Source organism: Dipodomys ordii, unplaced genomic scaffold, assembly GCF_000151885.1.
Source record: "Dipodomys ordii isolate 6190 unplaced genomic scaffold, Dord_2.0 Scaffold63, whole genome shotgun sequence".
In the NCBI taxonomy this organism is placed as follows: Eukaryota; Metazoa; Chordata; class Mammalia; order Rodentia; family Heteromyidae; genus Dipodomys; species Dipodomys ordii.
This window is the reverse complement of record NW_012267279.1, coordinates 3,849,688-3,921,776: the sequence shown is the minus strand read 5'-3', so window position 1 is coordinate 3,921,776 and position 72,089 is coordinate 3,849,688. Positions and strand designations below refer to the sequence as shown.

Below are 72,089 nucleotides of genomic sequence, written 5' to 3'. Positions count from 1 at the left end.
CTCAAACACGGCGCCTGCGCAGTAGGCGAGGCACCTCCCACTTCCAGCCACGCCCCCCACGGTATAAAAGGAGCCTCCAAGGCACCAGACATCCCCTTTTTCTCCCCTTCCTCATGAGAGCTTGGCCTTGTTAACTCCGCTGGCAATAAATCTTTTCTTCTACGTGACTTCTGCCCACGTGGTCTTTTGTGTTACTTTCTGCCTGGGTTACATTTTCTTTTCAAGTATTATTATTATTAGTAGTAGTAGTAGTATTTTGTCGGTCATAGGACTTGAACTCTGGGCCTGAGCACTGTCCCTCAAGCTCTTCAGCTCAAGGCGAGCACTCTACCACTTTAGCCACAGCGCCACTTCTGATTTTCTGGTGGTTTATTGACATTGTCTCATGGACTTTCCTGCCTGGGCTGGCTTTGAACCCCAATTCTCAGATCTCAGCCTCTTGAGTAGCTAGGATTACAGATGTGAGCCACTGGTGCCCAGAAACTACATTTTAAAGATTGAAATCAAATATATCACGCATTGAAGTAGTTTATCATTTTGTCTTTATTGTTCAGAGGTTAGATCATGATTATCATCATGAGACCAGACAGCATTATAGCGGTAGAGATGGAAAAGTATAGGAAATAGAGCATCCCAGGACAAATACATTCCACTTTTAAGTGTATCTTTTGTTAACATATTCCTGAATTTAAGTTCCAAAGCTTTTAAAAGAATATCTGAGCTGAGTGCTGGTGGTTCACACCTATAATTCTAACTACTCAGGAGGTTGAAATCTGAGGATCACAGTTTGAGGCCAACCCTGGACAGGAAAATCTGTAAGACTCTTTTATCTCCAATTAACCACCAAAAAGCCAGAAGTGGAGCTTTGGCTCAAGGAGGTAGAGTGCTAGCCTTGAACAGAAAACTAAGGGACAATACACAGTCCCTGAGTTCTAGGACATCACAGATGAACACGAATATATATATGCTTTCTTTGCCACAAAATTATAGTGTGGGAGAATATCCAATTATTTTATTTTTGTAGTAATTTGAATTTTTGACAAATTTTGAGGTTTTATAATCTTGAAAAATACTTTTAAAATACTGTATGGTTGGGCCTTGTGACACAAAATAATAATAGCCTTTATTTAGTATATCTATTTGAATTGGTTTCCAGTACAGAAAACTTTATTTTAATCTGGTATTATTAGGAAAGAAGGTATTTTATGTAGGAGAATTTTCTAGGTACTTTAAGCTCATTCCTCTAATTCCACAGATAAGGTTTATTTTAACCATACTTATTTTTTTACTTCTTAATATGCTACACATACCTCTACTTTCTTAAACAGACAGTAGTCAGCACAATGTGACTTTCTTGGTACTGGGGTGGGGCTTGACTACACATTCATGACTGTGTGGTTTTTTTCACTGAACAATCTCTGCATTCACCAAATCCCTCAAATTCTGGCATGTTGTGTTGAGGCCTCTTGCCTTATATATGGAGTAGAATAATTTCAAAGTTTCCTGTTTGTGGTTTCTAATAAGGAATGGTACCAGGGAAGGAAAGTAAGCTTGAATTCCAGCTCTAGATGCTTTGCTGGTTGTTCAATTTAGAAAAAATTTGAATTTATTCTATTTATTTTTGGCAGTTTGAACTTGCTAGTTTGCGCAGGAGTTCTACCACTTGAGCTATAGCCACAGCCCTTTTTGCTTTTAGTATTCTTTTGATAGAATCTCACTTCTCTGCCTATCCCCAGGGGCCAGCCTTAGAAATCTGCCTACCAATGCTTCCTGCATAGCTGAGACCACAGATAAGGAACAGATAAGCCTGACTTTTTGGTTGAGATAGGGTTGTTAACGTTTTTCTTTTGCCCAAACTGGCTGCCAGCCACAATCCTTTCCGTCTCTGCCCCTAGCCTTATTCAAGTTTTTAAAGCTTGTTTCTTCATCTGAAAAATGATGACACTGATTTACAGAATGGTTATGAGTTCAATAATATATTGTCAAGGGTTTAGGGCTCTCCAGTTCTTAGTTTCCTTACCTGTGTGCTGCTGTCACTGACAGGTCTTGTTCCTGCTAGCTCTTCCGTCTCTTACTTTTTCCTCTAGTTTCTAGACTATGAAGCAGGAACCTTATGACTGTCACCACTGCATCCACAGAGTTACCTGAAAGTATGGGTTCTAGTAAAACATTATTTGAGCCGGGTACCAGTGGCTCACGCCTATAATCCTAGCTACTCAGAAGGCTGAGATCTGAGGATCACGGTTCAAAGCCAGCCTGGGCAAGAATGTCCTTGAGACTCTTATCTCCAATAAACCACCAGAAAACCAGAAGTGGCACTATGGCTCAAGTGATAGAGTGCTAGCCTTGAACTGAAGAGCTGAGGGACAACGCTCAGGCCCAGAGTTCAACCCCCCCCCAAAAAAAAAACAACACTATTTGAATCCAAACTCTGTTTCTGTGTCTCTGTATCTATCTGTCTGACTGTCTCTCTCTCTCTCTCTCTCTCTCTCTCTCTCTGTCGGCACCAATACCAGGACTTGAAATCAGGTCCTGGTGCTCTAACTCAGCTTTTTTTGCTCTTAGCTAGCTTTCTACTACTTGAGCCATACCTCCATTTCCTGCTAGAGAAAAGAGCATCTTGGATTTGTCTGCCCCGGCTGCCTTGAAACTAGGATCTTCAGATTTCAAACTCCTGAGTAGGTCTGATTATAGATATAGATATGAGCCACTGGCACTCAGCCTGACTGTACTACTTTTTATTGTGTGATTTTAGGCAAATTATTTCATCTCTGTCTGGTGCTCTGTATACTCAGATGAAAATAAGGGGAATCATAATAACTACCTCAAACATTTATGTCAGCTATTCAAGTACTTATTCCTTACTCAGAGTTAACATACAATGTTAAGATCTACACAGATCAGAAAAACATTACTTCGTATTACTTCTAGCCTCTTCTGAGGCCAGAAGAAGAAAATGATCAAATTTATTTAAATGAATTGAAAGTTTTTTCTACTAGTAAACTCTAGGAACTTTTGATATCTTCTTCCTCCTCATCCTCTTCTTTCTCCTCTTCTTCCTCGTCCTTCTACTCCTCTTCCTCCTTCTCTAGCTCTTCCCTCTCCTTTTTCTTTATTATAGGCAGCTCAGAAGGTTTCCTTTTACTTCTTTTTTTCTCTGGGGCTGTTTGACTCCATTTTCTCTGTTTCATTACAACGATAGATGTAAAGCTTTCTCCTAAGTCAACCAGTTTGCCTGTCCTATCAAACATACAAATATTTGTCACTTTTATCCATGTGTGGCCAACCATGTGAACAGCCAGGGCTACCATTTACCATTGTATTAATAAAAATTCAGTGTTTGTATTTATAAATCTTAACACCTAAATCATCTTGTAATTGAATAAAATTGTCAAATATTTGCATTATGTGTTCCATTTCTTTGTGTTTAATGATCATCTGTTTGTCTTTTACTATTAGCCTGGTTTAATCCTCCAGTTGAATAATCGGTTGGAATTTGAAAACAGTTAAGAAGTGAGGCTGCATAGCTATGATTGAAGAGTAGGAGCAACAAAATATTTAGGATAGTAGTCTCATAAATGGTATCTATTTATAGCTCTAATCAAACAACTGAATACAGAAATTGAATAAACAAAGGTTTATCTGAATGTCACGGTGCAAAAGAGCTTAGTTTCTTATTTCAAATCAGTCATTATTATGTTCCTTTTATGCTTATTTATCAAGACATACCATGACTTCTGATTCTAACATCAGTAGACTTCTGACAATTTCTCCTCAATGTCAAGAATCACATATAAGCTGGGTGCTGGTGGCTCATGCCAGTAATCCTAACTACTCAGGAGGCTGAGATCTGAGGACCACAGGTCAAAGCCAGCCCCAGGTAGAAAGTCCATGAGACTCTTATCTCCAATTAACCACCAGAAAACCAGAAGTGGCACTGTGGTTCAGGTGGTAGAGTGCTCACCTTGAGCTGAAGAGCTGAGGGACAGCGCCAAGGCCCAGAGTTCACGACAAAAAAAAAAAATAAAACCCACATATAAATCTGTAAATAGGCACATGTACCCTCCCTCCCCCACTCCTTTCCTGAGAGAGAAAAATCACATCTGCAGAGCAAAAACTAAGCACAGCAGGAGGCTGAGTCTGAGGATAGTGGTCTGAAGCCAGCCCGGGGATGGAAAGGCCAATGAAACTCTTATCTGCAATTAACCACTAGAAAACTGGAAGTAGTGCTGTCGCTCAAGGGGTAGAGTGCTAGCTTTGAGCTGAAGAGCTCAGGGATAGTACCCATGCCCAGAGTGTAAGCCCGTGACTGACAAAACAAACAAAAAACAGTAAGTAAAAAGGAAGATACCTAATAAAAATCCCAGTATTGTCTGAGAGGTAAACTGGTCTCCAGCATGGGGAGACAGGAGTGATGGTTAAGATTCCCAAGATAGTTGGGTGCCAGTGGCTCACGCCTATAATCCTAACTATTCAGGAAGCTGAGGATCACGGTTCAAAGCCAGCCTTGGCAGGAACGACTGACTGTGAGCCTCTTATCTCTAATTAACCACCAGAAAACCAGAAGTGATTATGTGGCTCAAGTGGTAGAGTGCTTGCCATGAACTGAAGAGCTCAGGAACAGTGCTCAGGCCCAGAGGTCAGGCCCCATGACCGACAAGATAGGAGAGGGGTTTCTCTGTGATATCACTTTGAGAAGTTTCTTAGGTTGGTTATATGGGGTTAAGCTTGATTATTTTTGTTTTCATTTTGTTTGGATAGGGTCTTACCATGGAACCCAGACTCTTCATGATCCTCCTGTCTCAGCTACCCAAGGGCTAGGATTACAGGTGTGAATCACTATGCCTGGTTTAGATTGGGTATCTGATCTAGAGGACAATTTTAAGGGTGTGTGAAGCAAAAGTCTAGTGATACATTTTATCTTGTCATCATCCAAAAGAATAGTAATAGGGCTTAATACATAGATATAATAACTGGAGATAGAGATACTAATTGCTCTTCTTTAATCACTACATATTATATATCAAATTAATGCACTGTATCTATAAATATGTAGAAATATGCATTTAATTGCATGTTTTAAAAAGTTAAAATACAAGCAAGCAAACTATAGCATATGGATCAAATCCAGCCAGTTGACGGTTTTTGTTAATAAAGTTTTATAACAATACATGCACACAAGAGTAGTAAGGAGTATTAAAAGTGGAGACAGGTGATTTCTCTGCTGATATTTGAAGAATATGTCCCTTAACTATGTATCCCCTTTACTGCCACTGAAATTTTCCATACTACAAAGGTGTGTGTGTGTGTGTGTGTGTGTGTGTGTATGTGTGTGTGTATGTTAGAAAGAGGGATGTAAGAAATACATTAACCAATGGCATACATATTTGGATTTCAATTCAAAACAGTCTGTCTGAATATTTGAAGATATTAAGAAAATATTCAGGGTTTTATTTTAAATGTGATAGTAGTATTGCACTTAATCTTTGAAAAAATATCTTTATTTATTCATTTTTTTTTTGGTCGGTCGTGGGGCTTGAACTCTGGGCCTAGGCACTGTTCCTCGGTTTTTCGCTCAAGGCTAGCGCTCTACCACTTGAGCCACAGCGCCACTTCTGGCTTTTTTCTTTTTGCTTATGTGGTGCTGAGGAATCGAACCCAGGGCCTCAGGCATGCAAGGCAAGCGCTCTACCACTGAGCCACCTTCCCAGCCCTTGAAAAAAATATCTTTTAAGAGACCTCTGAATACACAGCTGAAATTACCTGGCACCTAGAGTTTGTTTGGAAATAATCCAATGGGTGTGTTTGAATGAGTTGAAACTGTTGAAAACTGGAGAATGGTCATGATGTTCTTAAGACTATACTCTCTCATTCTGTATGTGTTGAAATTTTCTACAATAAAAAGGTTTTTGAATAATGCCTTAGGAAGAAAAAAGTCTCCCACCAACTGAGAAAGCTTAGGCTAGCTAAGTCTAGAAATGAAACTGCCTCTATGCTAATCTGTGATACTGATTTTATCTGAGTAGAGATGGAGGTTGGGGGGCTGGTAACACTTGGTGGGGGCGTGTGGTGACTCAGGTCGGTGGGGAGCCTGGGAGCTCTGTACAGTGACACAGTGGGGTGGAGTTGTGAAGCAACTGATCTCTAAGAGGTAACTGTGGAGGCAGGAGGCATGGGATGATTAAGGCAGGATTTGAAACTGCCTGGGGGATCCATCTGAGAAAATATTAAAGTGGTAACAGTTTGGGAATCCATCCCCAGAGAAGCAGAGCTCAAACAGGAGAGTTCAAATGGCAAAATCCAGGATTTCTCTACTTAGGCCTGTGAGGAGATCACAGACAAACAAACTGAATTTAGGGAACAATTTGCTATTTTAAATACTAAAGAGACAGAGACTAGAAGAAACTAACAAGAAAGAATTTGGGATTGTGTGGTACCTATCAGGCTGTAGGGATGATATAGGGAGAATTAAACTGAATGTCACACATTTATATTCCTTTAATTTACCAAATATACGTGTAGTTGCTACCTCACTCTGTGTGGCCCACACCTCCCCAGTATTCCCTGACAATGTGTTAAATTCCCAAATTATAACTCTAGAAATAGGAAAATATTTTGGATACTGAATAAAAGAGGAACTTGTAGCAAAACATCTGAAATAGTTTTCAAAAATGAATGAAAAATATGATCCTGCATAGTCTGGGGGTGTGGCTAGAAGGTAGAATGCTTGCCTAGCATTCATGAAGACCTGCATTAATCCCAGGTTCATACATCATGGCAGAATGAGATGATAAACTGCAACTTTCTGAAGTAAGTATATAGAAATGCTGAATCAATATAATAACAAAAATAACAGTGAAATACCTAACTGAAATTGAGAAACAAAGAGAAAAATGAACCCTCTTGACAAGGGAAAACTGTAGCCAGTGACCTGAATATAAGTGTCAGGGCTAGTGGCTGGAGCTTCCATGTTTATATGAGACAGGAATTCCTGTGAACCTATAGGGAAGGGGCTAAACTAAGACTTCTGCTAATTCCTGGACTCAGTGAAAAGGAGCTATAAAAGTGCCATCAGACTGAACAGATAGCAATTTATTATCTACCCTGAGTTCTAGGTAGAGAAAATTTTTTTCCTTCGAGAAATCTAAATGCCAAATTTCATAATTGTTGAGTTCAGAAGAAAAAGAGAGAGCGAGAGAGATTGAAAAAGCAACAGAAAACTAGGGAGTGGACCTTGTGGTACATACCTGTAATACCAACTACATAGGAATCAGGCATTAGAAAGATCTCAGTTCAAGGCCAGCCCTGAACAAAACCATGAGACCCTATCAAAAAAGAAACAAAAGAAGGGTTGGGATATGGCTCAAGTACCAAAGCACCTGTCTAGCAAGTGTGAGACCCTGAGTTCAAACCTAAGTAAAAGTTCAAACCTAAGGGGGAAAAAAAGGCAAAAATTTAACTTTAGACCATTCAGAGACAGGATTTCCAAATGGCCAGTATTTAGGCTTTCTTACTACAGGTGCCCTTAATCATAAGAGAAATGTCAATACAAATCATAATGTGATAGGACACTCATTAAGGTAGCTAAAGTGATAGCAACAGAAAATAATAAAGGTTGGTGAGCATGTAGACACACAAATGTAAAGGCTTGTTTGATTGTCCATGATCTCTTATTTGCATTATTGCATATTCTCTTAGCTAGCCACTCTGATCATATACAAGTATAATTTTTGTATCACACTTCTGCTAAAGATTTTTTAACAGTTCCTCCTTGCCAAACTCCTTGGTATGACACAGCATAGCATACAATGACTTCAGCACTCTTCTCTTAGAAACTTTCCCACATCTCACCTTTCAGTGTCTTTGCCACACCCAGTAAGCAGCTATGCCACCCTCTGTACGTTTTTTGACATCACAGGCTGTGAGAAACAATCTTGTTCTCTTGGCTAGCACCTACTTATTTTTTAGGATTCATCTCAATAGTCACCTCCTTTCTGACATGATTGGCTGACTTCACTCTCACACAAAACTGATGACTCTTTTCTCTACATTTATTCTAATTTCTCACAAAATATATTTCTAAGACAGTGGCTATAAAAGTTTATTGTACTTTATATATTCACTTGATAATAAGTGAATAATTTCCATATCCATAGCCTGAAATCAGTGGATATGGTCAATAACTATTTGATGAAAGAATAAAATCTGAGATGCAAAAATATGTGCAATTAGTCCATACTCAAATAAACCAATTTTAGGGATGGAAACACAATCTAAATCTTGTCAGCTTTCCATTTTTCTCTTTTCACAGTATTTTCTTTTTGCTACTCCAAAATAACTGTTTGCATACATATGTGCTAGGCTATTCTTTGGTGTTCAAGCATATTTCTTTAAAACATTAAAATCTTACTAACTTGTCTTTGACATTTCCCAAATATAACTAAAATGTCAGAGCTAGCATTTGGGGCCTACAAATCTTTTGAGTGAAAGCCCAGGCCTTCAAATTGTGTGCCATTCACAGGTTTAAAATAGGAACATAGTCTACACTGACTATGAGTTATTTGGAGACTGAGAAGATTAGAAGAAAATAATTTTATTTTCAGAAGAATGTGAAAGGTAGAAGCTAGAAGAGATTATCTACTGAGAATCTGAATATTAAAATGAACATACACACACACACACACACACACACACACACACACACATTCACAGTCTTATCAATCTCAAATCCAAGAGTCTCAGCAAGAGTTCAATATATAACTTAGGTTCTCCTGGTCCTAAAAAAGAAGTCTGCTTGGAATTTTTGGTAAAACAACCAACTTTCAACCGACTAAAAGGATATAATCTTTTGCCAGTATAAACTATGAACATTTTGGACTAAACCAGAACAGATATGTTCATTTGCAGCAGAGGAAACATTTGCCATGAAAGAAGAAAAGTGTTTCCAACAGTTTCTCCAAGTTATAAAAAAAAAAAACAACCAAACTGGTATGTCCAATTTCCTCTGTATCATTTACCAACAAATTATATTTATTGAATGTTGTTCTAGAGAAAAGTACTGCACCTTAAGTATTCATCGAAGGTCCATGTGTAAAGGCTTGCTTCCCAAGCAAGCAGGAAGTGGTGGGACATTTAAGAAGCGAGTCCTAGTTTAGGGGATTGAGAGTATGCCTTTGAAGAGGGCAGTGGAACTCCAGCCCTTCCCTGCTTTTTTCTTTGTTTCCTGGCCATGAAGTGAGTGGTTCTGCTCTCCATCCCCGTATGTTCTGCTCAATGATGTGCTACCTCTTTCTAGGCCCAAAGACCATGAGGATAATGATAATGGACTGAAACTCCCAAAACTATGAGTCAAAATCAACCTTTTCTCTCTATGCTGATTTCAGATATTTGTTGTAGTTATGGAAAGCAAACTAACGCAGGTATTCCTACTATGTTAACAAAAACCTTATGTTCATACCATAACTCTGTTTTCTGCATTTCTTTAGTAGAAAGAGTAGAAACAGAATTTTAGTTGATTTTGACATAGTCAGATGATAGGTACAAGAAACTTCTTGAATTTTTCCAATCAACTTCCCAGATCAAAACTTTTTTTTGTTGTTGGTCATGGGGCTTGAATTCTGGACCTGGGCACTGTCCTTAAGCTCTTCAGCTCAAGGCTAGCACTCTACCACTTGAGCCATAGGGCCACTTCTGGTTTTCTGAGTGGTTTATTGGAGATAAGAGACTCATGGATTTTCCTCCTCGGGCTGACATTGAACCATGCTCTTCAGATCTCAGCCTCCTGAGTAGCTAGGATTACAGGCATGAGCCACCAGCGCCTGGCTGTCCCAGATCAAAACTTTTTTTTTTTTAAAGAAATCCACTTAATTTTCTTTTTTAAATCTAATACCTGAGTTCCAAGAATTTACTTTCTTACTGAAATGACTAGATTTCTGTATATACCAACTTTGAAGCCACACATAAGCAACTATGTCTATAGACTGAGTGGATGGTATTTGGAGGCCCACTCACTTTCCATGACTGAACTGTTCTGAATTCAAATGATTGCAGATTGCATAGGACTATGTAGAACTGTATGATGAAAGGAAAGTCATAATTTTAAAAAGGATTTCTCAGCCAAGAGCTAGTGGCTCATGCCTACTCAGGAGGCTGAGATCTAAGTATCTCAGGGCAGCAGGAAAGTTTGTGAGACCCTCTCCAATCAAGCACACACCTACAAAAAAAAAAAAAAAAGGTGGAGGCTCAAATGGAATAGTGCTAGCCTAAAGCAAAAAAGATCAGGGACAACACTCAGGTCCTGAGTTCAAGCCCCAGGCCTGGCACAAAAAAAGTGGAGAGGAGAAGCTTCTTAGTTTTGACATATAAATGAATATAACCTTCATTTTCTAACCTGAATTTTTAGCACAAACCCCAGCATATATCTCTGATACTGACTCAGTTGAAAGTACGGTATATTGATCATTTTACTGTCCCCTAAGGTTCTCTTCTTAAGCATTTGCACATAATTTCTCCTTCAAGAAAAGCTAAATGAACCAATAGTAAATCATGTTATACAAAAGAACTTAGTGTCAAGGATAGAGCTGAGGAAGTATGGTGAATTTACTGGCAATGTGTTGGTCTTCTTAATTCTAAGAAATATATTTATTCTATTTCATGAAACTACTATATGCTTGTCACTTCTCTGATTAGGTTCAGCAGTCCATAATGTAGACTGTAAGACAGTAATGCCATCAAACAAGATAGAAGTTTGCTTTTCTGTAAACTTAAAGTCAGGAGGTAGAGTCCACAGCTAGTATTGCAGCTTCATGGTCATTAGGGACACAATTTCTTAAATATATTTATGTTTCTCCATTCAAGGTATTGTTTTAGGATGTCATTTTATATTCACTGCAGACTTACTAGCTAATCTGTTATTTTTGTGGTTAACATTGTTTAGAAATACTGGCATTTGAACTCAGAGCCTGATGCTTCTTAGGTAGGTGCCCTACTACTGGAGCCACGGTCCCAGACCTTGTTTGCTTTGTTTTTGAAAGATGTTCTAAAAGGTTTAGAGTATGAATTTCAATTTATTATAATTTCACACAGTAGCAAACATTCATGTATATTGCAAGACCTTTCTATATAATTCCATTTCCTCCTTCCATCCTTTAAGCAATTTATTGTCAAACATTTTTCTTCCACATACATTATGCTCCTACAGTACACTGTTAATTTTTTCCTTTAAATTATCTTTCAAAAACTTTTCAATGAAGGAGAAAAGTTTTGCATTTACTCATTTACTTATATGTACCATTTCTGACACTTTTTTCCTTTAGCATAAATCCAATTTCCTTGCAGTCTCATTTTTCTTATGCAGAAAAGTTGTCTTAACCTTTCTTTAGTTCAGTTCTGCTGAAGACATTGTCTAAGCTTTTGTTTTCTTTAGCCTTCATTTTTGAAAACTATTTTGTCTAAAAACAGTATTTTACATGACAATTTTTTTCCTTTGAGCCCTAAAAATATGCCTTTTATTGTAGTCTGCCTTGAATTTTTATTGGAAGTATACTAAATTCTTATTTTGTTCCTGTCTACATAATATGTCTTGTTCCTCTGGCTGCTCTTAGTATTTTCTCTTTGTCGTTGGCTTTCAACAGTTTGATAAGGATGTCTCTTTTTTTGTGTGTCACCTCCACCATCCCTCTTGCTGCATCCCTTCTTTCACCTGGAACTGCAATTATGCAAGGTTTAGAAACTTGGTATTATCCTACAAATTGCTGAGGTTTTCTTTTTTCTCTGTACCATTTTTATTCTGTGCTTTATTTGGTTAGATTCTATTGCTTTGTAATGTACTTTTTTGAGTGTCTTCATTTGTTCAGTGTCTATCCTGTAAATTTTATTTCAGAAGTTATAATTTTAATCTCTAGGTTCTAGTTTTTATGACTTTAATTTCTCCTGTATATGCAGTGTGGTTATTGTACCCATTTTCACATTGTCAACTGCTAATTCTGTCATGTGCACTCGTGGTTTTATGTAGATTGACTTTATTCTTGTCTATAGATTACATTTTAGTGCTTCTTTGTGTATCCTAGTGTTCTTGTCTCCTCCCAGGCATTTTCATGATCTACCTGCGTACATCTGAAGGGCTGGTGTCTACGTGGGTTCTATTATTGATTACTTATCTGCTGAGCATACTATGCTACAATAGTATTTATTCCCATAATGCTCTTATACTGCTCTAATCTTCTTTCCAGAACCCAAGTCACATATGTAACCTACTACTCCACTTACTTTTCTATCTAGATACCCCAGAGTCATCTCAAACTCCACATATCCAAAGAGAATTCGTTATATTCCCCCTCATAGCTGTTCAACTCCTATATTCTGTGACTCAGTGAATGGTTCCTCTAGATGGTAATTATACAAACCAAAAATCTGGGAGTCATCTTTAGCTTCTTCCTTCTAGTGGATTTATGATTGCTTGCCAGCTCCTATTCTTATTCTGGGTAATTGTTTCAACTTTTTTTTTTTTTTGTCAGTTGTGGGGCTTGAACTCTGGGCCTGGCCGCTGTCCCTCAGCTCTTCAGCTCAAGGCTAGTGCTCTACCACTTGAGCCACAGCGCCACTTCTGGCTTCTTATGTGGTGCTGAGGAATCGAACCCAGGGCCTCATGCATGCAAGGCAAGCGCTCTACCACTGAGCCACCTTCCCAGCCCTGGCCACCATTTTTAGTTTATGTGCAGACATGTGACTCACTTATTAAGGCTTCTGGGAAAAGATGTTGTACTTGCTATTCTCCCCACTTTACAGTGTTCTCACATCTCTCTCCTTCCCTATTAAAATACACAAAGTCCTAGTAATCTTCACATTCATATGAGCTTTAAAGCATTTCCTGGCCTTTCTAGGGTCTGGATTAGTATGCACCTTCCTATTACAGTACTTGCCACATGGAATCTATTCATCTCTTTTGTAGAATAACCATTTTGAAAAAAAAAGGTATGTTTTGTTTACATTTTTGTATCTCTATTTCTAAGCCCTAATAAAGTGCCTGGTACATTGCAAACATTCAATACATATTTTTCCAATAAGCAAATAATTATGTGGTCTGCAGGCATCAGAATTACTGATCCTGAGATTCTTTGGAAACCAACTCTTTCTTCTGTAAATGTGTGTTTGCTTCCTGGGCATGAACCCTTTTCTTCCACAGTGTTGACTTCTAGGTAAACTGAGAGGGGAAATCAAAGAGCTTAGGAGCAAGTTATCTCTAGCCCTCTGAAAAGTTAGTAATGAGTCCTGGCTTTCTCTGCCCTTCTCATCATCACTTATGCATACCTGAATGCCCAGAATGGGTGTAGACTTAGCTGACCAGCCCAACAACATACTCTCATACGTTGGTTCAGGTTTTTCATTGCCAAATGAAAGTTGGCCAATACATATACACAAACGATTTAAAACTTTCTAGTCATCTTTTGAATTTTATGAAATTTTTATCTCTTAAAAATGGTAGGTCGGGGCTGGGAAGGTGGCTCAGTGGTAGAGCGCTTGCCTTGCATGCATGAGGTCCTGGGTTCGATTCCTCAGTACCACATAAGCAGAAAAAAAAAAGCTAGGTCTTAAGATGAACAAATCTGGAACATTTTATACTGATCAAGTAAAATACAGTGATGTGCATCATTCATGTTACCTTTGCTGGTGCTAGTTGGACATGAGTAATTGAGCAAAGAAATTATGAGATTCTGTTCATGGTGATGTTCCTAAAAATTCTATAAACTAAATTACTGGAAGCAGCCAGATTTCAATGTCTTGAATAAAGAAATCTGAATTAAGAAAGGATTCACTTAAGTCCAGAGAAAAGTGTATGTATGATTTAGGACTTAGGGAAGAAAATTAAGCAACAATAAAGGATGAACTACCCGGAGGAAGACAAATTTCCCTGAGCACTTGTGAGAGGTGAAGCTAGTTGTTGGGAGTGGAGCTAAGTAAGGACTGGCCATGGGCCCGATCCTCAACAGCTCTGAGATACAAGAACGGCCTTGTTTAGTCAACAGCAGTACAGAACACACTCGCTAGGGGAGCTGGTGACCATGGCAACGGCGCCCCCCCATTCCTCCGACCATGCGCAGTGCAGAGGGAGTGCGACCCTATCCTCCACAATGTATCCCATTTCCTCCCCCCCACTCCGTCGAAGAACTACAATTCCCAAGAGCCCTCGCGGTGCGGCGTCACCGCCTTCCCGCTGTCGTCCTGCCCAGGTCTCCAACCTCAGACCCCGCCCTCCTGCTAGTCTCCTCCCCTCCCTCCGTGTGTGTGTGTCAGTGACCCAGAGGCGGCGCGAGGCGGGGAGACCGTTGGGGGGGGGGCGGGGGGGCGCGCCGCCGCCTCCGCCAGCAGCAGCAACAGCTACAGCAGCAGCAACAGCTACAGCAGCAGCAGCAGCGGCGGCGGCTACAGCAGCAGCAGCAGCTCCAGCCTTGCGGCGTGGCTGGATCTGCCTGGAGCGCACCACAAAGCCGGCCCTTCGCCTTTTCCTCACCCACGGCTCTCGAGCGCTCGACTACGCGGCCAACTTCGCCTGGCGGGGCTGGGGCGGCTGGCGGGGAAGGAAGGCGGCGGCGGCGGCGGCGGCAGTGGCGGCGGCAGAAGGAACGCCGGGGCTGCCCGTTCGCGTGGCCCGCGCACTCACCCTCGGCCCCCGCGCGCCGGGTCTCGGGTGGGGGGGTGGCCGTGCTGACATTCGGGCCACCAGGAATTGTCCGGTGAGTGTGCGGGGCGACGCGAGCTGCGGCGAGGGGTCGCGGCGGGGTCGGGGGCCGGCGGGAGCGCAACTTGCTCGGCGGCTTTCTCCGCGGCCGAGCGTGCTGTTCGCTCGGGCTCCTGGGTCCTCCCGCCCCCGCCTCGGCGACGTCGAGTCGGGGAGGCGGCGGGAGCGGAGTTTGCGGCGCCTGCATCCCGCGCCTTCGCCGGAGGAAGCGCCTTTGTCAGGCGCGGCGCGGCGCGCCCGCCCTCCCCCGCCGCGGCCGAGCGGCGTCCGGCCCGGAGCCCCGTGCGCCCCGTGCGCCGGGCTGCGGGCGGGGAGGCCCAGCGCCGGCAAAGAGAAACAAAGGGGGCCGGCAGTGGGCTTTCCTTTTGTGTGTGCGGAGCTGGGAACTTGTTTCTGCATCCTTACGTAACGCGGACTTCCAAGTTAGTCATTCTTTTTTTATTGCTGGGATTATTGTCATCATCTCTGCGCGTCTCTCTCTCGAATTCCTTTCATCTTTGGACCTCAGAGCATTTAAAAAGAAAACAGTAATTAATTTCATCTCGGAGGCCCAAGCAGCGCGAGTGCTTACATACATACATACATACCTATATATGCCCGTTTCCGTAAGTGGGTAAACTGAGGTCCAGAAAGCTGATGGGGGTGCTTGGTCTACCGCGCCAGCTGTCCGAGGCTCCGAAGGCGTTGGTGAGTAATAATAACTCGCCGTGGAAAAGTTAAAGATGCTCATTTTGCTCACAGGTGAACCAAAGTATGAAAGAAGTCTGGGGAAATTGTTAGGTAGTTCAAACAATAGTTCTTTTTCACACAGAGTTTGAATTCGAGTCTTAAAACCTCAAAGGACTTCCTGAAAAATGTTCGGAGGGGAGAAGATACAGAAAATCACCCACTCAGCTTATCTTTTTTTTTTTTTTTATATCTTAATATGTGCGAGTCTTTTAGGAAACTAGAGAGCAGTGGTGGCGGGGGTGGGGAAGTAGAGTGTTGGGATCGTTTTTAAAATGCAATACGTTTTAGTCATTATGCACCACAGAACGTGCCTTGGTTTGAGCGTTACTTCCCATCCCTTGATTATCAGTCTATTCAGAAAACATTTCTGAGCCCTTTATAAAGAGTCGTTTTTGAACAAGAAATGAAACTTGTTTAAATATATTAAAAGGTTACCTATTTGTTTTGGATCAAAAGCGGTTTACTTATTCTTAGTCTTCCCAATGTTAGTTTGCTTTCATAGCAGGAGATCTTTTGTTTCAGATACAGCATTGTCTTCTACATTGAATCTGCAGAGGAGAAATGAGTTTATTATTCAGTTTCAATAGGAGTGTGAATTTTAGTCTTTGAATTTTGGGAAGGTTCTGTTTCTGCAGTACTATTTCAGCTTATGATACGTTTTCTTCACAGCAGAAAAATATTTTCCGAGCATAATCAGATTTATGTGCCTCAAAACGTCATGATTGTGTAAATACAGCACAGGAATTATTTTTTTTTATTTAGAACTTGTAGAGCAAAATCCTTTAAAGGGCAATTTTATTTATTTTGGTACTTTTTGTTCTGGGGTACCAAACTGAAAGGTACCAAAAAATTAAATCAAGCTTCATTTCTAACAGATTTTTATTGAGATGAGAATGAACAGAGTTATAGCAAAAGCAAATACTTTTACTTTAGAAATTTGTATTGTACAGCTGTCCCTAGATTGTACTTTCTGGTGGTTGCATCACAAAATGAAAGTGAGACATGTATTGCTTTGTACTTTTTTACACAGTCTTCTAACTTATCTCTTTTTATAATTTAAGAGACCCTGGGTTTAACACAAACAGTTGGAAAATAGAATGTTAAGTGTGTGGAAGGTTATGTGTTGTAAAGTGATTATGATTCCTCAAAGAATAAATTTAAAGCTTTAAAAAAAAGGGAACTATCTCCTAGATTTTTATGAGCTTGGTCAGTAGTGTCATATTTATTGATTTGAAAAAAGTAAGCTGGAAATCTCTTGTAGTGGCAGATTTCAGGATTTTGTGCTCCTGAAGATTGACATTTTATCTTACAGTCAGGTTATGTTGAACTTTATTTCTTAGTACTTACCAACTAGATTTATCAGAGTCATTTGTACTTTGAGGAAACCACTCAGTGCCTTTACTCAAATCCTGGAGTCTAAAGGCAAAAGTTGACTGTTGAAGCCGGGCTTTGTAGGTTTCCCAGTTTCTTTGGGATGCCTCAAAACAAATAATGAAGCCTGCGGGGGAGGGGGCGGAGGCGGCTGGAGGAAGGAGGACGGGCAGAAAACTGAGGTGAGTACTAATGAGGCAAGTGTCCAGGGGAAATCTAAGGATGTTTCCATTTGACTTAGTTTCTGCTTCCTTTGGGGTTATCAAAATGTCAATTGTAAAAGTTGTCATTTCAGAATATGCTTTATTGTGGGTTTCTAGTAGCTCAGATGATACAAGGACTATAAAACTACTACTTTGTGAACAGCTCAGGTTTTCCATAAAACCTTTATCTGGGAAAGACGTTAGTTTAAGACTTAATATTGAAAACTATTTCCCTAACGTCTAACATGCACCATACATTTTACCATTGAACATTAATATAGACCTATCACTTGAATCAGTTTACTGAAATTATCATACATGTATTTTAACTGTATATATGAAAATTTCCTAATGACCAATTTATGATGTCACTGAGATGGTTTTAGGAATTCCTTTGAAAAATCATATTCAAATTAATATCGTTTAGTTGAAGAAAATAAAACAGATATAGGAACCAGTGAAGGAAACAAAAAAATCAACAGTGAAAAAAAATGATGATACTTTAAAGAGTCTAATATTAAAGATTTCTGGCAGCATTTATAAACAGGTATCAAAATTCTAGCAGTGAATTCTACTTAGCACTTTCTGTTTACAGAATTTTTTTTTAGCCACCTTTCCCAGATTATCTCTAAATACATTATACATAGCACGTAAATAGAAGTCAGTCTTTCAAGGGATTTGTGTTTCTGGACTTTTAGTTTTTACATTTGTGGTAGTGGGCAGTTTATTGATTAAAGTTTGGTTTATTCTAGAGAAAGATATCCCCCAGATTAAAGTTGGGAAACTCCAGAGAAGAAATATTGGTCACTCAAAGATCTAGATACGATCTTCTGCTATTAGCTTTTTAAAAATGTTATCTTAAGCAGATCACTTCTTTAGTTTTGCCTTCAGAGATTGAAAATAATTGCCAGACACGTTATACTTCGTATGTCCTAAATTTTTGCTGTTCCTGAATGCATTTATAATAAAGAGAAAGCACACTTGCTTATGTGAATATAAGGGAAATTCCTTTCTTTTTTTAATGGAAATAAGAATCAAAACATGCATTTGATTCAATTTTTTTTTTAAGACAAGATCTTGCTGTGTAGCCCAGGCCTTCCTTGAACTCCATATCCTTCCTTATACCTTTGCCTTTCTAGTGCTGGGATTACAAATTTGAACAACCCCCCCCCCCAACAGCATTTCTCTAATTTCAGAAATAAGCTTTGATTACTTATTTCTATTAAAAAGGGGAGGGAAAAGCACCAATTTGTCTGATATTTGTCTCAAATCTTGTATTTTTTTCTCTGTTATAAATTTATTGTCGCAACAACAACAAAAAAATCCATCAGGTAATTAAGAGAAGTGAATTGCAAATGATCCTAAGAACACCTTTTTCTTTTTTTCAGAATATTGTACAAAGTGTTGTAGTTTAGGGTTTTGTTTGTTTGCCACTGAAAGCTATTTCAGAGAAATAGAGCTCTACATAATACTCTTATATCACCCCATAATGCTTTTATACCTCAAAATATCATTTACAGAAAATAGAATATATTATTGAGGCTTACAAATGGGAGAATCCTGACATTTGTCATACTGCCAATTACTGTTGACCAGTTATGTAGTTAAAAAAATTAATTCAGGGGCTGAGAAAGTGGCTCAGTGGTAGAGCGCTTGCCTTGTATGCATGAGACCCTGGGTTCGATTCCTCAGCACCCCATAAGCAGAAAAAAAAGCCGGAAGTGGTGCTATGGCTCAAGTGGTAGGGCGCTAGCCTTGAGCTGAAGAGCTGAGGGACAGCGCCCAGGCCCAGAGTTCAGGCCCACGACCAGACCAAAAAAAAAAAAAAATTAATTCAATATGTATGTAGTTTACTTCCTTTACAGAGCATTTCTTGCTGATTTTATTTTATAATGAACCTCTTGGGATGTTTCTAATTTAAGAAATATGCAGTATCCCCAGCTCCCCACAATCTTCTTCATTCTTTTTCTAGGTGTCCATCTGTCTGTACCCTGAGTCGTGGGGCTTGAACTCAGGGCCTGAGTACATTGCTCAAGGTTAGTGCTCTACAACTTTGAGCTACAGCTTCACTTTTAGATCTTTGATGGTCAGTTGGAATTAAGAGAGACTTTCCCGTGGGAGATAGGTTTGAACCACAATCCTCAGATCTCAGCCTCTTGAATAGCTAGACTTACAGGCATGAGCAACCAATGCCCCGCCGTTTTTCTTTTGTTTGTTTGTTTTTGTTTTTGCTGTCGTTTTCTTCTCCCGTAAACTAAGTTTCAGCTAAAATTCACCATACGTGTTTCGTTCTACTCTGGGAGAAGAGTACACTTTTGAAGGAGGCGTAAGTAGGAATATCAATCAAGTAGATACTTCCTTGAGTATCAAATCTGATTGTTCTGTGGTTACTGAGAGCTGCTTTTCCACTTAGTAGGAAAGAGTGTTAGGATTAGCATTTTTTGCTACTAGACTTGGGGCATAAATGCCAGATATTCATTCAGTGTTTACTGGGTACTTTTTATATATCAGGCACTGGTGTAGGTATAAACTGTGTGCCTACAATCTAATCCTAAGGCCTGGACAAAAAAAAAAGTAGGGCTAGGATTGTACTTTAGTGATAGAGTGTTTGTCTATCATACATGAGGCCCTAAATTTGATCCTAAGTGCTTCAAATGCTTCAGGAAGAAATTACCTAGTTTACCTAGTTTCTTCAAAGAATAATACCAACAAATAAAGAGTGAGGAAAAACAATAAGATTTAAGAGAAACTTAAGAGGCATAGCCGCCAAAGGTGACATTTGGAATTTAGATTCTACTTTGAGCAAGGTAACTGTAAAAAGACATTTGTGAAAAATGGTTTGTTTGGATATGGGTTATTTAATGAAAATGAATTGTCAAACTTTTAGGTGTGATAATGTAGTGCATATATGTGTATGTTTATTGAAAGGTCCTTCCTTGTAGAGATATATAATAAAATGAATTATGAATTAAAATATAATGTCTGCATTTGGGGCGTAACAATAATTTGGAAGGGAAACAGATGAAATGTGATTGGCCTTATGTTGAAAATTGTTAATGTCATACAGATAGATACATGAAACTTCTTTCTTTCTACTTCTGTGTCTGTTGGAAACTTTCCATTAAAATGTATACACACAAATAAAATAAGAAAGGATGGAGTATGTGAGATCTGAGAATGGAGTCAGAGGAAAATGCAGTTTGTAAAGGGTAGTCAGAAAAGACTTCTTGATAAGATGATGCATAAATTTGAGTAGAGCTGAAGAAGAAAATGTGTCTGGTAGGTAATCTTGGGGAAAGAAATTTCAGAAAGACCAGCCAATACACTGCCCCTGAGGTGCAAGCATGCTAAACTGCAGGGAACTACAAGAAGACAGCAGTGTCTAGATCAGAGTAGCGGGACATAAAAAGTCAGAATGGTAAAGCTTTGGTGGATAGAGTGAAGTATGGGTTGTGTTAAAGATGGCTATCCATCTTGTTTTAAAAGTAAACAGTTGTCTAACGTAAGTCTACTTTAGTAACTGAAAGCCTTATACTTACTCAACAAGACTGATTATTCAGAATATTTTTAGAACTTTCTTAATTACCTTCTAAGTCAAAGAGCCACACATGAAAGTAGCTCATCATTTTGTATTTGTTCCCAGTACCCTTGTTTTTAAGGAAAGGGGGGTTATTTGCCTATAAGGTATTTCATATTATTTTATTTATTTATTTTGACAGAAAGAAAATAGGAAGTAAGTTGAGGCTATTTCTAAATAACAGATGCACTCTGAAAAAGCAATTACTGTTTCTAAAAATCAGATCCACCCCTACACTGAAAAAGAGTTTTAGTACTGTTCTGGACATTTGTAACATTTGGAATTTTTTCTAAACATTAAAACATACATGTTTATACATATATATATATATATATATATGCTTCAGTAAGAGTGAGAATTTATTTTAAAATTAAAACCGTACAACTTTCTTGTTGCTATGGCATAGAGTTGGGGAACTGAAAGAATAACATGTTTAATGTGAAGAGATGACTCTGGCTTTCAAATTTTGTATTCATGCTTAATTTCTCAGAAAAGTAATTGTTTCAGTTTTTTAATTTAATTGTTAAGGTGATATATAGAGGGGTTCCAGTTACATATTAAGGTAGTGAGTATATTTCTTGTTGAACTTGTTACCCCCTCCCTCATTTGTTTCAAAGTTTTAATCTTGTAATAGAAGTATTGAAAAATTAGACCTCAAATGTTTAAATGCTTGGAAAGTTCCCAATATGTACTTTTGGAAAATCTGTTCATAGGGCAATGTGCATGTAGACATTACTAGTTTTAAATAATTATTATGCCAGTTCAATTGTTTATGGGGTTAATATTTCAAACCCAAGAAAATAAACTTCCATGGTTTTTCACTCTACTGATAATAATAGGTGAAGACAATTCCTTTTCTAGTTAATTATGTCTAATGATTGGGAATCACTTCTCTTATTCGTGTTTTTAACCAGGATTATTTAGAATTTGATGGCATCAAGTAGAATTTGAGAACTTTTACTGTACACTAAACTATATAGTGACTACAGTCACTAGAGTGACTATTAAAACTATGAGGCCAGATGCTGGTGGCTCACGCCTGTAATCCTAGCTAGTTAGGAGGCTGATATGCAAGGATTGCAATTCAAAGCCAATCTAGGCAGGAAAGTCTATGAGACTCTCCCCAATTAACCATCCAAAAAACAGAACTGGAGCTGTGGTTCAAAGTGATAGAGTACTAGCCTTGAGCAAAAGAGCTCAGGGACAGCACCCAGGCCCTGAGTTCAAGCCCCACAACTGTCCATCCCCCCCCCACTATGTGTATATAACTGTTTATAACTTTAACAAAGCTTCCTCTTTTAAACATTTTTCAGTAAGTTGTTAGAAATCTAGCTCGTCAGTATTTGCATATGTGCATTCAAATGTCTGTATAGATAGCCAGACCTATTCACATACTGTACAGGTTGAATTGCTAGACTGGATTATTTAATATGTTTTAAACATTAGCCTATTAGCATGGAACACATAGCCCATCTTGCTATTAACTCTGAAAGTATTTTAAAAACTATAAAATTAAAAGTAGCAGTAGTTTTTAATGAAAGACTTGAAATTCTGTGCTAACTGTACCCATGTGTGGCTTGTTTTAGAAATAGCTTTCAGTCTATTGATTTGGTGTTTGGATTATGAATGTTTTATTTCCATTTTTGTGAAATAATTTTATAATGGAAGAGAAGGGGGTAGAGATCAAGAGAAGGAATTTTTAAAAATAAATTCTCACACAATAGGTAAACAAGGCCATGAACAGTTCTGATAACTTGGATCTACTAAAGTCTAATGAGTTAAGACATAAATATATAAATTTAGTAGAGAATAGAAGCAGTACAACTACATTGAAAGAAAACTAGTGCTTTGCAAAAGGGACATATTACTATGTTGACTTAAAAAGTATAACTATGGTAAAAAACTGCACTTAATTTTGGAAATAACAATGACGAACAATAACTAAAATTTATTCAGTCTGTTACTCAAATTTTTGCAGTAGTAAATTCCAGTTTGCTATTCTAAGCTTAAGCCTTGCAAGGTAGTTCTAAATCTGTGTCACTGCTTTTCTCATTTCTGTCTCTTCATTACTGTATCTATTGCTGTACCATATATATGTGTGTACATATGTATAATAAGTTATATATATATATAAAACTTCCTTTGTCTTTTATGTGTGTGAGGGAATGGGGCTGTTGAACATGATATTCCATTAGACACTAAGAGATAACTTTTTGACATTAAGAAAAATTTGGTAGCATAATTTCAAAGGCTGTCTTCAGTTCTTAGTGTTTGTTGTCTTTTCCAAAAATTTAAAATGGAAATTTTATCAGCACTCTAATAACTGATCATACATGGCCTTACAGGAAGACTGTCTGGATTTCAATTGAGCTTCTTTCTCACAGTAAAGAAGAAAAGATGAAAAGACCAGTAATGTGGTTTTTTTTCAAACTTCTTTCCATAAGAATGAAATACAAAGTGATTGTCCCTGATTGTGTTCTAGTTGTTTGTTGTTGTGCTCAACAAACCAGTTGGCCTACTATTTAGAAGGTACAGTTAAGTTCATTTTTATTTTTAACAATCAGTGAAAATATTGGAAGTGCTTTGTTGGTTCTTCAAGACCTGAATGTTGTATAGTATTCCTGGTTCTTGACAGATAACTATGCACAGTCCTTCTTGTGTTTCTTCTGCCAGTACTGACTTTTCTTTCATTTTACGCTATGGTTAACTTAATGGATTTTTGTTTGAATTACTTTTCACCACCATCCTGTAAATTTACCATCAAAGGACCAAAACATCCAAATTAGTTAAGTTTACCATTTATGAGAAAATGTGTAAAAAGATGTGACATTCATAAGGTAATGGCTCCTTCTAAACAGAAGTCACAGCTATATTTATAGGCATGTCATGTAACAGAAAGCACTTTCTTTTCTTGCTTGCTTTTTACCTTTTTGCTATAGTAGGGTTTAAATGGAAGGGCTTGTATTTGCAACGCAGGTGCTCTACCAGTTGAGCCATGCCCTCAGCTTTATTTGTTTTTCTTTTTATTTATTCATTCATTTATATGTGGTGCTTCATTGGAAATAAAATCTCCTGGACTTTTCCTGCCTGGAATAGCTTCAAACCATGTTCCTCCGATCTCAGCCTCCTGCGTAGCTAGGATTACAGGTATGCAGTGCCTGCTTCCTTGTGTTTTGGTTAGTGTCTTGTTTTTGCTTGGTCTGGTACAGAACACAATCCTCCTATTTATGCTTCCCTCATAATTGTGATGACAGCACATACCACATTGTTCAGCTTTGATTGAGATTGAATCTCTCAAATATTTTTTCCCAGGCTTGGTCTCCAATTGTAATTTTCCCAGTCTTAGCTGGGATTACAGATGTGACCCTCCATACCTTGCTTCAGAAAACTTTTTAAATACACATTGCTTTTTTGTAATTTGCACTCAAAATAGTTTAGTCTCTGAAGTGGTCATATCAATTGACCAAAGGAGCTATGACAGTTTTTGAGGTGGTCTCTTAAGGATTCGTGATTTCAATTGATACCAAATAATTTTCTAATTTATCACTGACAGCAACCAAAAAAATACCATATTTTGCTAAAGACTTTGTCTCTTTTAGAAATAGCATGGTGATTGGAAGTGGCGCTGTGGCTCAAGTGGTAGAGCACTTGCCTTGAGCTGAAGAGCTGAGGGATAGTGCCCGGCTGAGAGTTCAAGCCCCATGACCAAAAAAATAAATACTAGAAATAGCATAGTGATTTGTTTGCATGTAGTTCACCTCTTAAAGATCAGCCCATTAAGGCTTTAGCCAGAAATACCTCCTAAGCTATCTTTTAAATGGCTTCCAGAAAGGATTTGCTACATTCCATAAAGGAGTAGGCTATTAATGATTCAGTAAGCCCCCTCATTTTCCTCCTACCCCTAACTTGAAAGCTTCTTCATAACATCTAGGTACCTTGAGTCATCATTGCTCCACTCTAAAGAATTGTCATATGGAAAAATTTACTGTGAAGTATAATTGTCAGGAAACAACCTGAGTCAGACCACTCATTGATCGCAGTCATAGAACATACAGATTGTGGGCTTCACTTAAATCTTCGAATGTACATAAATGCCCTTATTATAGGATTGTAAGTCCTATAATAACCTAATAAAACTTTCTAAGGTATTTGTTCTGAGTTGAGTTTTGATTGGGTTGGCTTTTATTATGTTACCTAAAATGAACATTTTTATTGAAAGCATGTATTGGAAGGGAGAGGCATTTATGTACAGGATAAAAGCCACTTTACCTGAAGTTAGGGAACCTAAACTTCTGGTCCATTTATTTCACTTAACCTCTCTGAACCTTAGTTTCTTTCCCTTTACAGAATCCTATAGGTTATCTTTACAAGATTAGCTACTCCTCAGCACATACAGCTTTTTGGAACGACTATGACATACAGCTAATGGCTGATCCCAAATCAACCTCAGACTTCTTGATTTTGTATTGTTTTGTTTGCACTAGGGATTGACCCAGAGCCTTATGAATGTTAGGCAAGCATTCTACCACTGAGCTACATCCTCAGTCCTGTTCTTTGGGATTTTTGAGAAAGGGTCTTAACTGTGTACCTAAGGCTACCCTCAAAATTTCCCTTATTCTGTCTCCTGAGTGCTGCGATTGTAGGCATGCTCCTGTACCTAGCAAAACTCCGTTTTGATTACAGTACTATCTGAAACTACATTGTTGGCATTCTAGATGAAGTCTGTTATCTCAGAGATCCCATGACTTTCAATAATTTGTCCACATAAAGTCTCTGTCTTCTGAATCTCTATGGTCTCTTTATATTGAAGATTCATTGTTGAAACTTACTATATAAATTTAAGAATTCCTTGTGTTAAGGGATAGCATTTTTTGGGGGGGGGGTCTGGTTGTGGGGCCTGAACTCTGGGCCTGGGCGCTGTCCCTCAGCTCTTCAGCTCAAGGCTAGCACTCTACCACTTGAGCCACAGCGCCACTTGCGGCTTTTTTTTCTTTTTGCTTATGTGGTGCTGAGGAATCGAACCCAGGGCCTCAGGCATGCAAGGCAAGCGCTCTACCACTGAGCCACTTTCCCAGCCCCAGCATTTTTATTTTTCATGTAATGTTGAAAACAAAGATTGAAGATAATTCACAATGACACTTAAAATTCCAAATACAATGGAAACAAATCAAAACAATTAGTGATAATATGATTTAAATTAATTTCAAGTCCTGCATGTTCTCTGGCACAAATCTCAGGGTGGTGAAGTTCAAAGTGATATGTTTATCTGGAGGGTACACCATGGAGCAAAAAGAACAAACACAGATCCATCGATAAGAAGCCTGAATTCTAGTTCTACAAACTGGTTTTTAACTAACTGGGTTAGGGTCTTTATCTATTTAATGATATCATGCCAGTAACTTCTCAAGCATTAATGTGTCATATAAGTTACCTGAGGATCATATTTAAATGCATATTCTCATTCAGTAAGTCTGGGTAGGACTTGAGGCTCTTCACTTTTATCTTCACTTTTATCACTTTTATCTTGTCTTTTTTTTTTTTTTTGTCTTTTTGTCAGTTGTGGGCTTGAACTCTGGGCCTGGGTGCTGTCCCTCAGCTCTTTAGCTCAAGGCAAGTGCTCTACCACTTGAGTCACAGCTCCACTTCCAGTTTTCTGGTGCTTTATTAGAGATAAGAGTCTCACAGATTTTCTTTCCCCGGGCTGGCTTTGAACTTCAGTCCTCAGATCTTAGCCTCCTCAGTAGTTAGGATTACAGGTGTGAACCTTGTCTTTTTTTTTTTTTCTTAAGGTCTTCCTGTGTTGCCCAGGCTGGCCTTGATCTATGTAGTCCTGGCTGACCTCAAACACATGAGGATCCTGCCTCCTCAGCATCTAGAGAGCTGAGATTAAGGTTTACAGCACTATGCCTAATGAGCTTTTTTTATTTTTTATTTTTTGGTCAGTTGTGGGGCCTGAACTCTGGGCCTGGGCGCTGTCCCTCAGCTCTCCAGCTCAAGGTTAGTGTTCTACCGCCTGAGCCACAATGTCACTTCCGGGTTTTTCTGCTTATGTGGTGCTGAGGAATCAGATCTAAGGCCTCATGCATGTAAGGCCTTCTACCACTCCACCACTCTACCTCTCTTCCCCGACCCCATAATGAGCTTTTTTACAAATCATCTACATGTGCTACTACTGGTGGCCATGTACTACATTTATAAAAGTCGTAGATAAATTTCAAGGCTCCTTCTAAGCATACCCTACCTGTTAAACCCACTTCTTTCTCTCAAACTCTTGGATATCACAAGCTTTATTGAGCTAGTACTATATGCTAAGTTAATGTCTTATAACAATGCTTTGAATTTAACATTTAATAGGGTGTAATGATTGCCAATTACAGGTTCTTAGCCTAGATGTCAGATGTTATCTCCTAATAACAGTGTTAGGAATTAAAGTATTAATATATAAAGCTTTGAAAAAATGCTTGGCACTTAGGATAAGATATGCATATGTGGTTGTTATTATTATTTATTATCTCAGATAAATAACAACTGAGGAAATGTGAACCACAGTGATGTTGGTCTAAGCTTCACAGCTATTAAATGTTGGTGTTAACAGTTGGAAATTGTCTGACTCAAGAACTCCCTTACCCACTTTATTTTACTTCTTCTCAAGTAATGATTTATCTTGTCCTTGTGCATATAGACTCCTTATTAATGTCTCATTGTAATCAAGAGTAATTCATTGGAGCACTCACACCTGGTGCTTATATGTAAAAGATCTAAATTGTGCCTGTGAATATTCATTTAAGTATGACTTAAGAATCATAGAATATACATATAAATTCCATTTTATTCCATTCACTTTTCTACCTTTCTTTTAGCAGTTTAATCACCAAAATCCCTAAAAAGTGGAAGTAAAGTTTTATGTTCTGTTGCCATCAATTTAGTTGTTGTAATTGTCTTTGCTATACATTTTCATGAGTTGAGTGCTCAATAATATGCCATACCTATGTGGTGTGCTTAAATTATTACCTCTTGAAATTGGGTAATGATTGGATTTGGATCATGGTTTGCATGTTTTTATAAGTCCTAAGATATTTTAATTTCCAAAGGAGTTTTTTGTGGATTTTACTTTTTATCAGCTGCTTTTTGAATAGGAAAACTTTGATTTAGTATTTTGATGCTTTTGTATTCTCTGTAGTTGAGTATACTTGATTTTTTTAAAATACACTAGTCTGACACTCATTAGGCCTTTAGTAAAATTTTGAAAAAGGTCTGCTTACTATTGTAAAGTTCTGTAGATTATTTGCTCTCCCCTTATTCTAGCTACCCATTACTTGTTATTTTCTCTTATCCATGGTCTCTTATTCCTTTGTAACAAAAATAAAATCCTTTTTATTAAGACAATATGAGGCAGAAGATAAAATATCTTGGAGCCTTTGAACTTAGGGCAGGGAAATCAAGGGGCAGAGGATCCTTGAAATTAAGACAGACTTTGAATCTGTGAGAGTGTTTTTACCATGTTTTAGAACTGCATTCTGTATATTTACACTTTGGGTAACAAACATACTTGAAATAGTTTTTATATCAATAAAACTGTTGTAACGGAAAACTCAGCTCAAAACAGGATTAAAGAGGGAAAAGGAAATGTATTGGTGTGTATAAATTGGTCCAGGATAGGTGTGGCTTCAAAATAGCTCCACCCAGGGTTCAAATAATGTTATCAAGACTTAGTTTCATGTACATTTCTTAGTACTGCTTCCTGAGTGGTGGCTTTATAACCTAGCTCTACCCAGAAAAAATAATAACCTCTATCCTCTTAGCCTCTAAAATCCTGTTTCATGAGTTGAAAAGAGTCGCCATCTTTTCCCTAGAAGTTCCACAAAAAATCTCATTGATTCTCATGAACTCTGTGGCCAGGGGGTTGTGAAGCTCTCCTGTGTTTGAGAGTATCGGCTTGAACCGCCTTCCAGAAAGGAAATGATACCATTTTATCAGAAGGGAGTTGAGTATAGAAAGTTGGGTGCATGGTTTTATCCCAGCTACTACTTGGAAAGCAAAAATTCGAAGGATTGTGATTTGAGGCCACCCTGGCAATTTAGTAGGACCCCACCAACAGGAACCCAACCAGCAGGCAATGTGTGGTACCACATTCATAGTCTAAGACCAGCTTGTGGCAAAAACAGGAGAGCTTATCTAAAACATAACAAAAGCTAAAAGGGCTAGACACATGGTACAAGTGGTAGAACAGCTGCTAGCATAAGTGCAAGGCCCTGAGTGTACACACACACACACACACACACACACACACACACGTCTGGGAGAATCCCATCTCCAATTAACCAACAAAATGCTAGACAGAAGGTGAGACTCAAGTGGTAGACCACAGGTCCTGAGTTCAACTCTAGTACTTGTCACAAAACAAAATAATTGGTGAGCATTTATTACATTCAATTTCATTTTTGTCAAAATGTCAATATATGATACAGAAAAGGGACAGCTATGTCATTTTTATACTTGGAGAATAGTTGGGAAGAATCTGAATTATGGTGGATCCAAATTACAGTCAGTTCTTTGTTGTTGAAGTCATACTAGGGTTTGAATTCAGGGCTTCACACTCACTTCTTTGCTTGCCCTAGCTGGTGCTCTACCACTAGGGTCATGCCACTAAACTAGGCCTTTGACAGCTATTTTGGAGACAAGGTCTCAGAGACTTTTCTAACCAGCCTGTCTCCTAACTGTGATCCTCCAGATACCAGCCTCCTGAGTAGCTGGAAATATAAGCATGAGTCACCAGTGCTTGGCTTACATTCAAAATTTAAAAATCAAAACTAGTAGAATTATTGCAGCATGTCAAATGAGGAGCTTTCTACTTCATCTACTATATTCCTTCTTTTAGTATGTGATAGAATTGGGAAGCATTTCTAACAAAAATTACATAGTATCTTTTAGGAGATAATCAACAATTTGCATGGAAACTTATTACACATACAGTATTGCCTTAAAGGGTATGATAGTTTAATTTTTTATCATTTGAGAAATTCCTATGACTGTGGACCAACAATACTAGCAACTGTTTGTCTATATTCTGCATTTTCTAGAATTGGCAGTATATTTATCTGTTTGATGTTTACAAAACTCTTGTGTGCTTTACATTATAGTATGATTCATTTGAATTAGAGGCCTTGAGATACAGTGTGACCTTAAATTCATGGTTTTAGAAAATTGTTAACAAATACTTACTGAAGAACATTTTTATACTTGTAAGAAAGGGAACAATATGATTCCTGAACAGTTAAGAGTTTAACTGACTCTAAATAAAGTCATCTTTTTAGAAGTAAGAAAAGCAATTAGGCAAAATCTAGTTGAATTATTGTTTCAATTGCAGTTTATTTGCCTTATATGAACAAAGAGCTCTATGAGTTTGAGCATATAAGATCTCTAAGTTTTTTTATTCTGAATCTGCTGTTTACATGGAATGCTAGGATATACTAAAGTGACTCCATTTATATTATTCTACAAAAAGATTGTTCTGAGTATGTCTTAAGTGATTTTCACAATTTATTGCTGTCTAAAAATTTCCCTTGACTTCACATTTTGTTCTGAGTGTCTTGGTTTCTTTCTTCCACCCACACAGTGTTGAAGGCAAGGGATGCAAGAGTTGCAAAGTAATATAGCGAATTTGAGAGCCCTGGCTTTTTTTTTTTCCAGAACAAAATAACCTTTATTATACGATTGCTTTTTATTGATACCAAAAAAAAAAGCTTTGGCAAATGTTCAACACATGTATGAATAACCTTATTGATTTTGCTAGAATGAATAGGAAGCTTTGCTATTTGTTCTTGTAGATACTTGGCTCAGTAAACACAGTGATGGTAATAAACCAAATACTCTGATGAAAGGCTTAAAAAAAAAAAGCCAAACTTCCAAACTTATCAATCCATGTATCAAGCCACTTTATATCCATCCATGTATCTTTTCTTTAAAAAGAAAGGTAGTATATTAGAATCATGTTTATATTTCTTGTTATGGAAAATAATTGTGTAAACATACATTACAAGCTAATGTGAAAATTTTGAGAGAAGATATTTGACCAGAATTGTAAGCTGTATGAATAGAAATTTAAATGTACTGTCATATACTCAACAGTAAAACTCCAGTAAAGTCAAGGAAGCATAATTAGGACAAATAATTAGAAAACAATAGAAGCAAAGTAAGAATTTTTAAAAAAAGAAAACTTCATTTTGCATGTCACATTAGTTCAACTTGATCTGGTTAAAATGTAACATTTTAGGAAATGTTTGAGATTCTAAAAGAAAAAAATGACTTTTAGTGAGGGGGAAAAAGAAATGTTAGTGGGAACTTTTTGTATCACTTAAAAGTAAGGAATCTCCAAAAATTTCTAGGGGGAAAAACGTATTTCCTAATTTTATTAGCTCCTTTAAGACATAGCACTTCAGAGCATTTCAGTTCTGTAGGCATTTAATAAGTGAACTAACCTGAATTTTAGAAATTTCAGGTTAAGGTAGAATCATTTTCCTGGGCTCTAAATTTATTTTTTTCTGTCCTGATAGAAAGAGGTTCTCAGATTTGAATGTGAAGAAAACTAGTTGATATTTTTTATCTATAAAATACTGGCCTGAGCTGAAATCATTTGAAATGAAACTGGATTGTAAGAGTTGCTTCTTTTCAGCTATCTAGACTAAAACTATTGACTAGTCAATAGTCTTAATACATACATGTGTTAGAAAGTAAATGTAGTGGAGAAATGGTTTGAAAAGAAAGGAATGGTGGATATAACTGTTCATTGGTCAGTCCTAACAGTATAGGTAGAGGGCAGTGAAATTCTATAGCTTTCATGTGTCAACTGACACACACCTAGATTTTCCAGTTTCAAAAATAGTAACCCTTATATAAATTTTGATTGTGTGTATTACATTATTTTGTCTTAAAATACATACTCTGGTTTTGGTTTTGGTGATTTTGTTTATTCATGCTGTGTAGAATGTTAGAACACATTCAGAACTCTTGTTTAATTAAATTCAGAGCTCTGGAGCAAATTTTTTTGTTTTTCGGTCCGGTCGTGGGCCTGAACTCTGGGCCTGGGCGCTGTCCCTCAGCTCTTCAGCTCAAGGCTAGCGCTGTACCACATGAGCCACAGTGCCACTTCCGGCTTTTTTCTTTTTGCTTATGTGGTGCTGAGGAATTGAACTCAGGGCCTCAGGCATGCAAGGCAAGCGCTCTACCACTGAGCCACCTTCCCAGCCCCTCTTGAGCAAATTATTTTGCCTAACTTCCTCATGTGTTATAGGAAAGTAGTAAGGGTAAATTTAACATATATCTGCTCTTTGTGTATGTATTTTCTTATCTTCTTTGTAACCTCACTTAAACTTTAAGTCTTTTACTAGGTGATATGTAATCTCTATCATGATTATTAAGGACCACTGTATCAGGCACATTCTAGTTGTATATCATTTGGTTTTAAAATAATTTTTCCATGCTTGCTGATAGTCAGTAAGCTTTATGAAGACCTAGCCCTCAATTTCCACAAAATTGGTCTTTATTGATAGTTTCTTAACCAAACCCTTTACTATTTGAGCCTGCTGACTTCTTCTCTGAGTACACAAGATAGTACCCCCACCCCTTGCCATTTATTTATTTTATTTTATGTTCTTTTATTTTTGTGCTAGTCCTAGGGCTTGAACTCAGGGCCTGTGCAGTGTCCTTTTTATTGTTATTGTTGTTGCTCAAGGCAACACTTGAACTCAAGTCCACTTCCAGCTTTTTGGCTGGCTAATTGGAGGTAAGAGTTTCAGTGACTTTCCTTCCAGGGCTGGTTTTGAACCACGATCCTCAGATCTCAGCTTCCTGAGTAGCTAGGATTACAGGCATGAGCCACCAGTCCTTGGTTCATTTTTTAAAAAATCATGTTGTAGTTGTTTCTTTCACCAAAAATTCATGTCTCCATTTGTCAAAGTCCGACAGCTTATATACCTCTACTACTATGAAGCTTCCCCTGATTCCTCTTTCACATAAAATTTTATTTAAAATCACATAGTACTTATTATTAACATTAAGTAACATTAATACTGTACTTATTTGGGTTGGGCTGATTAGCACTTTTTTTCAAAACCATAAAGTCAACAAATATTTGAGGTAAGGAATCATACTTTTTACATTATTTTTAATATTCCAGCAGCTTCTTACATTTTAGTGAATATTCAGTAATACTTGCTGAGTTAATAATTACATTATTGGTGGGTCTCAGTGTCAAAGAGGGAGAACACATTAGTTTGGAAACTGCTCCAACATAATTTAACTGACCCATAAAAGAAGCCCATAAATGCTATAGGAGAAATCACTAATAAGCATTTACTTGAAAGTACTAACCTGGAATATTAGAAGGATAGTTTATTATACTCTGAGGGTGAAAGGATGTCATGTGCCACCATTGGGATTTCTGGCAACCTGGAAATAGTTTTTAGAGGACTTTTTTTCTTTTTCACATATATTTTTGTTGTAAAAATACTGAACAGAGGGGTTACAGTTACATGAGTAATGAGTACATTTCCTATCGAGCATTGTTACCTTCTCCTTTGTTTTTCCCCTATCATCCCTTCCCTCCCCATCTCCCCAACTCCTCCCTCCCCCCACCCTGAAATTGTAAAGTTCATTTTCAGTATAATGTCTTGTACATCTCATTGTTACAATAGATCAACCTGTATCCTTATTTAAGGATTTTGCTATATCCCTTCCCCTCCCCAAATTATAAAAATGCAATATGCCGGACACCGGAATCAAATACAGTGAAAACAGGGGGAAGAACATACAAAAGAAACAAGAATCTCATAGTGCACTATAAACACATTAAAAACAATAGCAAGAAAGAAAAAACCACTTGCGTCCCTGTCTTGGTTTTCTTTTTTTCACTTAACCTCATCTTATATGATCATATGTACATAGTTTTTGTCCTTTTCTGCTTGTCCTAGACATATACTAGTTATTGCAAATAAAAAAAACCATGGGACCTATGTTTCTTTGGGTTTTTCTTTTTTTTGGGGGGGGGGTCTGGTCGTGGGGCCTGAACTCTGGGCCTGGGCGCTGTCCCTCAGCTCTTCAGCTTAAGGCTAGCGCTCTACCACTTGAGCCACAGTGCCACTTCCGGCTTTTTTCTTTTTGCTTATGTGGTGCTGAGGAATTGAACCCAGGGCCTCTTGCATGCAAGGCAAGTGCTCTGCCACTGAGCCACCTTCCCAGCCCTCTTACTTCATTTAATATAGTTTTTTCCAAGTCTTTCCATTTCCTAACAAATGGGGCAATGTCATTCTTTCTAATCGAGGCATAGAATTCCATTTTGTGTGTGTGTGTGTGTGTGTGTGTGCGCGCGCGCGTGTGCGTGCACTATGTATGGAGTCTTTTTAGGAACCTCCATACTGCTTTCCAAAGTGGTTGAACAAGTTTACACTCCCACCAACAATGCAGTAGGGTTCCCTTTTGGCCACATCCCCTGCAGCATCTATTGTTACTAGATTTCTTGATTATAGCCATCCTAAGTGGGGTGAGGTGGAATCTCAATGTTGTTTTTATTTGCATTTCTTTTCTAGCTAGAGAAATTGAACATTTCTTCATGTGTCTATTGGCCATTATTTTTAATACAATTTTATTGTAAAAATACTGTACAGAGGGGTTACAGTTACATGAGTAATGAGTACATTTGTTGTCTAGCATTGTTACCTCTTCCTTTGTTTTTCCCCTATCATCCCTTCCTTCCCTACCTCCCTAATTACTCCTCCTCCCCCCCCCCAGCTGAAGTGTAAAGTTCGTTTTCTTTCTTTTTTTTTTTTTGTTATTAAAGAAGCAACTTTATTGAGAAGGTTCCTTCACTGACCGGCCAGGGCCGCAGCACAGGCTGGGGAGCTGATACTGCGACCGTAAAGTTCGTTTTCAACATAGTGTCTTGTACATCTCATTGTTATAGTGGGTCAGCCTGTATCTCTATTTAAGCATTTTTTTTTCCCTTTCCCTCCACAAATTAGAAGTGTATATACAAGATGCAGGGCACTTCTTATTTCCTCTTCAGAGAAGTCTCTTTAGAGGACTTTTGACTTTAGCTATTTCACCAAAAAGAAAAAAAGACTACATTAGATAGACAAGCTAGGTAATAAGTAAGCAAGTAATCAGGTGTTTGTATTAAAACACTAGGCTTTACATCTGTTGGTTTGGTAACACCTTTGTTCTCATAGGAATTAAGTCACATTATATTAGCTGTGAGCTTATACTGAACTGTTTATTTCAGTGTTCAACCTGATTTGATCTTGTTGCTGTGGTATAAAACAAAAGTCTGTTTACTGTTTGTGCCATGCAAGGGTCCTGAATGATAGGAGTGTCTTTTGTTATTCATAATATGAAGCCCTTTCTGAGAACATTTGAATTTTTGCCTTTGAGGTGACTTAGAATGGGTTTCCTAGATAGCCTCAGGTCACCAAAAGGACCACGGACTATGAAGTTGGAACTTTCAGCCCCACCCACTTGGCCTCCAGGAGCATTCAGGGGACTGGAAGTTGAGTTTATGGATTGGTGAGCACATCTAGGCACTGGGAAGATGGAATGCCTGTAGAAGGCATGGAAGCTCCGCTGTCCACATCCTACTTCCAGATACCTTTTTATATATACCTTTTCCAGTTGCTTGTTCCTGAATAATATTCTTTTGTTGTTTTTGAGACATGATTTTGCTTTGTTGTTCAGGCTGATCTTAAACTCCCCTACTCATTATTTACCTCAGCTTACCAAATAGCTTGCAAACCCTGTACCTGGCTTGAAATTGTGTTCTTTGTCATAAGTTAGGAGACTTAAGGGAGGTGTGTTTTTGTTGTTTTCATTTGTTGTTTTTGTAGTGCCTGGATTTCAACTCAGAGCCTGGAACTTGCTAAGTAGATACTGTACCACTTAAGTCACAACTCTAATCCTTTTTTGTTTTAGTTATTTTTCATATTGGGTTTTGTGTTTTAGCTAGCCTCAGACTATGATCCTCTTACCTGTGCTTCCTGAATAGCTGAGACCACAGGTGCACACCACCACTGCACCTTGCTTTTTGGCTGGGGCAGAGGCGGGGAGGCGCAAAGGGATGGCAGGGGGGAGGGGGTATATATTTTTGCACAGGCTGGCCTTGAACAAGCCTCCTGATCTCTGCCTTCTGAGTGCCTAGGGTTTAGTTATTCACCACTACTCCAGATCCATTTTTGAGTTAATGTACTAATAGATCATGGAACCAGGAAGTGGGTTGTGGGAACCCCCCAATTTATACCTCAAAACCTAGAACTTCTAATTGGTGTCTGAAATGGGCAGAGTTGTTGGACTGGGACTTGTGGGAATCTAACACTACTCTGTGAGGAGGTAGTATCAGAATTGAATTAAATTTGTTAGCTGCCTAGTTGTCAGAGAATTGGAGGATTGGTTGATATCAAAGAAAATGCTTCTTAGTTGTTTTCATTGAAGATGACTTGAGATATAAAAATACTTTAAAAACTAAAACTTGTATCTGCCATGAAATATAGACTGAAACAATAAAATATGTAAAATTCACAAAATTGAATCAATCAAGAACTTGACTGATTTTGAAAAGTACAGCTCTTCACCTTAAGCTTCCCTTAGCTTCTCTGACCCAAGAAGTAGGAATTATAATACCTAGAATTTTTAAAATGTATGTAATTTCTAAAGTTACATAGGATCAATATTTGAATTCCAGATGTATGTCAGCATCCAATGATCTTGGAGTCTGTAAGAGATTTTATAATATGCTAGTGCTTTATTTGTTGGTTTGCTTGTCCCTTTAAGAGCTTTAGTTGAGGTATAGTTTTCATGTCACGCAGTTTTACCCAATTAAACACTTCACCTTAGGGTATTAGTATATCACAGAATTATGCAGCCATCACAATCAATTTTAGAATACTTAAAATTTCATCACCTAAGAAATGAAACTTGTACCATTTAGCCACACTTTCCCTAATCCCTTCATCAATTTCTGCTCCCCCACCTTCACAAACATACAGGCAACCACTAATCTACTTTCTAACTCTAGATTTCATACAAATAGTATCACACAAAAAATACAGTGATTGACATCTTTCACTTAGCAGTTTCCAGTTTACAAGATTTCATCCGTGCTGCAACATGTACTGATACTTAATTCCTTTTCATTACCAATTAATATCTCATTGTATTGGTGTATACCCATTTTGTTTATCTGTTCATCAGTTAATGATGTTTGAGTCATTTCCACTTTTTGGCTATTATGAATAATATGGCTGTGAAAATGGATGAAGGTTAGCTGGGCGCCGGTGGCTCACACCTGTAATTCTAGCTACTCAGGAGATCTGAGGCTCACAGTTGAAAGCCAGCCCAGGCAGGAAAGTCTGTGAGACTCTTATCTCCAATAAACCAGTAGAAAACTGGAAGTGGTGCTGTGGCTCAAGCGGTAGAGTGCTCACATTGAGCTGAAGAGAGAGGGAAAGCACCCAAGCTGAGAGTTCAAGCCCCACGACTGACTAAAAGAAATGGATAAAGGTTTTGTGTGTACATTGATTTTAATTTTGGCAGGTTTATACCTAGGAATTGAGTTATATTACAACTTCATCTTTAATCTTGAGGAGCTGCCAGACTTTTTCTGACAGTACCATTATTTTCCTGTAATGAAAAATTTCAACTTTTCACCTTTTCTGTGTCCTTTCCAATATTAGTTATTATTACCCTCTTCTTTATTTTTTTTAAATTATAGTTATCCTAGTGGAGTGAAATGGCATCTGATTGTGGTTATGTTTGAATTTCCTTGATGACTAATTATACTGAATCTCTTCATGTACTTACTGATTATATATAGACTTTAAAAAACTAAATGTTTACTAATTTTTACTAATCTTTACTAATCCTTACTAATTTTTGCTTGGTTTATTGCTTATATATACCAGTTGAAAGTCCTTTATCAGGTAATATAATTTGAAAATTCTTTACACAATTATGTGGAATTCGTTAGACAAATTCTGTGGCAGTTCTTTTCATACTTATTTGTTTAAGGAGAGCTTGTGAGCAAAGCCCATCAAGTAAGAGTGTGAATAGCCAATTTAGAGAAGCATGCTCCATCTGGTATACTAAAAGAAATGTCTTCATGGCATGCCTGTCATCGAATTTCTGTCTAATTTTCAGTTTTCTCCTTATGATACCAAATTATAATATATATATGTTATATATTATAATATATAACAGAATAACACAGTAGGCAAACATTTCACCATCCCATATAATAATACTAGGTATGAATCATATGTGAGCTGACAGCTGTGCTCTTTAGTACTTGGAATATTGCCTCCAGAACTAATGAAACAAGCTCTTTCAACATAGAAGCTGAAAGATGTGTCCACTTAGCCCCACCACCTTCATCAAATAACTTTTCTCTGGATATAGATTTTTCTCAGTTGTTATAATAGAGAATTCAAAGGGAAAATTAAACTATATTCTTTAAGGTTCTTTTCAGCCTTAAAATGTGATTATATATGTACAATAACATTAGTGACTTTTCTTATTCTTCCCCTTAACAAGAAAGAATTGTCTTATTGGGAAAGCTTAAACCTTATGTTATTTTCACAAAAGATTGGAATTAGAGGCCAGGCACCGGTGGCACACACCTGTAATCCTAGCTACTCAGGAGACTGAGATCTGAGGATCGAAGTTCAAAGCCAGCCCGGGCAGGAAAGTTCATGAGACTCTTATCTCCAGTAAAACCACTAGAAAACTGGAAGTGGCACTGTGGCTCAAGCGGTAGAGCACTTACCTTGAGCTGAAGAGCACAGGGACAGCACCCAGGCCCTGAGTTCAAGCCCCACAACTGACCAAAAAAAAAAAAAAAAAGATTGGAATTATTTGGATTTGACAAACAAAAACTTACTATAGAGTAGTAAATACCATCTAAGAGAATTGCAGTGTGAGTTAGAGGAACATGACCTTTAGATCGCCAATAAGATGGAACTAAAGGAAGAAACAATTTACACACCTGCTGTGGGTGTGGCTAAAGGTAAAGACACTGTAAGGAATGAGTCCTTGAGTGCATCCTTAAGTATTCAGAGATCATTAGAGAAGAAGCAAGCTCTCAGAGGTCAGTTGTGTCTGAAGGTGAAAACAAAACCTAGACTACAAAAATAAGAAAAATAGGACTATAAGAAAACAAACACCTGAAAGGGCCTAGAAATTGTGAGGTAAGTGTACTTTATTTTGGTTAATTTGGGAAGGAGAGTAATTTTTTTTATTTTTGAAGTTTTAGGAGACTGAAAGCTTACTATTGTTTTCTTAGCATAATGGGAATAATTGCCACAGATTTATCAAAGAGTAAGATAAGGAAAACACCATAAGCCCATAAGTAAGCTGATATGTAAGAGTGTTGGAAGGGTCATTAAGATTCACAGCCATTTGATAACTTTGACTCCCACAACCCAAGAAAGCTACTTTAAAGTTACCATTTTATTTTTTATTTGACTGACTTCTATGATGACATTAATCAAACATCATTATAAATAAGTCAGAAAGAAAATCAGAAATTTAGAAAAATAAGAGAATTGGTTCTTTTCCTCAATAAGTATGAATGGGTCTTTGTCGTAATATAAAAATAGCTCATCATAATTACTTAGGAAATATTTTGTCTTTAATCTCATCCTAGAGCTCTTGAAGAAAAAATATATTTACTGAGAGGATTATTTGATATAAACACAGAGCTTGAAATACATAGGACCTGTTATACTCCTAATGCTCTATTTTTTATTCATTGGGGTACTAAAGGTGAAAAAGAAATACACTTCCAGAGTTGAGAGCATTAGTCCAAAGTGTAACAGGTCCTTGGGGTTTGTTGTTGGAATCAAGTTTAAGACATAGACAGCCACAACTACATTCTATTTGGTATGAGTGTTGAACCTGTCATGTCCGGCTTCTTAAACAATTTCATCAGCCTAGAATTACATAACAAAGGCCAAGTCACCACATAGCAAGACCGTAGAATCTTTATAGGTAAGTTTTTTTTTTTGGGGGGGAAGTATGGATGTGTATTTACACTGGACATTAAGCAGAATATTTGAGCAAATTATTCTCACTGTAACCAAAGTAGGCTTGCTGCCAACAGAAAGAGCAAAAGAAATTTTATACAGATTTACTGAAGAACAGCTTCAGGGCATGTGACACAGTTATGCAATGCAAAAAATAATAGAAATAAACTTATCAGCTATAAGAGAAGGAGGTTCATTTTATTCTAAGACATCAATGACAAAATAATGTTACTATGTTGATCTCTTTAAAAAGGATAGCTTGACTGAATCAGAGCTGTTGTCCTATGGGCATTGTAAGAAGGCTTTACAGATAAACTTAGGGCCACCAAAAATACTCTTCATGACTCTTAAACAAAGATAGTGTATATATTGGTGAGATTTGATTTCCCACAGATATTTACTGACATCTGAGTTAGGCATTATTAGCAATAGAAGTACTATTAAGTATATTGTAATTGAGTAAAGCTTAAATTGTCTAGTTATTTACATTTATAGCTATAAAATCATGGATATCAATTTTGGGGCTCTGGTGCAGCATTTATTTTTACAATAAATTGAACACAAGAGCTACTAAAAATTTTTATAAAAGAATTATATATTATTTATAAAAGAATTTTATAAAAGAATGAGTACCTTGACAAAAGCTGAACTTGAATTTAACAGGTGGGATATATCAGGCATGGTGGCACACACCGGTGATCATAGGCTGAAGCAGAAAGATTAGCATGAAAAGCCAGTCTTGGCTACAGAGAGACCCTGTTTCAAAAAAAAAAATCTTAAATGTAATTAAATGCTTTTGTCTTTATAGAGGAATAGACTAGTTCAGTATACAACCATTTCTCATAAAGAATTTCCTCCAAAAAGGACATGGGAAAATGATATATAAGTAGGGTAATCTGACAGTAGCAAATTCATTAAATAGCACACTACCAGTAGCTATTTGATGAAGCTTGTCCAGTCCCAATGTACTTCTGTGTACTAATTTAATTTTTGTTACTGCTATGCTAGGGAATCAAACTCAAGACTTTACTGGGCATGCTGGACAAGCATTCTACCTCTGAGCTACATCCCTAGCTTAAATTATTAAATATAAAGGTAGAAATAAGCATAATTAATTGAAAATGTGGTTGAATCTTCATCTGTTTTTTGTTTTGTTTTCCCGGTCATGGGGCTTAAACTCTGGGTCTGGGCACTGTCCCTGAGCTCTTAAACAAGTGCTCTACCACTTGAGCTACAGCACCACTTCCAGTTTGCTGGTGGTTAATTGGAGATAAAGCCTCAGGGACTTTCCTGCCTGGGCTGGCTTTGAACTTCGATCCTCAGATCTCAGCCTCCTGAGTAGCTAGGATTACAGGTGTGAGCCATTGGCACCTGGCTTCATCTGTTTTTATTACTAGAATATTGTAGTATTCTCTTCCCCTCCTCCCTCCAAAAGATTTCTTTAATAGTACTAAAAAGTACTCACTCTTTCTTTACATATATATTTTGTTGATTTTTTTAATGGTGTGCTTCCTAACATACTGTAAATAGGCTGTGTTGCTGTCATGAAATGGTAGTTATCTTTGTTATATTTCTGAAATCTATAAAGCATTTTAAGAAACAAAATACTTTTCTTTTGAAGTACTTCATCCCATAACTTGATACTAAGCCCATTTTACAATTGTTAGGTGCATCCTCTTCCGTTTTTCCCTTTTGGGTTACAGACTTCGTCAGGGAGGAGATGAGGGAGACGTGAATTCTCATTCCGCCAATAGAATCTAGAATTATGTAGTATTTACCTATTTTGCGTAGTGCAGGCCCACCCACACATTATGAAGTGCTTAAGTGAAAGAACACTGAGCAGACAGCTAGCTCTTCAATGTGTGATGCCTGGTGGAACTGACATGCTCTAATACTATCTGGATTTTATTCTCTGGTGAGAAGGGTTTTTTGCTTGTAACAGCAGAGAGGAATAAAAAGGTAAGTTGCTCTATGGCTTAAATGTTTGTTTCATTGTTGCTTCCTGTTAAAGTAAACTTGCAAAAGGAAGGATTTGAAGCATAATTATGCAAGGTATTTATAATAATTTTTCACTTTCATATTTAGCTTTAGAATTGTGTTTATGAATTAAATGTCCTTCCATTCTCGTACTGAATCAAAGTCAAACTCCATAGTTAGAGTTCTTAGGGAGGGTTTGCACTATTAATTTCATCTCCTATCAGTCCTAAAGGAAGCTCAAGAAATAAAAATACAGGATTTATTGCCTGTGATAATAGGTCAACAGAAAAATAGAAAGTTGTTCATTTTTACTATTTTTGCAGTCTAAGATATTGAACTTAGTCTTGAAATATTTTAGTCCATACTGTCATTGACTGTTTTCTATTGTTATTAAATTTGACTATTGTATATTCTCTGAAGAAAATTGTTTGGTATCCAGAATGATGGTGTTATCATTGTATTAGTTGTATCCTTGGTTAGCTGTTAGTCTTGCTTTATCAGCCCTAAATCGTCTCTCAATAAACAGTTGTTCTTCATAAGAATTTTAAGTAATGTTTTGATCTGATATAGTGGGAAGAGATTTAACAACATTAAGTATGATTATTGGTTAGAGGGACTCTTGTCTAAAAACAGGACAAGAATGGTCATTATTTTCTAGCGGTATTCTTTTTGAAGCATTCTGTTTTCACCAAAAGAAAAAATATAATGAAATGTTTTTGTTTCTATAGGAATTTGTGAAAAGTTTTGTATGATTTAGAGTAGTGATATGTATGACCTTTTTAAAATTTAGGTTTTTAATCTGTATATTTACAAGATGAGTGATAAATCGGGGATGAGAAAAGTTGAAAATTAGGGAGAAGATCATAACTACTGCATTGGGTTATTTGCAATGTGATAAATTTTAAAAAGAGGAAATTACTAGAAATAGCTATGTATTTATCATTTTCTAATAAAAAGGGTTAAGCAGGAATACCATGCTGAGTAATTTAGAATGTTCACTCTACTAAAAAAGAAAAATAGATGTTCTTAGCCTCCCACACACAGTATCTCTAAATTACTGTTATAAAAATTTATAAGGAACACATTATGATTTGGTCAAAGAAAGATTACTGCTTTGGAGAACTTTTCATGAACCAAAAAGACAAAACTATTAAGATGAAACTTCAGTTCTTCAGTGAGAATAATAATGCCATTTTTAAATAGTAATTTCTCTATTGGTAGAGCACAAACATACTGGGATTTGAACTCTGGGACTTATCCTTGCTAGGAAGGCACACTCCCACTTGAACTGCACACCCAGCCCTTTTTTGCCCTGATGATTTTTTTATTTCCTCTGTAGCTGGAATAACAGATGTTTACCACCACACTCAGCTATAGATTGAAAAAAGGGGGTCTTGGGAGTTTTACTGCATGGTTGGGCCTCAAACTCTGATCCTCTCATTCTAGGCCTCCAAAATCAATTTAAGATTTCAGGTATGAAGCACTGACTGTTGTCACTCACTGTTGTCCCAACTGAAAACTGACTTTTGAAGAAACAGTATTGGAGATCCATTTGTAATTTTGAATTTTTAACCTCATTTTTCTTATTCCTTCTGAAGAAGCTTATTATGGATTTTGAAACAAAAGGTTTAATGTTAATTTCTCTGTAAGAGCTAAGAATACATGTTATAACTCATTTAATTTACATGTACTGTTTCCTCCTAGCGAAAATGAAGTGTTTATACATCACTTAACCATGAAACTAACAGATCTTTGATTGTTTTATGATCTATTATGTATTTAGAGTAGTAGAAAACTAGAACTTTCTACTTGGTATCAAAATTATGAAGATTAGATTATAAACATTCATTTAGATGCTGAGAAATAAGGATAAAGTGACAGGGCAGCATTACTTTAATGGCTAATTAAATACAGAGTAGATATTTTGCATTGCATTATATTCTTGGAAATATTCATCTCACAGTTAAAATATTTTTAGGATACTCCTAAAAACTATAACTTTTAGCCATAATAGTCTTACAGCATATGTTTGAGTCCTGCTCTGTGAGCCTGATTTCTAAGTCCAGACATAGTATATATAAGTGAGTAAATAAAGTACATAACCCAACAGTCAACTCATTACAGCTTTATTGTTCTCATTTAGTCCTCGTGATAGTCCTGAGGTGGGAAATTTGCACCATTTTGGGGTATATAAAAATTATGTGTTAGTCTGTAAATTTGGGAACTCAACAAGGATCCAACTCAAAGACCCAAGTTCTTCCAGGTGCCCTAGATAGTTATGGCTTTCCAAATGTCTTTTCTAGTTTGAAGGAAATGCTATGATAACAAAGTAATTAGTGATAATTTAAGAAAATATTGAATTTTAAGGTTTTATATTTAAAAGCTTTTCAATTAAACCTTGTCAAAATAACTAGGGATGCTGCTAATTCTTCATTCTTCCTCCTCTGAGCCACTATTTCTATTCTCTTTTATAAACTCTTAAAGAAACAATTTATGTAAATAGATGGACAGAATAGAGACAAGTTCAAATACAAGTATTTCAGCATAAGGTATTAATTCAAAATATAAGATGTAATTGCTTTTTTAAGACCATCTAGGGCATTTAATGCTAAAATTATACTTGTATGTCTCTATTACTATTAAGAAAATTATTACTATTATTATTACTAAGATGGTCGCTTTGCTTACCTATCACTCAGTTCATTGTGTGACCACACTTGTGCAGTAAATAACATCTTCCCTGACCAAAAGAGCTGTGAATAGTACAATTTCTCCTCAAAAAAAGAGCAAGAAGAAATGCAACTGTGACTGGGAAAAACCAAATAACATGGAACTCACATTTGAATTATGGAAGGCTAAAAGGGGCAAATTTTGAATCTGGAATTCATTTTTGTAATGCCAATAAGTTTAAAGAACTTTTTATTTTCTATTTTTATTGTCCTTTTTGTGTTTCCTCCTCCCCACCCCCAACCCCTGGGGCTTGTACTGGGGCTGGAAGGCCAGGGCCTCAGGCTCTTGCTTGGCTTTTCTGATCTAGGCTGACACTCTACCACTTAAGCCATAGATCCACTTCTGGTTTTTTGCTTGTTACTGACTTCAAACGTTGATTCTCAGATCTAAGCCTTGTAAATAGCTAGGATTACAAGTGTGAGCCACTAGCACCCAGCTACTTTGTCTTTAAAAACTTTTTTTTTTTTTTTTGCTTTTTACAACATAGAAAATTAGTAAAACAACTTTACAAATGCCCTTTACTCAGCTTCCTCTAGTGGTAATAACTCACATAATGTATTTATCAAGATTAGCATTAGTATAATACTATTTACTCTCAACTATGAACAGTATTCAGATTTCACCAGTCCTTTCCATTAATGTCCTTTTCTGTTCCACAGTCCAGTTTCTGATCCTGTATTGTGTATAATTGTTGCATCTTCATAATCTTTCATGATCATGGGACTTTTAGCACGCTCTCACATTTAATCATCAATTTGGGTTTGGTCATTGTTTGCATGTCTTTAGATTGAGGTTATGAAGTTTTGGATAGAATATTTCAGTATATCACATCAAAGATAAATGATATCAAAATGTCTTATTACAAGCAGTGTTAAACTTGATGAGTTGGTTGAGGTAGTATCTGCCAGTTTTCTTCCACTATGAACTTACTACCTTCTGAGTAATTAGTAATTATTTTGGGGGAAAATACTTGATTATTGTTAGTTTAAAAAAATAATAAGATGCATGTAAACTTGTTCAGTATCTTAGTAAAAGTTAAGACTACAGGTATCCAGATATTGTTTCTGGGAGTGATTTAGGCACCCCAAATAATTAGAGGCTCTCTGGGCACTGGTGGCTCATGCCTGTAATTCTAGCTACTCTGGAAGCTAAGATTTGAGGACTGCAATTCAAAGCCAGCCCATGCAGGAAAATCTGTGACATTCCTATCTCCAATTAGACACCCAAACCAAAAGTGGAGATACAGCTCAAGGGGTAGAGCACTTGCCTTGAGTGAAAAAGGGAGCTGGGTGCAGGTAGTTCATGCTTGTGTAATCCTAGCTACTCCAAGAGATTGAAATCTGAGGATTGTGGTTCAAAGCCAGCCTGGATAGGAAAGTCTGTGAGACTCTTATCTCCAATAACCTACCAAAAAGCCAGAAATGGGGCTGTGGCAAGGTAGAACATTTGCCTTGAGTGAAAAAGTTCATTGATAGCACCCAGGCCCAAAGTACAAGCATATAAGCCCCAGGACCGGGACCAGGGGGAAAAAAATTGCCCCTGTTAAGGACAATAGCATCAGTTATATAAGCTCTTACCCTGTAATATTTTATAGTAGAAAAGAATTTGGGGGCTTTTTAGGTTTATTTTTTAATTTAGTTTCCCAATGTAGTTTTTCCCTAGAGAAACCTGTTTCAGCAATTCTAGAATGATAGAGTTACAGTAATGTGAGAGTTAAAATATTTCCTATTTTGTAAGTTTGTTCTGAGACTCAAATCAGTCACATAAAATGCTTAGGACATTATTTGGCTCAGAGCTAGACCAGTGTTAACCCTTGTGAAAGAGACTACCAGTGTTAGATGCTGGCTTGGGAAAATGATACAATTTCCTATGAATGTACTTTTGTCTTGTGTTTTTGTTCCAAATAACTGATGAATCCTACCATTTTTTCCTGCTTTTTGCTGAATTTTGTTTGTTACTTTAATGGTTAATACAGGAGCTAACTTCTATACTTGCTTTCTGAGAAGCATATTATCACTTTAAGAACTTCGATAATCTATAAATTGCTGAGTGTAGGTCTGAAAAGGACAGTGACAGTAAACATGTTTGAGTTCTTAGTTGTACTTTTAAAATAGCTTTTCGGGTGACTGAAGTTGGAGGGAGATTATAATGGTAAGGTTATTTTAAGCAAACACCTCTCCAATCAGGAATAGTGCCCTGAAGTCTTTTTTGGCTTGTCACATTCTAGGAGCACATAAAGCTTTTTGTCCCTAAGCTGTCTTGACTCACTTCAAATACATGTTTTTCTAATGGAGCCAGGAGTTTGTTTTAAGTTCAATACTCTGGTTTTTCCTTTGCATTTCTTCCCTCCTTATAAGTAAGTATGTAATGAGTCCACTTCATGTTCTGAGGTTTTTAATATTGGTCACCAACAGGAAATGGGTTGACAAATGCAATGAGCATTGAGGAAGTGGCAAAGGGTTCAGATGATTTCACAAAGTACTCACATTCATAGTTGTTACCTGTCTACACTCAAGTATCATTTGCTTAGGGTTTGTTTTATACACGTATGCTTTTTGGTCTCTTATATAAATGATCTCCCAGGGCTGGGAAGGTAGCTCAGCGGTAGAGTGCATGCCTTGCAAGCATGAGGCCCTGGGTTCGATTCCTCAGCACCACATAAGCAGAAAAAGCTGGAAGTGGTGCTTTGGCTCCAGTGGTAGAGCGCTAGCCTTGAGCTAAAAGCTGAGGGACACCGCTCAGACCCAGAGTTCAGGCCCCATGACCGGCAAAAAATAAATAAATAAATAAATGATCCCCCAATAGGTCTCTTATTATATAAGAATTACTATAAGAATTAGCCTGTTCAGCCCTATGTGGGTGCAAATTTGCACCCACAGCAGGTATCTTCATTACTTAGTTTTATCTTATTTCTTTTTACTTTTCAGAAATTTGTACTGGTGGTTAGTAGACAGTAAGTAAAACAAGGTGTGTGCACTGTAAATAGTAAAAGGAGCATGTTATCTTGAGGGACAAAGATTGGTTTTCCCATTTTTCATCTTCAGGTGAAGCTGATGGTTTTTCTCTCGTCTTTCTTTCTTTCTTTCCTTCTTTCTTTCTTTTTTTTTTTTTTGTTGTTGTTGATCGTGGGGCTTGAATTCTGGGCCTGGGTGCTGTCCCTGACCTCTTCAGCTTAAGGCTAGTGCTCTACCACTTGAGCCACAGCACCACTTCGAGTTTGCTGGTGGATTACCGGAGATAAGAGCCTCACAGACTTTCCTGCCTAGGTTGGTCCTCAGATCTCAGCCTCCTGAGTAGCTAGTGTTACAGGCGTGAGCCACCGGCGCCTGGCCTGATGATTTCATATAATAAAAAGTTTTTCTTTTGGGAAAACGTGATAAGAAAGTAATGGTACTTCTTTCCTTCGCAGAACAAATGGTTAAACTGTTCGATCTGTCAAATTCATAAAACCATTCTTATTAAATAGGAAAGTCACATGCTTAATTTTCAGTGATCAAGCAGAGTCTATTGTATCTTGTTTATCTTAGCAAGATTTTCTCAATGTTTTTCCAGTCTCAGAATGATATTCCATGTTCTCAGCAATAGATCACATTGGAATAAGGCTGTATAGGGTCAGATCAACTAACTGAATTGAAGCCCATGAGGCCAGTAATTGAAGTATTAAGATTTTTTTTTTATTGGTTGTGGGGCTTGAACTCAGGGCCTGGGCACTGTCCTTGAGCTCTTTTGCTCAAGGTTAGCTCTTCCACTTAGAGCCACAATTTTCATGTTTTCTGGTGGCTAATTGGAGATGAGAGTTTCATGGACTTTACTACCTGGGCTGGCTTTGAACCGCAGCCCTCAGATCTCAGCCTCCTGAGTAGCTAGGATTACAGCTGGGATATTTTATATTCCATTCAGTTCTTAAGTGCATGACTTCAGGAATTTATTTTAGTCCTTGTGTTTTAGAATACAGAGAAAATGATAGAGTATGAATACAAAAACACAGCCACTCAGCTGTGTTAGAAGTCTAACCTCTTGTGCAGCTCTTACACTTTCATGTAAGAATTCCGCCACCCAGGGTGGAAGATGAGGGAGAAGCAAGAAGTGGGGCTGTGGCTCAGAGTGATAAGAATGCTAACCTTGATTTAAAAAGCTCAGGAAGGGGCTGGGAAGGTGGCTCAGTGATAGGGCGCTTGCCTTGCATGCATGAGGCCCTGGGTTTGATTCCTCAGCACCACATAAGCAAAAAGATAAAAGCCGGAAGTGGCGCTGTGGCTCAAGTGATAGAGCACTAGCCTTGATCTGAAGAACTGAGCTGAGGGACAGCACCCAGGCCCCGAGTTCAGGCCCCATGGCCGGACCAAAAAAATAAAAATAAAAAGCTCAGGAACAGCACTCAGGCCCTGAGTTCAAGTCCCAAGGACCTGCACACACAAACGCGTCCTTTGTGTATGTTTATAAAGGTATCCAGATTAGGTAGTGTCACACTTTCACTTTGATCAAGTATAATTTAGAAAATAAAAAAGTTTGTTACATTTCCCTATATTCTTGCTACCATGTTATCGTTTCTGTTTGCAGAATTTTCTCTAGCCATTCTGTTTTTATCTGCTGGAAAATTCTTTTAGTGTTTTCCCATCTGAGAATGTCTTGATTATCCCTCTATTTTTATTGGCTATAAAATTCTTTGTTGACATTTTTTTAGAACCAAGAAGTTATTAAACCATTATTTTTTGTCACCCATTGTTTCTAATGAGAAAACTGCTACCATTGCACTACCATTTTAACTGTAACTGGTCTTTACTACACCTTCCACCCCCGCTACCCTCCCATAGGTAAAGGATAGATTTTTCTCTACTTTCTTTGCCTTTAGATTTCAGAACTTTAAATCTCTTTACATGAATATCTGAGTGGAGTTTGTGCAGTTTCTTACTTTTATTTCTCTTTTCAAATTTGTTTTCAGCCTTTATTTCTTTGGCTCTTCTCTCCTTGAGATTCCAATGAAACAAAAGTTACCTTTTTTTTTCCCTCTAGTCTCACAGATCTATGAGTGTATGAATCCCACCTCCAAATTTTTCGCTTTTGTTCAAATTTGATATCTATCATTCTTCTAGTTTCCTGATTCTTTATTAAGTCCATTCTATTTTATAGTTGAGCTGATTAGTAAGCTTTTCAATTTGGCGTATATATTTTCTACCTCTAATACCCTTCTTTATATTTTCTATTTCTTTGCCAAAACCGTCTATTGGTACTGGAAATTTGAAACCAGTTGTAGCTTCCACTAGGCCTACGTTGACACTACCTTCCTCATTGTGTTTCAAGGGGCTTACCACTTAGCACTTGCAGTGTTTCTCTAGTCTTGAGCTAAAGTAAAACAGCTATCAAAAGTTTTCTGTGTAACCTGGGTGTGGTAATCCACAACTTGGGAAGCAGGGACAGAAGAATTGTTAATTCCTGGGTAGCCTGGGCTCCATAGTGAGATTTTGTCTCAAAAAAAACCCCAAAAAGTCAAAACTAAGAAAAAGAGATTTTTATATCTTTCTAGGCATTTTAATGTTTCTTTAACCAGAAAGCAAGCTTTTGTTGTAGCATTTTATTTATTTGTTTGATTTAAGTTGTTTTTTTTGTTTTGTTTTGTTTTTGTTTTTTGGTCGTGGGGCTTGAACTCTGGGCTTGGGCGCTGTCCCTCAGCTCTTCAGCTCAAGGCAAGCGCTCTACCACTTGAGCTACAGCGCCACTTCCTTGTTTGATTTAATATTTGATTTACTGATGGTATTAGTTGACATTTCCAGGCTGCTGCCTTCTTTAGGGATGTATTGGTCAAAAAAAGCCAGGCATTGGTTGTTTACAATTGTCATCCTAGCTACTCAGGAGGCTGAGACCTAGAGGATCTCCATGCAGAGCCAACCTAGGCAGAGAAGTCCATGAGATTGTTATCTCCACTTAAACAAAAAAGCAGGGCTAAAGGTGTGGCTCAAGTAGTAGTAGATTGCCATCTATGAGCAAGAAAATCAAGCAAGCATGAGGCCCTTTGCTTGCTTGCTGGCTTGCTAGGTCTGGCAAGCCAGTAAGCAAACAGCTGAGGAGTAGTTCAGTAGTAGAGCATTCGTATGGTATGGAAAGGCCCTATGTTCAACCCCACCACCACAATGAACAAAAGGAAAACACAGCAAACTTATGTCCATAGTTTTTAGTTGTACCCTGTAGAAGTAATAGGAAAAAAGCCAGACACTGATAGCTCATGCCTGTAAAACTAGCTACTCAGGAGGCTGAGATCTGAGAATCAAAGTTCAGAGCCAGCCCAGGCAGGAAAGTCCATGAGACTCTGATCTCTAATTAACTACCAGAAACCAGAACTGATGCTGTGGCTCAAGTGGTAGAATACTCACCTTGAGCTGAAGAGCTCAGGGACAGCGCTCAGGCCCAGAGTTCAAGCCTCTGACCAACAACAACAACAACAAAAAAGAAATAATAGGGAAAAGTACATCTACTCAGTTGGTCTGTATCTAATTTACATTTTGATCCAGTTGTGTCAAATATATAAGCATTGATGGGGAAAATGTCACATACTTTGTATATCATGTGATGATTTGCATAATACTGTGCTCCAGAGGACTGCTGGAAAATAATATATTTAAACTGAAATTCATTGTTCACATTACTAATGAATACTTTTCCCCTACAGGAAATAATGCAAAAAGTGTCCCAAGGCTCTTGACCAGTGACCAAAGATTTGAGAAAGACAACCAAGCTCATGTTTTCTCCTGATCAAGAAAATCATCCTTCCAAAGCACCAGTAAAATATGGAGAACTCATTGTCCTAGGGTAAGATTTTTATATCGCATGGGACATTAAGAGAAATCTTCTTACTTTTAGAATTTATGTCTTTTCTACTCCCTCCTCCCCCAAATCTAAAGTTACAGGCTAATGTTACCATATTAAGAACTGAGTTCTCACATTTATGCTATTTTATTTGGGCTTAATTACAGCACAAACAATGCATAAAGGGCACAGTTTGTTTTCTTTATCCCATCTTTTAGAAAGCTTTCTTCTACCATTCAGCCCACTATCCCAAAAGCCCCCATCCTTTTCCTCCTCTGAGTTATTTTTTGTCACTTGCTATTTATATGTTGTTTTGTCCCTCTGAAGTAGTTGTTGGTTTGTGTTTAAGATATTTCTATTATTTCTAGTCAAAAAAAGGTATGTAGGTATATAAAAACAGTAGGATGATGGAGAAGCCTAGGACTTAGCTACTTGCTTGCACAATATTCTCATTCATTTAATTCCTAGAAAAATAGTCTGTGGATTGAAGACTAGATGACTCTAGTACTTCAGTTTATTCAGTCCAAACATGTTGTAACTGTCAAAATGGAAGCAGTCTAAACTGGAGATCCTAGAAGCTAAAATTGCACAATATCCTTTCCACCTGTTGTTTCTCTGATTATGTAAAAAAACAACTGTAGAGATTGCAGTAAGTTTGAGAATTAGATGGGTACTGTTTAAGTGAGAATCTGTTGTTTCAGAAGATGAGAGAAATAATAATTACTGAGCTTAACTGGAAGCAGAAAATCCTAGATTCTGGTGCTTATTCCAGCATAGCTAACTGTATGGTCTTGGGCAAGTCCACCATATAGACTGTACAGTGACAATTAAACAAGATCATCTAAGGCCTTTTTTCGTTCTTTTTCTTTTCTTTTTTTTAATTTTTAAGTAATTGTCCAAAGGGGTTTCAATTCAACATGTCATTTTATGAGTATAGTATATCTTGACCAGTGTCACCCCTTCCATCATTCTGCCCCATCTGTCACAAGCCTAACAAAAAAAGTTCTCTGCTTCCATTTTCTAAGACCTTTTGAAAACGCATTTTTTTTTAATCTCAAAAAGCAAACTTATAGCTGGGTGCCAGTGGCTCATGCCTATAATTGTAGTTACTCAGTGTAAGAGTTGCTACCACATGGTTCAGGCAGAAGAGAGTTTATTTGGGAGAGCTAAACTACCAGGCTGGACTCAAGAGCAGGTTGTAGAGTAGCATCTGGAATGTAGCAGGTAGCAAGTAGCAGCTTAACTAATGGTGGAGAGAGATTATATAGGGAAAGGTGGGGCCTCAGCAGATGTGGAAGTGATCTCAGAGCCTGGGACCCTTTTGCTGATGCCCAGTCAGGTGATTGACAGGTGGTTAACAGTTACAGATAGTTACAGGTTTGGGGGCTTCAGCGTTGTATTTGGGTTGGGGGGAGGAAGGTGGTGTCTCCTAGGCAGACATAAAAGGGGCTGAGTTTTGAGGATTGTCCTTGGAAGCCAGCCTGGGTAGGAAAGTTTGTGAGACTCTTGACTCATTAACCACCAAAAAGCCAGGAGTGGAGCTGTGGCTCAAGCGGTTTAGTGCTAGCCTTTAGGGACAGCAGTTCAAGCCCCAGGACTCTCTCTCTCTCACACACACACACATACACATACACCCCCCCAAAAAAAAACCACCCTTAAATATCATAAACTTGGGATGGGCATGGTGGTGTACAATTGTAAACCAAGCTACTTAGGAGGCAGAGATTTGGAAAATCACAGTTTGATACCAGGCCTGGAAGAAAGTTAACAAGACTGGGTGTGATGGCCATATAATCTGGGCTCTAATCCTAGTTAGGCAGGAGATAAGAGTAGAATGGGATAAATATGAGTGTGGAAGTTAGAGTCTGATCCCAGACAATAATGCAAGACCCCAACTAAAAACAAACATAGCAAAAGAAAGGCTTAGTAGTATGACTCAAGTGCAAGGTCCTGAGTTCAAACTCTGGTACCACCAAAAAAAATCAAAGTATTTAGTAATTGCAATATTATAACTTCAGGTCATATCGCTATTAATAGTATTAATGACAAACAGCTTTTTTAACTACCAGAAGAAGAAAAAAACAACTATGCTGATGAGTTAATTTTTTTTAGCAAAGATTTGATCTAGGCAGTGTTGGCTCACTCCTATAATCCTAGCTACTTAAGAGGCTGAGACCTGGAAAAATCAGTTTGAAGCCAGACCAGGCAGAAAAACCTAAAGATTCTCCCAACTAACCTGTAAAAGCCAGGCTGGAGGTATAGCCTCAAGGAATTCAAGGATTTTTGAAGAATCTGATAGTTTTAAAGTGTCTCATTTAGCCTAAAGATTTCCCAGTTAATCATTAGCAGTAGTAATTAACTATATATCTGATATTTAATGACCTAAAATGCAGTAAGTCTAAGAGTAAAACTAGATATAGTTATCTATTTCCTGCTATTGCTTAGACAAGAGGATTGAATTTAGGAACATAAACTAGGAACTTAAGAGCACAGATCCAGAAAAAGAATGAGTCAGGGACTTTTAGAAGACAGTAGCCAAGGGTCTGTAAGGAGCTCACCATAAGGCTGATGGCCACACATAGTCCTGAATAGCAAAATTAAAGGATAAATGAAGGGGGGCTCTATTTGCCCTTGGAACAAGACCAACAAGATTAGCAGGAGCTTTCACCTTGTAATGTTTTGTTTTATATTGGGTTAGTATAATTTCTATACATGGCAATCATTGAGTAAACTCTTTTCATCTTTAAAACATGATTCATTCTTGTAAACTATTTTCAGGCCATTTTCAATTGTTTTTTCTTCCAACCTCAAATCCATCCTTAATCCCTGCTTCATTCCTGCTCAGATGGACCGACTACATAGGAGAATCAAAAACTTTGTCAGGGACAGGGAGCAATGAGTAGTTATTATTAAATTACTCTTTATGCCTCAGTGCAAAAGTAAAAAATGACCCAAAAAAACCCTTGAAATTATTTTCTAGTTTTGCCAGTGTCATGTTTGTGACACTCCGAAATAATTCCTCTGAAAAGAATTCCTTTTTCCTAACTTGTAAAAACGTGAACAGTTGGGCTGGGAATGTGGCTTAGTGGTAAAAGTACTTGCCTAGCATGCATGAAGCCTTGGGTTCAATTCCTCAGTACCACATAAACAGAAAAAGCTGGAAGTGGTGCTATCACTCAAGTGGCAGAGTGCTAGCCTTGAGCAAATGAAGCTCAGGGACAGTGCCCAGACCCTGAATTCTCAGGACTGACCAAAAAAAAGAAAATGTGGACAGTGATGCCAATTTGGCAGTTTTTACAAGGCAAGATTAAGTGAAATGCTGTATTTGAATACAACTCAGTGCTTGGTGTATAGTACTTGTCTGGGTTTGTTTTTAACTTTTCCTGTGTTGTTTCAGTCCTTGTTAGAGAGAGAGAGAGAGAGAGATCATGGAGAGATTACCATAAAACATACTTTCGGGGCTGGGAAGGTGGTTCAGTGGTAGAGCACTTGCCTTGCACGCATGAGGCCCTGGGTTCGATTCCTCAGCACCACATAAGCAAAAAGATAAAAGCCGGAAGTGGCGCTGTGGCTTAAGTAGAAGAGCACTAGCCTTGATCTGAAGAGCTGAGGGACAGCGCCCAGGCCCAGAGTTCAGGCCCCACGACCAGACCAAAAAAAGAAGAAGAATCTAGTGTGTGTGTATGTGTGTGCACACACGCACCAGTTTCAGGGCTTGAAATCAGAGCCTGGATACTGTCCCTGAGGGTTTGTTTGTTGGTTTGTTTTGTCTAAGGCTAGCATTCTACCACTTGAGCCACAGCTCCACTTTCTTTTATTCCTTTTTCTCTTTCTTTTTTGGTAGTTAATTGGAGATTAAAAATCTCATTGACTTTCCTGCCATGGCTGGAAGAACCATGATCCTAGATCTCAGCTTCTTACAGGTGTGAGCTGGAGTACCTGGCTAGAGATTCTACTTTAAACAATACATCCACTACATTTAGAGGTCGTATTAACACACACAAGAACATTCACCCTAAAAAAAAAAAAAAAAAGAGTCAGATAGGCCTTAGTCAGTTCTTCAATAAAAGAAATACAAAAGGTACTTCTATCATAATAAGGAAGAATCTCATTTTGTTTCACACTAAAACAATTGGTCTAGAGGTCATCAATTGCTAATGGTTAACATGTGCTAATAGATAATTAACTGAGAATTGATTCTACAAAGTAAAACGTTTATTTTATATTTGTGTGATTCTTAAAAGAAATCACCTAAACATTTTTTTCTTCTCCCATCAGGTATAATGGGTCTCTCCCAAATGGCGATAGAGGAAGAAGGAAAAGTAGGTTTGCTTTGTTTAAAAGACCTAAGGCAAATGGGGTGAAGCCCAGCACTGTGCACATTGCATGTACTCCTCAGGCCGCAAAGGTAAAAAATAAAAATAAAAAATTTTAAAACTAAATAAGTAACAGAAACTGAAAGATTTTTATGTGTTTATATTTGCTAGCATTTCCCTCACATTTCTATTTGAGAACGTTCGTTTTGTTTGGATTGGAGTAGAAACTTTGGAAACAGTATATTTCAGGCTGTAGTGTGGAAAGGGAACTGAACTTAAAAATGACAAATTAGAGTCAGTGGATAGAAATTAGAAGGAACCATTCCCATTCCCTGTTAAGAGAGGTAGAGGTAGGGCCAAGGCTTACTTTGTTACAGCCATCCACCCTACTTTACCATAAGGGCCTCCCCTTGACATGGTGGAATGTGGCTTATAATATGTAACATTTAGGTTTTAGAAGCCGTTCAGATGAAGTCATTTCTTCACTGAAGGTTTTTAATTGATGTTTCTGTGGATGCTCTTGTTTTTATTTATTTTTTTGTGTTTTGTAACTTTGAGAATTTCTACCACTCACTGCACTTGTATGAAGTAGGCGTCATCATTACATTGAATCAAAGCAATGGAAGCAAATAGCCATATCCACAGTATAGCCCCATCCCCTCCAAATACCACCCCCCCCACACACACACACTTCTAGTCTCTTTGCCTTTCTTTGCCAAAATTTCCAGAAATTTGCCCATCATTTCAGGATACTTGTACTTTCCTAAAATGATAACCAAGAAGAGGGAATTTCAGATCTTTATCTGTCCACTAAATTATATGATCTGCCAAATTTGATACTATAGATGAGCAAATTTTAAAAACTAGAGTTCTTTGACTTCTGAAGTATAGCTATATAGCCCTGAGATGTGCCATTAGTATTGCAATATCTGGAGTATGTCTTTGTACATTTAATAAATGAGACTGTAAAGCTGACATATGCTGCCCTGTTTTAAATAATAGTCCAGTCTTCAAAATTAATAGGATTTTCAGCCTTGTTTCATATATATAGTTTGGGGTGCAAAATAGAGGCCTCAAGCCTTGACAAGTCTTCCTTTGTTACTATTTGGGAAATTTTTAAGGTTTTTCATCTTGCTCCTTTGCAATAAGGGATATGCTTAGAAGGTAGTAGAAGTAAATAGCTTATTCATCTCAATTGGAGGAGCTTCTTAAATGTTTCCTCACAAGCGTGCCCTTGGCATTTTGGGTGTTCCAGTCGTTCATTGTGCAGGACATTCCACCATAACATGAGATATTTAATATTTTTCTCCCACCCACTGAGTACCTTTTGAGCCCTCAAAAATACATTCCCATATTTTCAAATGCCCTTAAGTAGCAAATACTACCTCTGGTTTTGAACTACTATCAGGGAAAAATATTTAACCTTATTTGTAAAATATTCTGTTTTTTAAACTTTTATGTATTTAGTTAGTAGAGCTAGTCCTGGGGCTTGAACTCAGGGCCTGGGCATTGTCCCTGAAACTTTTTTACTGTAGGTTAGCATTCTACTATAGCTCCATTCCAGCGTTTATTTTTGGTATTTAATTGGAGATCAGAGTCTCATGGACTTTCCTGCCTGGGCTGGCTTTGAACCATGATCCTTAGATCTCAGCTTCCTACAGGTGTGAGCCACCAGCACCCAGCTCTAAAATTCTATTTTATATCCATCTTCCCATTTTTTATACTTTTTAGTCCTTTATGGAATCATTATCTCGCCTTTTTTCATCTTTATTGGGCAATAAGAACCTTAGGAATCAGAGATGAACAAAAGTAATTTTTTTAACTTTTAAATGAATATATCAGTGAGATCCTGTAAAAAAAATTTCTGCCAGTCATCTGGATTAAAGGATTCAAATCTTGCCTTCTAATCCACTGAAACTCAAATTTATCTTTTCATAGTTCTTATTCCCAATCTAAGAGTGAGCTTAATAGCTAAGAAAAGATTTCAGTCTCAAAGTCCATTTAATTCTTTAAAAAATTAAATTGGCTTGCCATTAAGAGTCAACTTTCAGGCCTCGTTGATGGCACTCTGGACAATTGAGGCAGAAAGATCAATAGTTTGAGGCCAGCCTGGGCTATATGGTAAGACCCTGCCCTCCACCACCAAAAAACAAAAAATTCAAAATAGCAATTAATTTGAAAATTTGTTTATTAATGTTAAGTGTCAAGTATCAATTTTTAAATCTGTGTAATAATGATATATATAGTGCTGTTGAATATATTAATACATAAACCTCTAGAGAAAGGAAAATAGGGAGAGCCATATGGGCAGATACAGGTATGTCTATAAAGCGTGATTTCCTTAAAAGAAACAAGTGAGAAGCAAAAGGGGCATTGATAAGCTTTGACAAAACCAGCTAGTTAGTATAGTACCCCAAATATTTGTTTATTATCTTTGGGTTTGAAAATTAATTTTCTTATTCTGAAAGCTATTACTTTAAAGCTTTTATCTTCCACCAATTAGCTAAAAACTAAAACTAGACAAAAACTTTTATAAAGCCAAACTTCTAATTTGAAACTTTTTTTTCTTTAGCTTCTTTGCTTTGTGTAATCACTCTTTGTGTCTATTTTCCTTTTACACAATCTGTTTCCACTTCCTTTGTACATGACTAGGTTTTTTCCCCTCTGATATTATCTTCAACTCATTTACATAGAAAATGCTTGAAAACAAAACTGAAAATTTCTTTTTAGAAATGTTTTTAGTTTGGAATAGGTCAAAGGTACAAATATAAGCATTATATCCATTTCTATGAAGTTTTCTGTATGTAGCCCAGTATGTGGCAGCTTTGTCATCTATATCACATAATGGTTAGAGAAACAACTATTTCTGAGTATTGCTACCACTTTATAATTATTTAGGTGACTTGAAAAATAAGATTCCTATTTATAAATAAGATTTTTGTATTTCTGTATCAGAGGGGGTACTGAGTATTGATTTTCTTTCTTCATGGCATTTGATTTTGATCACTTGATAAAAAATACTTAAAAGGTGACACAAACTTTTATGTCATTTTGATTTTTTTTACATTACGTTCTTATTCTATAACTTCTTCAAAGTATTGTGTATACCCAGCCCCTAGAAGACACCAGCCTCTAATGCTTATAGTGTGTCTTATATATGACAGATATTTTTACCTTCTTTTGTGAAAAGATTTTCTACTAAACATTGACTACATAATTTTACTATTAACCTTTTTATTTACAGGCAATAAGCAACAAGGATCAACATAGTATATCATATACTTTGTCTCGGGCCCAGACAGTTGTGGTTGAATACACTCATGACAGCAACACAGATATGTTTCAGGTATTATAATATGAATTTTGAAAAAAAGTTAATGTTTTCAATATTGTACCAACATAATCCTCATACTTCCTGTAAGTTATCATGTTTTCTTAATCTTTCAAATTTGCAAGTGGCAAATTTGAAATTTTTCTAGTAAAGTGTTTATATTTAGCTGTTTTGCTAAATAGACTTAGCTATGTAGTTGTCTTTAAAAATGCATTTTTATTATGGGAAACTTCAAAAACCACCAAAGGAAGAGAATCTAGGATAGTACAAAATATTTCTCTTCACCTGGCTTCAATTATCAACATGGTCGATCTTGTTCTATTTGTTCTGTCTGCATTGCTAGGTGCTCAACTGCTCCTGACCCTGTTAGTCCTCATGTCATTCATCTTTTCACTATGAATCTCTGAAAGATAAGACCATTCTTAAAAACAGAACAAAATAAAGCACTATAAAATCATTTCAATTAAAACTTGTCAGTGACTTTAGCTGTGCTCAGATTAAGGATACCATATCATAATTTTGCAAAACTATTGTTTTCTAAACCTTATATATAAAAGTCATTGTGGCATATTAAGATATGGACTCTGCTGCTGCATGCCTCAGTGTCCTTTAAGGATAACAGAATCTCCATCAGGACAGTTAGGAAGATTAAATGAGTTTGTGTGTGAAAAATGCTCAGATTTGTGCCAGCTACCTATTAAAAACTCTTAGGAAATGTTAGTATGAATATTCAGAAAAAGAAACCAGAAGTATTCTGTGTACATGTACAACTTTTTTGCGAGGGAGGGACATGGAGAATATTACCTCACCTTCTCTACACTACAAAAACTACAAACAAATTCTAAAAATGTTTTTCAGCACATACTTTACTCAAAGCTACTGGTACAAAAAAGAGCTCCTGCCGGGCGCCAGCGGGTGCCCGTGGCTCACGCCTGTAATCCTAACTACTCAGGAGGTTGAGATCTGAGGATTGCGGTTCAAAGCCAGCCCAGGCAGGAAAGTCCGTGAGACTCTTATCTCCAATAAACCACTCAAAAACCGGAAGTGGGAGCTCAAGTGGTAGAGCACTTGCCTTGAGCTGAAGAGTGCAAGGACAGCACCCAAGCCCAGAGTTCAAGCCCCTTGACCGACAAAAAGAAATAAAGAGTTCCTCATTTTTTTTTACAGGGCTAGTGCTTATGTTTTTATAAACTAATAGATTATAAAAGAATTAGGCCCAAGGTTTAAGTAAAATTTGTGGTTCTTCTCCCTTAATATTAGGTCACTTAAACATAAGCTAGAACATAAGCTGCCTGATAATGTTGCTCTTACAATTATTGTTCTAGTTAATTTACCATTTTTCTCTAGTTTTAATATTAAGTAAAGTTGAAAGACCTTTCTAAATTAATTTTAATTAATAGCAAAAGTACTTCTTTGGACTTGTTTTTCTCAGCCCTTTTAAATGAGATGTCAAATTTTTTGAATAGTGTCTCCACAGCTGATATTACAATGAGTGTGTGTTTGTCTTCTTGCTTTTACTAAATCTAAATAATAATGAAGATAAAGGTTGCATCTCACCAAAAACCTAACTAAAAGAATTGGAATGTTCTCCCACATTTTATTTTACCAACAAGCAACTAAATTTAGCTCTAAAAAAAAAAAAGCCATCTCTAAGAACATCTTTTTTTTTTTTTTAATAATTTCAATTTCAAAGGCCTGTGTAATCTGGTGCCTGAGTGCAAGCAGTTACTTTTTAAGAATTATCTTTGGGAAGGCATGGAGAATATGAGCTCCTAATCATACCATTTGGTAGGCTAAGGCAGTACTCATTGATTGGTTCCCTATCTAGGAAAAAGCAAAGGCATCATCTTTGTAGAGTCTGGGGTTCCCCCCCCAGTATCTACATCCTTCAATTTTATGATAGTAATTTGTAACAAATACATTAACAAACTGATACTTACATTTACTTTAACCTCTGTGACTTCTTCCACTGTCTGCCTTTTTCTTTTCAATTCCTAAACTGAAAGTAACTTAATTACTGTTTAGTACACCTGAAAGTGTTAATTCTCTGATAACCTCACCCATCCAGAACTCTTACTTGAAACCTGTCTCACAAAAATATGAGCTAGAAGAAAGAAGAAAGTTCTAAGTATTATAAAGAGGGGAAAAACCTACACAAATGTCATTAGATAGCACAGTATGATTCATGTTAAGAGTTTCTTTAATGCTAATTCTCTAATTGGCTTTAGAAGTACAGATCATTTCACATCACTATCATCCAACCCCATAAAAATGATTCCTTAAGAGCCTGTACAAACATTTTAGTTTATGTCTCTTAATAGTTATAAATGGTCTCAGGAAGACCTCTAGGTGTACAAAATAAATGCCACAGAATCCACCCATTAAAATGCCTTTTCTATGCTTCCTCAAGAATTCTTAGGCCTAGAACCTTTTGAAACTATTCTTTGAAGTTAGTTGATTATTTGATTTCTCAACTCATACCAGAATTAAAGGCTTGTTACTAGATTCAAATAGAGAAATCTGTGAAGTGCACATTAGACCTCAATGCAACCCCTTAAGACCAGTATTTGTGTATATCTTTCACTGCAATTAAAGACATCATTGCATTTCATTCAGCTTTATATAAATGGCATTGAGTATAACATTTACTCATTGTAAATACTTTTTGTGGAACAATCCAGGTAGAATTATAAATGGTAGTTATATTTACACCTGAAAGGGTTAGTTTATAGCCATCTAGAAATCTCAACTACCCTGAATTTTTTATTCCCTAAGGGTTTCATGAATTCTGTCAGAATTTCCCAGTTCATTCTATGCACAAAATGACTAGTACATCAGAAACTCTGATAGATTAGTTTTCAAGGGTATAGATGTCCCTAAAGTTAAGTATGATACATATGAACTTTAGAAATTTCAGAGGCTTAATGTTCTTATCTCATTATGCCTTTCTTGATTGGATTTTAGCACTGTGTTGTTTGAATAGGTTTATATATATATATATATTTCTTTTTTCTTTAGATTGGTCGGTCGACTGAAAGCCCTATTGATTTCGTAGTAACCGACACAGTTCCTGGAAGTCAAAGTAATTCTGATACACAGTCAGTTCAGAGCACTATATCAAGATTTGCCTGTAGAATCATATGTGAACGGAATCCTCCCTATACAGCACGGATTTATGCTGCAGGATTTGATTCATCAAAAAATATCTTTCTTGGGGTAAAAAACTTTCTTCCTAAACAATGTATTCTTTTATCAGCTTCTGTTTCCAAGTTACACCTAAATGGCAGTACATTATTCTATTGATAGGAGAAAGCTGCCAAGTGGAAGACATCTGATGGGCAGATGGATGGCTTGACCACTAATGGTGTTCTTGTGATGCATCCACGCAATGGGTTCACCGAAGACTCCAAGCCTGGAATATGGAGAGAAATATCAGTGTGTGGAAATGTATTTAGCCTGCGTGAAACCCGGTCAGCTCAGCAGAGAGGAAAAATGGTAACTATTGAAGTGTAGCTTTTTATCTAACTATAGTGAACATGTGAGATAAATTGGACTAAATGCATTATTATTATATATATGCTTTGGGGGGTTAGGGGAGGAGCTCCTAGGGCTTGAACTCAGGGTCTGGGTACTGTCCCTGAACATTTTTGCCCAAGACTAGTGCTTTACCACTGTAGCTCCTTTCCCAGTGCTTTCTATGGTTAATTGGAGATAAGGTCTCTTGGACTTTCCTCCTTGTAGGTAGGTTCGCAGGTATGAACCACTGGCACCCAGCATATCATTATATGTATATTTTTAAAACAAACAACAAAATAAAGCCTCTTAAATATATCACCAACAAAGGGAACTAAGCCTGAGCTTGATTATCAGATACTGAGAAATACTATACTAGAAGACCATGATAGCTTTTGTTTTTGTTTTTTGTCGGTTGGTGTCAGTGGGCTTGAACTCTGGGCTTGGGCACTGTGCTCTTCATCTCAAGGCAAGTGCTCTACCGATTGAGCCACAGTGCTACTTCCTGTTCTCTAGTGGTTTATTGGAGATAAGAGTCTCACAGACTTTCCTGCCCGGGCTGGCTTTGAACTTCGATCCTCAGATCTCAGCCTCCTGAGTATAGCTAGGATTACAGGCGTGAGCCACTGGTGCACGGCCATGAGTACATTTCTTGTCAAGCATTGTTGCCTCTTTCTTTGTATTATTTTTGTTTTTCTGAAACTAGATATAGCTTTGTAGCCCAAGCAGCCCTCAAACTTAGGATCTTCCTGTCTATCTCTCACATCTATACTTTTGCTTGGGCTGGCCACAGTGATCATCCTGATCTTCACCTCCTTAATAGTTAGAATTACAAACATAAGCCACTACTCTGAGCTCTTAATATTTCAATTAGGAAAAGTCTGTAATAAACATTTTTGTCACATTATGTTCATATACTTAAAAGCTTAAGCTTTTCTAGATTTAACCACATTTTTACGTTTCTGTTTGTTTTTGTTTAAAATTAAAAACTAGTTTATAATTTGGTTAGTGTTTAAGTCACAAGTTGTTTTTAGGTGTTGAGTATTTTATCTTTGATTTTCAAACTTTTCCTGATGGCTTTTAGTTTCTTGACTTCTTAGTAATCCTAGGAAATCTAGGAGATGTTTATGAGAAATCCCCAAAACCCATGTAAACTCCAAACCAATGTGTCTTTTGATTCTCATCTCTTCCAGGTGGAAATGGAAACCAATCAGTTACAAGATGGCTCACTTATTGATCTCTGTGGTGCAACATTGCTGTGGCGTACTGCAGAAGGCCTTTCCCACACCCCAACTGTGAAGCATTTAGAAGCTTTAAGACAGGAAATCAATGCAGCAAGACCTCAGTGCCCTGTAGGGTTCAACACACTAGCCTTTCCTAGTATGAAGAGGAAAGATGTTGTAGATGAAAAACAACCATGGGTCTATCTAAACTGCGGCCATGTACATGGCTATCATAACTGGGGAAACAAAGAAGAACGTGATGGAAAAGATCGTGAATGTCCTATGTGTAGGTCTGTTGGTCCCTATGTCCCTCTGTGGCTTGGATGTGAAGCTGGATTTTATGTGGACGCCGGCCCTCCAACCCATGCGTTTAGCCCCTGTGGGCATGTGTGTTCAGAAAAGACAACGGCCTATTGGTCCCAGATCCCACTTCCTCATGGTACTCACACTTTTCATGCAGCCTGTCCCTTTTGTGCACATCAGTTGGCTGGTGAACAAGGCTACATCAGACTTATTTTCCAAGGACCTCTAGACTAACAGTTGTCCTCCAGGACTACATTATAAATTTATAAGCTAAGTGAGTTGGGTTTTTCAACCTGTTGTCCACTTCAGTTCCTCTGCTCTGGTCATTTGCATTAAGATGAAGAATTTTTTTAAACATTTATAATAAATAGTAGCAATTTCTGAGCAAAAATCTGGGAAACTCAAGCAAAGGGATTTTTGAAAGTACCAGACTTCTGAATTCTGAGTTTTGAAAATATATTTTGAGGAAAAAAGACATAGTCTAATTTGATGCCTTCATTTTAGTGTTTTGAATCACCCATCCTCAGTGTTGAGAAATTGTTTTGTATAACTGAGGGTACTGTTGGTTCAAACTATGTTAGTTTACAGTTTGTTGCAAACATTGTAAAATATAGCAACATGTATATTAACTTTTTTCTATTTATCTTTATGATAGAAAGTATATTAGAATGTTCTTGGTAGAGTAGCATGGTAATGATGGTGTCACACTCTCAGTGTGAATGGTAGTGTAGTGAGCACATAGCTCAAGGATTTGCAAAGCTAAGGACAAGAGAACCTCTCTCCTCACCCTGTTAAATATGGAATTTGGTGAATTAAAATACTTTGTAATACCGAATTCATATTAATTACCATTGTCTAAGAGGTATTTGTTTTTAACCACAATGAAGTTAATCAGGAAGATTTTTTTCCTTAATGTTTCTCTCAAGTGTAGTACTATAACAAAAACTTAATGCTAAAAACATTTTATATACTCCTTTGAATATGCAATCTAATCTAGATTATCTATTTTTCTCCCATGATGACTAATCTGTTTTTAGTATCAGCAACATTTGGCAAGTTTATTTTTTGGATATAAACTATGGTTCTCATCTGTTCACTGTTTCTAGAAAAAAAAAAACATTTCTATGGTAAAAAAGCATCAAATAAGAAAAGATAGTGAATATTTGTTTTTAGAAACAGAAATGCTTAGTTAATTCTATATTTGGCTTTATCCAGGCATTAGAAAATATAGAGACATAAAGGGTTGGATGACAATAGAGCCATCCCTCCCCCCATTAAAGCAGACCAGCCTTAACTGTGGAATTGAATCCTAAGGAAAGTTTCTGTGGTATGATTTAAATGAGTGCGTAGTGCTTGGTTGTCAGATGAGCATCAGTGACAGCAAAGGGAAGGAACAAACTTGCAAGGTCTGTTTATTCTTGAACCCCAGGATATCCTTTGCTTTCAGAAGCAAGAAAATGTTTCTGTTCCTCTCCAACCTTTTTTAAAATGCTCCACAAGAAGAGACAGTTGCACTACATCAAACCCTTTCGATACTTGTAGAAATCAGTACACTTTTAGATTAGACAAATCATTTTTAGTTTTAGTCTTTTGATTTCCTTTAGTTTGAAAAACTGTATCATACTTGATTGACTATAGCAAAATTTTGTATGGTAGCATAACTTTATTCTATTACATCACTTTTTTTTCTTTCTTTAAAAAAAAATTGTTGCTTAGAAGCCATGAACTATTTTATTTTACTGTGTCAAAATTCCTTGTTTGAAAAAAATGATCATTTGGGTTCACTCAGGAAATGCATGTCAGGAAACTTGTATTATAAGTTTATTAGTTGTGATGTATCAGTAACTGCTGTTACCCCTTTTCAAAGAAATATAATTGATTTTGAAGTTTTTTAGATTGTCACATGATTTGTGACTAATGCAAGGAAATTAAGTCCTGTGTTGTGTTTGTTCTAGTCATTTCTATTCAGGCTATATATTGTAGCTTAATTTTTATTTGCAATTAATTTATTCAAACTAAGTAAATACTTTTCAAAATAGATATTTGAGTCTGCCTCTGTGAGTTCCTTTTTGCATAACTGAGAATGGGAAACCAGAAGTAAAAACTACACTTTAAAATATGCATTTAAATTACACAAGAAGTTTGTACTTAATGTCACACTTTCATCTATCTAGCTTTGGAAATCATCTCATTAAAAAAAGAAGTTGTTAGGAGCTAAATATTATAGGACCTTTTTTAAAGAGTTGGTTCTTTACAAATTGCATACAAGGCTATTTAAGTAGTGTCTCCAAAAGCACCATCAAGAAAGGTAATTTTTATGGCTTAACTCTTATCAAAGCCATCTTCATATATACAAGTTCCTTAATTTGTATAGGGAATTCAATTCCCTCTCATCTACAATATTAGTCATAAAACATAACAACATGAAGGACAAACATTGAGACATAGGAATCCTTTACCAAGTTACCCTCTTCAAGCTGCAATTGCTTACTTCACTCAAAAAAAAAAAGTCCCCTGGTTTATGTAAAGCAGGGTAGGAATAACTCATTCTGATACAGATGTATAATTAAATCTAGCATTTGAGTACTCCACTTTTTTTCCTCAAGATATCTCAAGAACCTTGAGTGATGCAGGATCTGACACATACTGAGAATATCAGTGAAAAACTGTCCTCCGTTATTCCTTTATAAGATAAGCAGTTCTAACATTGTCTCTTCAAATCGTCATATTTGGCAACATAGAATACATTCCTTTCTCTTTAAGCTCCAAGTATTAACCTTGCAATAAGTCAGGTCATAACATACTTCCTTTATACAATCTCACACCACACCTGTACTTTCAGAATTATTCATATAAGTGCCTCATCCTCAAATGTTACCTACTGAGTTCTTGTAGCTTGTACAAATTCCTGGTGTGCACCAAACCATTCTAAGCACTGGGTAATGCAGCAGTACAAAAACATCCTTGCCTTCATGGAATTTGTATTCTAATCGGGAAGAGAGAAGTGAGTAAAGCAAAGGAAAGTGGTAGAGTGCAAGGCCTTGGGTTCAATTCCCAGCACCAAAAGCAAAGCAAAAAGACTGCTTAGTCACCCACAGCAACTGGAAGGGTAGAGTTGCCAGTTATTGAAATAGACGTCGTGGAAAGAACAGAGATGGGTGTACTGGTGGACCATAACTTGGATATCACACCAAGATTCCTATGTCAGACAAGATTTTTGCCAAAAGCAGGATGATCTTGCTTTTTTGTTATTTGGCTTTCAAGTTTCTTTCTGAGGAAGTTGTGTTTTCAACTGCAGTTAACTGCCTTTAGCCAAAATATTTTCACAGTATTTCTTCCTCTGTACCCAAGTACACTTTTTAATTCAGCTCCTACTTTTAAAAATTAATAATCCTCAGTTTTCTTGAATGTTAATCATTTGCTGTTTCAAATTCTTCTTAATAGTGATAACTCTGCTAGGTCAAGGGATGCTTTTCCTTTACGTTTTTAAAAGATTAAAATGCTTATGAAAAACAGTTTTTGTTTTTTGGGTTTTTTTGTCGGTTGTCCGGGCTTGAACTCTGGGCTTGGGCACTGTCCCTCAGCTCTTCAGCTCAAGGCAAGCGCTCTACTGCTTTAGCTACAGCACCACTTCCAGTTTTGTAGTGGTTTATTGGAGATCAGAGTCTCACAGACTTTCCTGCCCAGGCTGGCTTTGAACTGTGATCCTCAGATCTCAGCCTCCTGAGTAGCTAGGATTACAGGTGTGAGCCACCGGCACCTGCCATTTTTTGTACTTATAAAATAAAACTACATTTTTATAATTTGGTTTCTAGCTAGGAATATGGTTCAGTGGTAGAGTGCTCGCCTAACATGCATGAAGCCCTAGGTTCAATTCCTTAGTACCACCTGCACAGAAAAAGCCAGAAGTGGTGCTGTGGCTCAGGTGGTAGAGCACTAGCCTTGAGCAAAAAGAAGCTCAGGGACAGTGCCCAGGCCCTGAGTTCAGGACCCAGGGCTGGCAAAAATAATAATATGGTTTCTCTGAAGGAAGCATGCCTCTCAATTATTAATAGAAAATGGAATAAATAAGATCAAAAGAGTTTTCCTAGTAATTGTTGTAACTAGTACTTGTGACTATGATACTATGTATCATGTCACATCAGACTTTCTTTCTGAGCCACAAGGTAAATGCTTGCAAACTTTCTTAGATGATCAGAGAGAAAACTGAAAATTCAAACTAAGCTTCTGAGTGTTCAAAAAAAATGAAGGTGACATAGCTAGTTGTTGTAGTAGAAAATGTGCTTTCCCCTGGCTAAACAAGGGATAAGATGGGGTGGGGCAAAGAAAGACCTATACAGTAGTTCTGACTGTATAGTAGTTCATGAGGGCAACAAACTTTTGAGAAGCATTTACTGATGAAGAAAGGCTCACAAGAAAACCAGTACTAATGGGGCTGGGAAGGTAGCTCAGTGGTAGAGCACTTGTCTTGCATGCATGAGGCCCTGGGTTCGATTCCTCAGCACCACATAAGCAAAAAGAAAAAAGCCGGAAGTGGTGCTGTGGTTCAAGAGGTAGAGCGCTAGCCTTGAGCTGAAGAGCTGAGGGACAGCGCCCAGCCCAGAGTTCAGGCCCCATAACCGGACCCCCCCCCCAAAAAGAAAAGAAAGAGAAAACCAGCACTAAAAGGGAAAGTAAAGATTAGTCATCTGATGTTCCTCATTACCATATAACTGTAGATTTTAGAAAACAATAGAATTTAAAGTAAAGGAATCTTCAATAAAGTTGCTGATGGGCCCACCAAGTCCTCAACAAGGGAGATTACTGATATCTGATTTTCAAGCCTCAGTCCCCATCTGTCCTTATATTCTTGCTTATTATAAATGAGTCACTAAGATTGTTACAATGTTTTGACTATTGAAGCTAAGATAATATATTGTGTTTCATAGATTTTTTAATTCAAAATTACAAGTGTCTGCAGAAAGATAATAACTTGTCGTGTAAAGGTTCCCAAGTATAGATGGTCTGCTTCAGATTTTATTTGACTTAAAAAGTTGTCTAGTTTGTAAGTGAAACACAGGAATAAAAGAGAATTGTGAGTTCTATCTAGTCTGGTAGTGTGCACCTGTAGTTCCAACTACTTAGGAAGGCTAAATCAGGACATTCACTTGAGTGCAGAAATTCTTGGGGAGTCTGGGCAACATAGTGACCTACCTCATCCAAAAAGAGAAAAGCCAGTACTTTCATTTGTAGCCCTTTTGTACTTAACCTAACGCAGCAAGCATAAGTACTCTCTCAAAGGAAAAGTCTTTAACTTTTCTAATTTCATGGTTAGGGCAGTGGTTTTGCATAATGCACCTCTGCAGAAATACTCTTCAGTTTATCAGATTCTGTTCAGTAAACTTATTTGAAATGGAAATGGTAATTAATGATTTAATGTTATATCAATACATGGTCAAAAATATTTTTAATAATAGCATAATAGTAATTTGGACACCAAATGCCCATAATATTGTCTGAATCACAAGTTGCAAATCCTGACTTGAAGAGGCAGGAATTTAACTGGACCAGGTGTGGAGGGACAGGAGAATGAAAGCTGATACAGGTGTCAGGTGTCTACAGCAAGGAGCTTTCAAAGCAAAGATGAGGCCAGGTGGCAGTTGCGGTGGTAGGAGGAATCTCCCGTGGTGGGTGTGGCTAACATGTTAGGAACCCTGAAGTAATTACTTCCCAAGTTGAGTTTGCACAGAGCGTGGAGAGGGAAGAAGAGGCAGTTTCTTAGAGGCTCAACTCACTACCCCACCCCTGACCCCACACATACACCAGAGCCAGACAGTTGCTTCTAATTGGGTGGAGGGGATAAATATATATACATATACATATTCATATATATACATACATACACACACACACACACACACACATATATATTTGGTCATGGGGCTTGAACTCGACCTGGGTGCTGTCCCTGTCCTTCAGCTCTTTAGCTCAAGGCTAGCCCTCTATCACTTGAGCCAAGTGCCACTTCCAGTTTTCTGGTGCAGGGGGGGCACAGAGATGGTTATTGGAGATGAGAGTATCAAGAACTTTACTGCCTGGGCTGGCTTTGAACCACCTCAGATCCCATCCTCCCAAGCAGCCAGGATTACAGGTATAAGCCACCAGCTCCTGGCTAAGTATAACTTCTTAAACTGAGCAGTTCAAAGAGGAAAAATAGTTAAGTGTGCAATTCTAACAAGTTTTAGTAGTATCCTCTCTGTAAACATTCTGCAATAAATGCTGATTGTTTTATCACTGATTTTTCAGAATTCAGCCATAGCAGCACACCCTAGATTGAGTGTACTGTGCAAAGTTGGTGTTTTAACAGCAGAAATAATCTAACTGGTATCTGTTGCATTATGAGATGGAAGTCAAAGACCCCCTTGGGATGTGGCCTTTTGCAGAGAAGCATTAAGATTGTTTTAAAGCTATAGTATTTGTTCTAGGACTTTTATAGGTTTGAGATTTTACAATCGACAGTTTGTTTGAAGGTGCTTTTATGGTTTCATTATTGCTACTAACTTCAAATAGAGCCATATTTATTTACCAAAGTATTTTCATTCCTCTTTAAATACAAAAGGGCTATTGAAAATATCTGGGTGGGATTCCACAGCTAGAAGCAATTCTTCAAACAAGGCACAAGTCCAAGCCTTAATACAGCCTCAGATACCAGTCCTTAGAGAGTAGGTAACAATGGGCAGTTATTCTTTAGGGGGAAAAACAAAAAACTAGTGACTGTGAGGGAGTTAGAAAATACCTAGATAAGCAGCTGCCCTTCAGAATGGATGCAATCTACCAATGAAGCTAGCATTTCCTATAATTTTGTGAAATACTTTTACTTAATTCCTTGCCTTTATCTGAGGTCATAAATCTCAGTACCTGTCATCCTACAGGGGAAAAATAATAAAAAATAACCACTGACATTAATGCACATGGATATGAGCTCAGGGAATTAATGCTTATGACACCTCATTTTAGTTCCTTTTTCTCTGGAGCGGTCCTGTGTGTGGAATTAGATTCATGCAAGTGGTCTCAGACTAACAAACTGAATCTCTTCATCTGGGGAGCTTTGAAGCCTTTGAAATATGAGTCAGAGTATGTTAAATAAATTTCCACCTGTCTTTTCATTCTAAGGACTTTTTTAAAGTTACTCAGAGGCCAGTGGAAAGGATAATGGAAATACTTCATGGCTGAAACACTTTTGAGGCAGTTTGGGGGAGAGTGTGTGGCAGAGAAGCAGTGTATCTAATACATCCCAAGGACCTGTCCCTATTAGCTTGCTGGCACTTATTTATTTATATGTTAACCTATGACTCCAGCTTAAACCAGTTTGAGGAGCAAAAATGCTTAGCTATAAATCAAATTGTAAAAATCCAATCTTTTCATGCATGCCTTCATCGGGATGAGTGAGTCTACTTGGCAATAAAATGTGCTACAAATATTTGGACAGTCCTGAGCAAAGGAATTTATGTGGCATGCAAATATGTGCATTTTTAACCAGAAAATAGCATCCCTGTATTCATAGGACCTGGATGCATGTTTTCTCTCATATTTGGAACCTAGAATTGATTTATAAACATATAAACACCCTGTGGTGGTATCCAAGTGTACATAAGTATATTAACCAAAATATGGTAGGTTCGGGGGAGAACTCAAAAGTTGTAATTCCTTAGAAAGGTTAACACAGTCCAACACAATAAACACCAGTAAATGAGTACTAAAAAGAGGGATGAGCCAGGTTGTTGGTAGCTCATTCCTGTAATCTTAGCTACTCAAGAGGCTGAGATCTAAGGATCATGGTTTGAAGCCAGCTCTGGCAGGAAAAGGCCTAGGGACTGCTGTGGCTCAGAGCAAAAACAATTCAGGGACAGTACCACTGTCCTGAGTCAAGCCCCAGCAGCCAGAAGGGGGGTGGGGGTGGGGGAGGGGAATGGGTAGTTGATTAAGGTGAAGAAGAGGTAGATGAAGAGAGGAAGTAGGAGTGGATGCAATCATAAAATTCAATGCATAGCCTACAAAATTAATAAAAGGTAGGATTAGGAAGGATGGGGAAGAATGATGGAAGGGGTGACATTGAATATAATGCATTATATTCATAAACTGCTTTGTTGAATGGCAACTCCTTTGTACAACTAAAGACAACTTTTTTTAAGTACCTAAACAAGTTCCAAGTTCACACCCCTTAGAGTAAAGCATTTC

General features: G+C 37.4%; 1 protein-coding gene across 3 annotated transcripts; it reads left to right on the top strand.

The window, feature by feature from the left end:
• The first annotated feature begins 14,430 nt into the window (after positions 1-14,430).
• Peli1 (pellino E3 ubiquitin protein ligase 1) lies at positions 14,431-66,093 on the top strand. Of its 3 annotated transcripts, none has more exons than XM_013022553.1 (7): positions 14,431-14,732; positions 51,050-51,189; positions 55,465-55,594; positions 58,747-58,848; positions 61,852-62,049; positions 62,140-62,328; positions 63,540-66,093. In XM_013022553.1, exons 2-7 carry the CDS (start codon positions 51,119-51,121, stop codon positions 64,104-64,106), a joined length of 1,257 nt encoding a protein of 418 aa, XP_012878007.1. In that variant the 5' UTR covers positions 14,431-14,732; positions 51,050-51,118; the 3' UTR covers positions 64,107-66,093. The 3 variants fall into 3 exon arrangements, with proteins under 3 accessions (XP_012878007.1, XP_012878009.1, XP_012878008.1); XM_013022555.1 differs by lacking the exon at positions 14,431-14,732 and adding an exon at positions 15,363-15,424; XM_013022554.1 differs by lacking the exon at positions 14,431-14,732 and adding an exon at positions 25,827-25,977.
• The last annotated feature ends 5,996 nt before the right edge of the window (positions 66,094-72,089 follow it).

Excerpts from the sequence above, each read along its gene's own strand:
- Peli1 (XM_013022553.1), top strand. The coding sequence starts at position 51,119 with ATGTTTTCTCCTGATCAAGAAAATCATCCTTCCAAAGCACCAGTAAAA. Across the intron at positions 62,050-62,139 it reads CAAAAAATATCTTTCTTGGG|GAGAAAGCTGCCAAGTGGAA; the intron begins GTAAAAAACTTT and ends TTCTATTGATAG. Across the intron at positions 62,329-63,539 it reads CTCAGCAGAGAGGAAAAATG|GTGGAAATGGAAACCAATCA; the intron begins GTAACTATTGAA and ends CATCTCTTCCAG.